This window comes from Grampus griseus (assembly GCF_964374135.1).
Source record: "Grampus griseus genome assembly, chromosome: 5".
NCBI classification, from domain to species: domain Eukaryota; kingdom Metazoa; phylum Chordata; class Mammalia; order Artiodactyla; family Delphinidae; genus Grampus; species Grampus griseus.
The window spans coordinates 87943025-88005638 of NC_138998.1; the positions used below are offsets into that span (position 1 = coordinate 87943025).

General features: G+C 39.1%; 1 protein-coding gene across 1 annotated transcript; it reads right to left on the reverse strand.

The window, feature by feature from the left end:
• Nucleotides 1-34105: 34105 nt before the first annotated feature.
• LOC309823011 (uncharacterized protein C3orf85) lies at nt 34106-50038 on the reverse strand (the record flags this gene model as incomplete). Its single annotated transcript, XM_082655124.1, has 3 exons — nt 34106-34195; nt 35732-35865; nt 49990-50038. The coding sequence occupies 3 exons, from the start codon at nt 50036-50038 to the stop codon at nt 34106-34108; spliced, it is 273 nt and encodes a 90-aa protein (XP_082511250.1).
• Nucleotides 50039-62614: the final 12576 nt, after the last annotated feature.

Genomic DNA, 62614 nt, shown 5'->3' on the forward strand with positions numbered 1-62614 from the left:
CTGCAGAATGTTCCATGAGCACTTTAGAAAAATGTGTATTCTGTTGTTTCTGGATGGAATGTTCTATAAATATCAATTAAGTCCATCTTGTTCAATGTATCATTTAAAGCTTGTGTTTCGTTATTTATTTTCATTTTGGATGATCTGTCTATTGGTGAAAGTGGGGTGTTAAAGTCCCCTACTATGAATGTGTTACTGTCGATTTCCCCTTTTATGGCTGTTAGTATTTGCCTTATGTATTGAGGTGCTCCTATGTTGGGTGCATAAATATTTACAATTGTTATATCTTCTTCTTGGATCGATCCCTTGATCATTATGTAGTGTCCTTCTTTTTCTCTTGTAATAGTCTTTATTTTAAAGTCTGTTTTTTCTGATATGAGAATTGCTACTCCAGCTTTCTTTTGATTTCCATTTGCATGGAATATCTTTTTCCATCCCCTCACTTTCAGTCTGTATGTGTCTCTAGGTCTGAAGTGGGTCTCTTGTAGACAGCATATATATGGGTCTTGTTTTTGTATCCATTCATCCAGTCTGTGTCTTTTGGTGGGAGCATTTAGTGCATTTACATTTAAGGTAATTATCCATATGTATGTTCCTATTCCCATTTTCTTAATTGTTTTGGGTTTGTTATTGTAGGTCTTTTCCTTCTCTTGTGTTTCTTGCCTAGAGAAGTTCCTGTAGCATTTGTTGTAAAGCTGGTTTGGTGGTGCTGAACTCTCTCAGCTTTTGCTTGTCTGTAAAAGTTTTAATTTCTCCATCAAATCTGAATGAGATCCTTGCTGGGTAGAGTAATCTTGGTTGCAGGTTTTTCTCTTTCATCACTTTAAATATGTCCTGCCATTCCCTTCTGGCTTGCAGAGTTTCTGCTGAAAGATGAGCTGTTAACCTTATGGGGATTCCCTTGTGTGTTATTTGTTGTTTTTCCCTTGCTGCTTTTAATATGTTTTCTTTATATTTAATTTTTGACAGTTTGATTAATATGTGTCTTGGCATATTTCTCCTTGGATTTATCCTGTATGGGACTCTTTGTGCTTCCTGGATTTGATTAACTATTTCCTTTCCCATATTAGGGAAGTTTTCAACTATAATCTCTTCAAATATTTTCTCAGTCCCTTTCTTTTTCTCTTCTTCTTCTGGGACCCCTATAATTTGAATGTTGGCACGTTTAATGTTGTCCCAGAGGTCTCTGAGACTATCCTCAGTTCTTATCATTCTTTTTTCTTTATTCTGCTCTGCAGTAGTTATTTCCACTATTTTATCTTCCAGGTCACTTATCCGTTCTTCTGCCTCAGTTATTCTGCTATTGATCCCATCTAGAGTATTTTTAATTTCATTTATTGTGTTGTTCATCATTGCTTGTTTCGTCTTTAGTTCTTCTACGTCCTTGTTAAATATTTCTTGCATTTTGTCTATTCTATTTCCAAGATTTTGAATCATCTTTACTATCATTATTCTGAATTCTTTTTCAGGTAGACTGCCTATTTCCTCTTCATTTGTTAGGTCTGGTGGGTTTTTATCTTGCTCCTTCATCTGCTATGTGTTTTTCTGTCTTCTCATTTTGCTTATCTTACTGTGTTTGGGGTCTCCTTTTTGCAGTCTGCAGGTTCGTAGTTCCCGTTGCTTTTGATGTCTGTCTCCAGTGGCTAAGTTTGGTTCAGTGGGTTGTGTAGGCTTCCTGGTGGAGGGGACTAGTACCTGTATTCTGGTGGATTAGGCTGGATCTTGTCTTTCTGGTGGGCACGTCCACATCTGGTGGTGTGTTTTGGAGTGTCTGTGGACGTATTATGATTTTAGGCAGCCTCTCTGCTAATGCGTGTGGTTGTGTTCCTGTCTTGCTAGTTGTTTGGCATAGGGTGTCTAGCACTGTAGCTTGCTGTTCATTGAGTGAAGCTGGCTGCTGGTTTTGAGATGGAGATCTCTGGGAGATTTTTGCCGTTTGATGTTATATGGAGCTGGGAGGTCTGTTGTGGACCACTGAAGTTGGCTCTCCCACCTCAGAGGCAGAGGACTGACTCCTTGCTGCAGCACCAGGAGCCTTTCATCCACACAGCTCAGAATAAAAGGGAAAAATAGTAGAAAGAAAGAAAGAAAGAAAGGAAGGAAGAAAGGAGGGAGGGAGGTGGGAGAGAAGGAAGGAAAGAAAGAAAGAAAGAAGATAAAATAAAATAATGTTAGAAAATAATAGAGTTATTAAAATAAAAAATATTTTTTAAGAAATAATTTTAAAAAAACGGACGGATAGAACTCTAGGACAAATGGTGGAAGCAAAGCTATACAGACAAGATCTCACACAGAAGCATACACATACACACTCACAAAAAGAAGAAAAGGGGGAAAAATCATAAATCTTGCTCTCAAAGTCCACCTCCACAATTTGGGATGATTCGTTGTCTATTCATGGATTCCACAGATGCAGGGTACATCAGGTTGATTGTGGAGCTTTAATCCGCTGCTTCTGAGGCTGCTGGGAGGGACTCCCTTTTCTCTTCTTTGTTCTCACAGCTCCCGGGGCTCAGCTTTGGATTTGACCCCGCCTCTGCGTGTAGGTTGCTGGAGGGCGTCTGTTCTTCCCTCAGACAGGATGGGGTTAAAGGAGCAGCTGCTTCGGGGACTCTGGCTCACTCAGGCCAGGGAGAGGGAGGGGCACGTAGTGCGGGACGAGCCTGCAGCGGCAGAGGCCGGTGTGACATTACACCAGCCTGAAGCACACTGTGCCTTCTTCCCGGGAAGTTGTCCTTGGGTCCCGGGACCCTGGCAGTGGCGGGCTGCACAGGCTCCCCGGAAGGAGGGTGTGGAGAGTGACCTGTGCTCACACACAGGCTTCTTGGTGGCGGCAGCAGCAGCCTTAGCGTCTCATGCCCGTCTCTGGGGTTCGCGCTGTTAGCCACAAAGAGGGAAGAAAAAGTCTCTTGCCTTTTTGGCAGGTCCAGACTTTTTCCCGGACTCCCTCCTGGCTAGCTGTGGTGCACTAACCCGTTCAGGCTGTGTTCACGCTGCCAACCCCAGTCCTGTCCCTGGGATCCGACCTCCGAAGCGGGAGCCTCAACTTCCAGCCCCTACCACCCTGGCCGGTGAGCAGACAAGCCTCTCGGGCTGGTGAGTGCCGGTCAGCACTGATCCTCTGTGCGGGAATCCCCCCGCTTTGCCCTCCGCACCCCTGTTGCTGTGCACTCTTCCGCGGCTCCGAAGCTTCCCGCCTCCACCACCCACAGTCTCCGCCTGCGAAGGGGCTTCCTAGTGTGTGGAAACCTTTCCTCCTTCACAGCTCCCTCCCACTGGTGCAGGTCCGGTCCCTATTCTTTTGTCTCTGTTTATTCTTTTTTCTTTTTCCCTACCCAGGTACGTGGGGAGTTTCTTGCCTTTTGGGAGGTCTGAGGTCTTCTGCCAGTGTTCAGTAGGTATTCTGTAGGAGTTGTTCCACGTGTAGATGTATTTATGTTTTAATTTTTATTAACTTTTTTTGACCATACCGCACGGCTTGCAGGATCTTAGTTCCCCAACCAGGGATTGAACCTGGGCCCTGAGCAATGAACGTACGGAGTCCTAACCACTTGACTGCCAGGGAATTTCCCTCCACACCAGTTGTTGAAGAGACTATCCTTTCTCCATTGTGTATTATTGGAAACCTTGTTGAAGATAAATTGACCATATATGCATGGGTTGATTTTGGGCTCTCTAGTCAATATGTCTTTCTTTACACCAGTACCATACTGTTTTAATTACTGCAACTTTGTAATATTTTTTTAAATTGGGAAGTATGATGTCTTTAGCTTTGTTCTTTCTCAAGATTGATTTCAGAAACAAGATAAGTTCCTAGAAACATACAACTTACTAAGACTGAATTACGGTGTAATAGCAAATCTGAACTGATCAATAATGAGTAAGGAGATTAAGTCAGTAATTGGAAATATCCCAACAAAGAAAGCCCAGGACCAGGTGGCTTTACTGGTGAATTCTGCCCAATATTTAAATAACAATTGGTGCCAAGCCTTCTCAAATTCTTCCAAAAAATTGAAGAAGAGAGAACAGTGAAACTCATTTTAGGAAGTCAGCATTACCTTGATACGAAAACCAGACAAATATACATGAGAACAGAAAACTACAGGCCAATATCCCTGATTAATATATAGATGAAAAATTCCTCAAGAAAATACTATCAAAACCATCCAATCCAACATCACACTGAAAAATTCCAGATCACATTAAAAGGATCATGCACCATGACCAACTGGGATTTACCCCTGGGATGCAAGGATGCTTCAACATATGCAAATCAATTAATGTAATACACCACATTAACAGAATAAAGGATGAAAATTACAAAGTTGTTTCAACAGATGAAGAAAAAGCATTTGACAAAATTCAACACCTTTTCATGATTAGAAAAATTGTCTATTTTTTTCTAAAATTTTAATTCGGAAAGATAGATGCACCCTAATGTACATAACAGCACTATTTACAATAGCAAAGACATGAAAGCAACCTAAGTGTCCATTGACAGAGGAATGGATAAAGAAGATGTGATATATGTATACGATGGAATATTACTCAGCCATAAAAAGAATGAAGTAATGTCGTTTGCAGCAACATGGATGGACCTAGAGATTCTCATACTAAGCAAAATAAGGCAAACAAAGAAACATATATATCATATGATATAACTTATATGTGGAATCTAAAAAATGATACAAATGAACTTATTTACAAGAAGACGTAGACTCACAGACATAGAAAACAAACTTATGGTTACCAAAGGGGAAAGTGGGGGGAGAGGGATAAATTAGGAGTTTGGGATTAACAGATATACACTACTACATATAAAATAAACAACAAGGACCTACTGTATAGCACAGGGAACTATATTCAATATCTTGTAATAACCTAAAATGGAAAAGAATCTGAAAAGGAATATATATATATATCTGAATCACTTTGCTGTCCACCTGAAACTAACACAGCATTACAACATTGTAAATCAAGTATACCTCAATTAAAAAATAATTCTCAACAAACTAGGAACAGAAGGAAAGTATAATAAAGGCCATTATGAACAGCCCAAAGCTAACATCGTATTCAACAGTGAAAAACTGAAAGCTTTTTCACTAAGATCTGGAATAAGGTAAGCATGCTCACTCTCACAACTTCTATTCAGCACAGTACTTGAATTCCTAGCCAGAAATTAGGCAAGACAAAGAAATAAAGGCATCTAAATTAGAAAGAAATAAGTAAAATTATCCCCGTTTACAGAAGCATGATCTTATATATAGAAAATCCTAAATACTCCACAAAAAACTGTTAGAAGTAATAAACAGATTCAGTAAAGTTAGAGTATACAAAATCAACATACAAAAATCAGCTGCTTCTATACACCAATAACAAACTATCTGAAAGAAAATTCAGAAAATAATCCCATTTATAATAGCACCAAATAGGATAAAATAGTTCTTAAGAATACAGTAAGAGGTAAAAGAGATATACACTGAAAACTACAAAACATTGATAAAAGAAATTAAAAAAGATACCAAAACCAGAAAGCTATCCTATATTCATGGTTAGGAAGATTTAATATGTTAAAATGACTTAGATTTTTAATAGGCTCCCTGTGGCTGCTTTGTTGAGAGGAGAACAAGGGTGAGAAGCAAGGAGCCCAGTAGGACACTATTTCTATAATATTCATGACATATCACAATTTTATAACAGTGTAAATGATGAGAAATGTTTAGATTCTGGATATATTTTGAGTGTAAAGTTAACCGAAATTGCTGATGATTGAATGTAGAGTGTGTAAAAAATTGGAGTCAAGAATGACTGAAACAGCAAACAAACAAACAAACAAAAAACTACTGAACTGTTTTCCAAAGTGACTATATAATTTTGCATGTGTGTCAGCAACGTATGAGTGATTCAGTTTCTGTGCATCCTTGCCAGTTTTGGGTGTTGTCACTATTTTTTATATTAGCCATTCTGTTAAGTGGGTAGTGGTAGATCACTGTGATTTTAATTTGCATTTCTCTAAAAATACCCTTACAACAACAAAAACAAAACAAAAAGAGAGTAATTGAAATGGAATTAGATAGTGATGATGGTTGCACAGCCTTGTGAATATACTAACAACCTTTGAATTGTATACTTTAAAAGAGTGAATTTTATGGTGGTGAATTATATCTCAATTAAAAACTAATGATTACTGAACTGTCTTTGTCTTGAGCAACAGGAAGAATGCATTGGCAATTACCAACATAGGAAGGATGGGGTCAAGGGAGTCAAGGGAGTCGTGGAGTGGAGGAAGAGAACAGAAGTTGTAGATAAGTTTGAGATGCCCTTTAGACAACAACATATAAATGTTTAGTATGTGGTTGGATATGTGAATCTGAAATTACAGGGAAAGTTTCAGTTTGGAGGTAGAAATTGGACATTGTCAGAATGTAGAAGGTATTTAAAGCCACAAGACAGGATGAAGTCCCCTAGAAAGAGAATGTAAATAGAAAAGGGAAAGACTTACGCAGGAGCACTCCAACATTTAGAGGTCAAAGAGGTGTGAAAAATCAGCCAAAGAGGCTGAAAAAGAGGAGTCGGTGAGGTAGTAGGGAGAGAATTAGATGTCCGAAAAAGTGAGTAAAGAACATGCCTTATGAAGCAGAAGTGATCAATTCAGTTAAATTCTGCTGATGGGTTCAGTAAAATAAGAATTGAGAATTGGCCATCAGACTTACAAATTGGTGATCATGACAAGAATTATTTTGACTGTCTTGGGGAGCAAAAACCCACATGGGGTTTTATGGGTGAGTGGGAGGAGAGGAATGGGGTTAATGGGAACATAAATGTGAGAGGGAGAGGAAGGAGAATATGGTCAAGAGAGGTTTTATCTTTTCTTTTAAAGTGGGAGAAATAATGCAGATATATAGGTTGATGGGAAGGAACTATGGAGAGAGTGAAAATTGATAATGCAGGGGAGAGGAAAGAGAATGGTTGTAATGATATCCTTGAATGCAGATGAAGAGAATGGACTTCAGTGACAAGTAGAGGATTGTCCTTATGTAGGAGTCCAGACAATTTATACCTTGTTTAACAGGAGGAGTGTGAATGTATAGGAGCACAGGTGCAAGTAGGCTGGTAGATGTGGTTGGGAGTGTGTAGTTTCCTTCTTACTGATTCTACTGTCTTAGAGTAATAGAAACCAAAGCCATCGACCTAGAGTTAGGATGAAGGAGGAGATACTTGAGCTTTGTAAAAGGGGAGAGTATTAAATACCTGTCTAGAAGATTGAGAGAAGGAAAGGATAAGGGAAGTATAGTTGACCTTCTAGGCAGTGCCAAAGGCCCATGTGAGAGATTACTGGTCATGAAATTTAAAGTGAGATATGTCAGCACAGTTGTGTGTGTTTTTTTTCCCACCAACAGCACAAGTATAGGTGTGGAGTAAGCAAAGTTGGATTAATCAGAATTGGAGATGTTTTTCAGAAGAATAGACTGGGAAAACATGTGAGGAGTTTTGGGTGTATACAAAAAAGTGTTGCAATAATGAGCCATGACCTTTAAGCCCAGTAAAGAAGGAAGGACCTGAGCAGAGGAAGGACAGTGAGTCATGGTGGGCATACCAACTCTGCTTCATCTCTAGACATCTAAATCCAGCAGCACAAATGGCCTAGTAAAAACTCAAGGCTCGGGCTTCCCTGGTGGCGCAGTGGTTAAGAATCTGCCTGCTAGTGCAGGGGAAACTGTTTCCAGCCCTGGTCCGGGAAGATCCCACATGTCACGAAGCAGCTAAGGCCTGCAAGCCACAACTACTGAGCCCTCTTGCCTCAACTGCTGAAGTTCATGAGCCTAGAGACCGTGCTCTGCAACAAGAGAAGCCACTGCAATGAGAAGCCTGTACACTGCAACAAAGAGTAGCCCCCGCTCGCTGCAACTAGAGAAAGCCTGTGCACAGCAACGAAGACCCAACACAGCCAAAAAAAAACCAACCACAGAACCTCAAGGCTCACTAAAATATTCTTCATGTGAATTCAAATGATGATATTCGAAGTTGTGAATAAAAATCCGTTTACACATTTTCTTCAAGGGAACAACAATTGACTGTGTGTTATCATTGCTCAGAGGCAAGAAAAGAGCAGTAGTCTGTTCATGACTGAATGTGTCAGTGTTTAAAAACACTCCAAGAGTCAGTATTTAATTAACAAATCGCCATTCTCATTTCACAGATGGCACGATATGAGAGTGTTAGCTATAGAATAAAGAATTAATGAATCCCTGTCAGGAAAACGTGGGAATTAAATCTATATGTATCTCACTGATCATTAAAACCGTGGACAGGGGAAATTAAAAAGATTGAAGAGCAGTCACTGGAAATGTCCTTGGGTCAGATTATCTAAAGAAAGCAGCTTATGTAGAATGCAGACTTTCCTTCTGTGGTCTAAATCTTGAGTACGATAAAATGGTTTATACACAGTAGGCATAAAACAAATATTTGTTCAATGAATTGTTTGAATAAATAAATGATGACAAGGAGTCATTTCTCCAACATGACATTTGTATGTAATAAAATCTGTCCCATTTTGCCCGCCCCATGTAGGTTCAGTTTCTGGTTGGTAATTGGTGATGGTAGAATGGCTGTTCAGACTGAAGAGGCTTCTGGTTGTTCATGCACCACCATTCCCACCCAGGTGATGCTTGCAGCTCATTAGACTGTTGATACCCTTTTACACCCCATGCCTTTGCAAATACGATTCTCTCACTGTGAAAACTGCTTGTTACCAATCCCCTTGACCCCCATGACCTCTCACTCACCTCTAGCTTGTCTACCAGGAAATTCCTTATTTCTTTCCAGGAGCAATTCAAGCGTCACCTACCTCCTCTGGGCAGCCTTTTCAACTCTGCCTTAGTCTGTTTTGGCCCCAAGTTTTGCACCTCTCCAGATTCACTGGGACTCACCTACTTTGCAGGCCTCGGTCACTCGCTTAGAGGAGAACCCTCCTCTACCATCACTACAACTCCTAACGTGCCGTCTTTCTCAGCCTTTCCCAGGTGAGGACTGGCTCTGGCATGGCTCCATCACACCCACTGTGATGGCACTGCAAAGACCCTGGTTCCAGAGCCTGACCCACTGCGCCCCCTGAGTTTCAGCTACCCCAACCACTTCAGAGTCAAATGAAGCACCTTGCAGTGGGGCCTGAGTACTGACGCTCCGGCCCTGGGGTGAGGTCATATAATCCAGAAATGCAAGGCAGGGGATTCCTTTTATAGTATGAACTTCAACCAGTGAGAGACAGGCTTATTCCTATCTCTTCCTCCCTGTGCCCTAAACCCATTCAGACTATTCTAAAGCATAGAAGTGTCCATACAGCTTTCTGGAGAAGTCTAGTGTGACCAAAATGTTAGCTGTGTTTCTTAAAACCTTTGTTTTCCCTTCTTCTCTCCTTCTTGCTCCTCAATAAAATGCTAACACAGGAGCTCTGGCCTAGGTTCTGATTTCTATGGAAGGTTCTGTCCTCTAACAACCAGGGTGGCAACGAGGGTGTACCTCTATCCTAACTTTTAATAACCTGTGTTGTAATTATTAGTTTACTTTAAAGAGATTCTTAAGGGAAAAGACTCTCTCTCAGTAGCCTCATTACTTAGCACCATGTTTGGAACATCATGGGTGATTTAATAAACAACTGTTAATTAATTAATGGCTTAATATTAAGCTATTACATAACACATTTAAAATGAGAAGATTCCTTAGACATTTTTGTCTTAGCCCCGTACTATATGGAGGAACAAGCCCAAGGCCAAGAGAAATAAAGGGACTTTTTCAAAGTTATGCAGCTATTGAGTAGCTTGAGTAGACCAGCACATTGGTTTCCTGATCTCACAACACTAGTCTCTTATTTGAAAAAGATTGCTTCCATTTCTGTGAGAGGAAACTACACCAGAACCAATCTGACAAACTTGTGTTTCTCCAGGCAATTAAAATATAAAATTGGCTAACACTAACAATAGGAAAGAGTGTTTCTTTGGCTCTGACCCCACCCTCCTGTAAAAGTTCCTGCTGCCTTTTTTTCTAGATGTCGCCAGGTGGGGTCTTACATGTGATTGCAAACAGAGTTCTGCTAGCTCCCACGTGACACCTGTCATTTCATTCCCTTTCTATTTTAATTTCTAGCATGAGATCCATAGCCAGGGCTTGCCAGGTGGATATCTGTATGCTTGGCACACCTGCAGAGCCTCAGGCATCTCCTCCTTTCTTCTGTAGGATTCTTGTATGCCAGTCAGCTCATTGTTAAGAGCCGCTGTGTGGGGTCCATATTTTCATATTTACCTGAAATGGGAGAATCCCCTGCACCTCGTCACCGTGTTCTGGACCTCGGAGGACAGGCATTTCTTCCTAAGTCTCCAGTAAAGCAGAATTCTCTCTTTATTTAGTCTCAATCACAACTCAATATCTCAGATATGATTCTCCAAGATTGGGGAAAGGCACCTGGACGACTTGACCAAGCAAGAGTCATAATTGTGGAAGAGGGAGGAGGTAAGGTAGAAAGGAGGCTCACCAAGCCCCAGACTATCACGATATGCTCCACAAGTGCCCAGTGTCCTAGTTCAAGGGTCAGCCCATGGCCTGATTTTGTTTGATCAGTAAGCTAAGAATGATTTTAATACTTTTAAAAGGTTTTAAGCTCAAAACACAAAGGAGAATCTGCTACACAGACCCATGTGACACAGAAAGCCTAAAATATTTGCTGCCTATCCCTTTATAGAGTTTGTGTACTCTTGTCCTAGAAGGAAAACAAAATGCGACAATTACAAATGGGAAATATAGCAATGCACAATATGAACTATGTAACTGTAAACTATAAATCAGTTCCATTTGTTCTGCAACCTTATTAAAATCTTGCATTTTTCATCATGATGGGAATCAAAAGCATAGAGAAATGAGTCTCATCTGGCGATGATTTGTCACTGCCACAGCAGACAATGGCTCTGCTTCCAGCCATCATGACCTTGGGCTGCCTCTGGTCATAGTGCCTGACTTGCCATTGGAGGAAGACGCCATCCTCTCACACCCTGTCCCATTATTCTTCAACCTAAAGGGAGCACTTTACATGGGTCTTCCCTTAGGACGAGGAACCCCTTCCTCCCAGAATAGAGGTCTTCAGGCTTGTCTGGATAGACTCTTGGGATTCTTGAACCACAGTCTTCAGTTCTGCCAAGAGGAATGAATCTGAAGAAAAACGCAGTTTAGATTCAAACTGAGGCTCCTGATACACATGAAAATAGGTTTGATTTCTATTTAATTTTATTTCAATTTGGTTTTGAATAGACCACAAGTATAAATATTTGCTTCCTCTTTGCTGCAAATTTCCTTTAAGACCTGACCTAAGTGTAAAATTTAATAAAAATTTCTTGGAAATGGTAGGATGATTATTTTTCATTTATATTTTCTTTGCCTTTGAAATTTAAATTCGTGTGCCCTTTCTGGGTGGTTGTTTGCTAGCTCATCATTGGTAGATAAAAGTTCCATATGACAAGAAATATCCTAGGGTGCTAAAACACAAGAAAACTTAAAACCTTGCCATGTGCCATGTGCTACTGCTTTATTTATTAATTTGTGCTTTATCACTCCATTTCTTTTTTTTTAACATCTTTATTGGAGTGTAGTTGCTTTACAATATTGTGTTAGTTACTGCTGTATAACAAAGTGAATCAGCTATATGTATTTCTGTTTTACAAGTGTTAATTAAAAACAGCAACAAAGTAATGCCTTCTTTAGGCTTAGGAGAAAAAGAGCCTTCAACATTAATTCAATAAACACTTCTTAGATTAGTCATGTTAGATTAAAACAATAAGGATTGTGACACCAGTGTCACACATGTGGTTAACTTTATCCATGTGTCTATTTTCCCTTTGCTTTTTTATTAGTGGAATGAGAAGAGGAGTTTCCATAAAAAGTGGCACCAGACTGTTGTCAGTCAACTCCTGTCACCTTTGTGGTGTGGTCTCTGAATAACCAATTTCTGTTCTGAGCCTCTGTTTCCTTTCTTGTAAAACAGAGCATCAATTTGTCATTGATCTATCCCTTGTGGAAGACATTTGAAGAGAGAATGAGATAATGTCCATAGAATGTTTTATGTTTCTTGGAAGAGAGGTCCTTTGTAACATTTTAAGGACAATTTTTCTAGAAGAACATGAGGATTCACCTGAGATGGTACTGGAACTGCCACTGAGAACACAGACTGGGAAAATGAATCTGCCTGGGTGGATGATGGTCAGAAACAACCCAAAGTCTTGTATTATTTGTTTTTCGGTTCAAACATCTCTTTAGTTGTTCTTCAACCATGATCCTATTTTACTTTATTTATTTATTTGTTTGTTTGTTATTTGTTTTTTTGGGCTGCATGTATGGCATGCAGGATCTTAGTTCCCCAACCAGGGATTGAACCTGTGCCCCCTGCAGTGGAAGTGTGCAGAATCTTAATCACTGGACCACCAGGGAAGTCCCCCATTATTCCATTTTAAATCCTATGTGAAAGAGGAGATTTGATTTGATAGAACTTTGATACCACATATTTGGAATAAATAATCTCACAACAGTACCTGTATCTTCCTTTCAGCTTTTAAGACATCTACCTTTAAGTCTTTTCCATTTTGTCCTGTTATGGAGCTACTCTTATTTAAGCACAATAGAACCCAAGTAAATTAGACAAAAAGGAATTGAATTGGGTGTTTTCAAAGACAAGCAAGCAAACAAAAACTATAGTAGACATTTTCTTAGAGGACTCTCTGTAAACTAATGCTTGTGTTCATAATTCATAGTCACTGTTCTCTACTATGCTGACATACATCTCCCTTGAGTTGAGTTGTACATTTATCAAGATCCTGTTGTGTTTACACTCAAACTGGATTAGACTAGTTGTGTTTGTTGTTGCAATGATCTAATTTGATCACATTTTGCCAATGCTTATTAAAATATGAATTTGAAAGAAAATTATTTTCTCAATAAGAACTAAGAATAGTCAGGAAAGGAATTTTAAAAAGAACCTCAAAAATAATTACCCTTGGATTAGATCTGAGTAGTTAGGAAAATCTGGGATAATTTTGCACTCGAATTGTTTGAAAAACATCTTCAGGTTCTTGCTCCATTAAGAAAACCCCTAAAACTGGAGATTGTAGAGTGAAATATAGGTATCTTTTAAGAAATAAAACTAATATGGAACTCTAATTGATAGAACCATGATTAAAGGAATTACCAAAAAAAGAAATAAGAAAACATACAAATCACTACATATAAACATGGTAATGTGGTTGGATCTTAAAAACATTATGCTGGAAAAAAGGCAAGAAATTGAATAAGAACTATAACACAATACCATATGTATAAGTTTAAATTCATATACATGAAACAAAAATACACATTTCTAAGAAGTCAAATAAAAACATATGCATTAAACCTACAAGGTATCACTGCCTTTGAAGAAAAAGATGGGAAAGAGATGGGAGTGGGAGAAGGATAGAAGAGAATAAATATACATATAAAAAATATACAAGAGAAGACCCTTGTCTTGGAAAACAATGTTGATGTGTCATGAACCGAGGAGTATGATTAACTCATCCCTCTTTAACAGATGGTCCTACCCCTCACTCTCTCAAATATCATGAACCTAGAAAAGAAGAGAGGTGATGACAGCATTCAAGAGAAGACAAGAGAATTTTACAACTGGGACAGTAATGGATCAGTGTAGTAGTTGTCTTAGCAGACATCAGTGTTTGCAGTGGGAGAAACTAAGAAGAAGCAAGCTGATTCTTGCTATAGAAGTTCAACAGACTCAGCAGGTATGTCTGGAGGCAAGAGCGCAAATACAGTTGGAAATGGGATTGACTGAAATTCTGCTCAAGGAACAGCTAATACCTTGGGTTCCTTCCTCCAGCCCAAGCAGTCAGGCAGCTTCCCCTCCCTCACTGTCAAGGAAGCTGAGAAGTTTACTTTCTAGAGTAGAGAATGATCACAGTTGGTTGCAGTAGGAGGAATCCCATCTGAAAACTGGTGAATAAAGAAAACTAGTCTATAATGAATGGTGCATCTCTTCAGCTCCTCTTTCCCTCTTGCATCCTAGAACCCCAGCAACTAAGTTTATACCTACACCTACCTCCCCAGTTAGGACATTGGGAAATCTGACACACCAAGAGAAAAGACCTCTGTATAGTGACAGCTGGGGATCTGTAAATGAAATGGCTCAAGATCCTTCCCTTCCACCTACAGTGAGCAAGCCAGCTTGATTCAGCAACACAGAGCTTTCAATCAACTTCTTGGCAACTCATTCTTTTGAGTGCATTGGCAGTCAAGGATAACCAGAAGCCAGAAATCAGTTTTGAATAGTAATTTTGCATTATAAAAATGGATTCTGGATTATTTGCTGTTTTAAATTATCCATGCCTTTGTCCTCTTTCCCTTGTTTAAGATTTTGCCTATGATCCTTAAATAAACAAACACCTATGTAAATCCTCACCACATTCCCTAACTTCCTATAACGATGTGAGGCTTCCAGTCACACTGAAAGGGGAGAAAATTGCTTGTGGTTCAGACATGTATTGACTGGGATCTAGGTCGAAGTATTCTGTCATCTGCTGTTTTGAGCGTGCATGCATGTGTGCATGTGTATGCACGTGTGTGCCTCTGTACTTACGCATGCACTCATACTCATGCTCCACTGCAAACCAGTGAGTGCTTGTCAAGCTTTTTGAGAGGAAATGGGCCAGACTGCTGCTGCACTTTGACTTTTCTTCCTGAGAAATCAGGAATTTGGCAAAGCAGTCAAAACCCTAGAAGAGATGCCCTATCTGCTAAACTCAGAGCCATCTATGTGACAGTCCAGCAGAAGTCTACCAGTTTTGTCATCAGTGAACATCTTGGTTGATGAATTAAAGCCTATATACAATCTCTAGAGAGCATCTCTAGCTTTACTATAGGAAGAGAGAGAGAAATGCATGGGGAAGGACTTTCTTATCAGTAGCTTTGGATTTCCCATTAATCTTCCTTTGTGCCCGTGATGCCCTTATGCACTGTTATCTTTAAGAGTGTAAGCTGGAGGTACTATTGCAGGATGATCAGATTGTTCAAATTTCCCTCTCTTAGCCTCCTATGGAAAGTACAAAGACAAATGTTCCTGTTGCAGACTAAGACAAAAACACTTCTGAGTTTCTTAGGAAATGTGTTAACCATGTGTTTTATTTTCTGTATTCTGATGCTTTGACATTTGGGGTCTTGCTGACCCTGGAGGGACCGTTCCTTTCAGGGCTAGTCAATTCCAAGACATAGTAAACAACTCGTCCATTAGGATACCTTTCAAATGTAAACCAATCAATCCAGAGCTCATATGCCTGAGCTCCTCCTTTAAAGTCACCTCCTTTATCAGGTCCTCACACCCTGGGCTACTATCCACCAGCCTAATCAGCCCAGGGACAGGTTTCCAGACAACTAGGGACAGCCCCTATGCCCCAGAACCCACTGAAATTATTTAACCTAGCCAGTCCTAAGCCTGCTTACTCTGTCTCTCTCATTTCTTCCCATGGAAACCTAATAAAAACTCTGGTCCATGTTTTCCCCTACTCCCTCTGTTTCCTAACTGACTCTGGTGCTTCTCCCTGTGGCCCTCCATGACGTGGTATGCCCCATCTTCATGGAACTATGAGTAACAAACTATCATTTCGGTGGCAATCATCTCCTGATTTGTTGGCCTTACCATACTTAACAATGATAAAAACAATTAAAACAGGGAAAGCGTGCTATACTGAGTAGCAAATCATAAGAGGCCATCCCTTGAGGTGTAATTCTTCCATGAGACTTTCCCTGACCTCATCAACTTACAATGAACTTATCCTCCTATGAACATCCAGCATTATTGCCTACGACTCTCATTTGACATTTAAATATGTTCCTTCCTGATACCATATGTCTGTTGTTTAAATTTCTTGTGTATATCTTGTTCTTCCAACTGAAATGTAAATTTCCTCAGGGTATAATTCTCAGCATCTTCAACAATAACTGATGAGTTAATGAATGAATGAACAGATGGAACCTATTAAATTTGATCCAAAACTCACAAAGATCTTACTTTTTTTTCCTTTCTGAACTTTCTCTTTGCAGATAACTTTGTATGACTGTGATGAGCCCCAAATTGCAAAACTGCTAAGCATTTTCTTCAGACAAGTAAATTTCTAAGCCTAATAAATACCTAATTATTTCCCTGAATTTATAATCAGATATAATTGTCTGGAGCATCTATAACTTGTTTGCTATCTGTAGGAAGAGGAAAGTGATATTGGGTGCTAGTTAAGAGCACTGTTTTGGATTCAGGCAGACCTAGTTTAAATACTAGCTATACTACTTATTAGTTGTGTCTTTGGGCAAGTTAACTGACCTTTTCAGTCCTCAGTTTCTTCACCTGTAAAATGGGGATAACAATACATACCTTAGAGGGATTTTATAAGGATTGCATGCGTAAAGTTGTTAGCATAGTACTGGCATATGGTAGAGGCCAAATAAATGGTGTGACTGTACATGTTACTTTGCCTGGGATACTCTGTTTACTCCTATTGTTCTAGCACAATTATGAACAGCACCCCCATTTTACCCAGAGTTTCAAGTTTGGACAATAAATTGGTCTATCAATGAATGTATTTTTAAACTTTTAATGCTGATTACTACTTAAATATATGTGAGATGAATATATATGTATGATTGAATATACATTACGTTGGGGCTGTGCAATAATCCTTTCCAATAAAGTCCACCCCATCCCTTTGTCTCCATTGCTGAGTAGCAGATTATGGTTTAGTGGCCAAGAGCACAGACCTAGGAGCCAAACAGTCTGGTCTTGAATCCCAGCCATGCATGTTCTAATGTGTAACTTTAGATAATCCTTTTACTTAGCATGTATCAGTTTTCTCATCAGTAATACGGGAACAATATAAGCAGTACTTTTATCATACGATGTCATGAAGCCAAAAGTCTATATAACTGTATATATGTAAAAATGCTTACAGCAGTGTCTAGCACATAGCAAACCCTCTGTGAGCAGGCATTATTGTTGCTGTCTCTATGTCAGTGGCAACTAAGCTGAAACCAGCTTGTTTCTGTTTCCTGCGAATTGCTGTTGGTGTAGAAAACAGCCCTGATACTGCCCTCAGTTCAGATAGCAAGTCTGCATGAATGTTTTAGATGATAAACTCCTTAGATGATAAAGATAGAGGAACTTTGTACAATATCATGTGTGATTCTTTAGGATACAAATGTGTTTTGATAATGTTATGGACTGAGTTATGCCCCCCACCCCCCGGCAAATTCATATGTTGAAGCTCTAACCCCTGTGACTATAGTAGGATATAGCGCCCTTAAGGAGGTAACTAAAGTGAATGAGGTCATAAAGGTGGGACCTAATTTGATAGAACTGGTGTCCTTTATAAGAAGAGGAAGAGACACCAGAGATCTCTCTCTCTCTCTGTGCATGCACAGAGAAGAGACCTGTGAGGACAAAATGAGAAGGTGACTGCCTATAAGCCAAGAAGAGAGGTCTCACCAGATACCAACCCTGACAGCACCTCAGTCTTGGACTTCTAGCTTCCAGAAATTTGAGAAAATAAATTTATGTTATTTAAGCTACCCAATCTGTGGTATTTTGTTATTGCAGCCTATGCAGACTAATACAGGTGAAAGAGTGTGGTCAAAAGATTAAATGTGGAAAGAAAAATTGTGTATAATTTGGGAATTGGGCTAAGAGCATTGGAGGAGCCCTCTATTTAGGTGAGAATTACTAAGTCAAAGGATGCTAAATGAAAAGCTGGTATTGTAAATGTATGAATCTGTTCAAGGATGATACAAAAAGTGAGGACTGTGGTCAAAGTAGACGGTGCATGTCCTGTTTAAAGGCACTGAAATTCTCATTTTCTAAAGCCCCCATACAGGATAAATGGAACACATCAATAAGGCACTGGTCCTTTGGCCCTGCTCCAGTGAATGTCTTTGGAAGTACAGATGAGTAGGATTTTCCTCTGGAGAGCACTGAGGTGGGGTTTCATGGGTGAGTAGAATCTACACAAGCAGAGCAATAGGGAAAGAGGGTTCCAGAGAGGAAGAATGATACAGAACAGGATACTTACAGAACTGACTGCTAGGGTTGTTATGTGACACAGGTACATCAGTTTTTTTAGGGTCCTTTTAAGGTAGTCAATTTTGTTAGAGTAGAGGCACCATATAAAGAAGACTGGAAAATAAGAATGGAAAAATTCATATTGTGTTTGGCTACAAATCCTGGAGTAATACATGTGGAATCAAGTGATTCATTTGAGCAACAGAAAGCTACCATTAAAATAATATTTCCAAATGAATCTCAAGTACTCGTTAGAATGCTTTGGAGGAAGAAGGAATTGGAATGAGTTCCTGTGACTGCACACACTCAAGTAGAGGCTGGTTTGCCACTTAATCAGAGGTGGTACATTGCAAGTAAGCAAATCACCTGGGGACCTTGTTAAGACAGAGTGATTCAGCAGGTCTGAGATGAGGTCTGAGGTTCTACATTTTGAACAAACTGATGCTGCTGATGCTGCTGGTTCCTAACTACACTGTAAGTTGCAAGGAAATAGATGACCTGTAAATTCACTTACAACCTGTAGATCCTTGATTTTACTACCTAGCATGCTGAGAAACAAGCTAAAAATTTGCATTCAATATTAGCTTGAGTCATTCTGCTTGTCTCTATGCATGAAATTATGCATTTCAGAATGCCAGGTCAAACCATGCAAAAAAAGGATTAAACACAGCTCCTTGCCTTGCAATTACCTCACCACACACTGTGAGTTAACAGGAGCAAGGAGAAAATAAGCACAAGATTCCAAAATGATTGGAACTAGACTTGAGTTTAGTGATGATGAAAGAAAGATATAAAAGAAAGAACTGTGGGACTTAATCATAGATTAGTTTTGTTTTATTTCAGAATATGGTTTGGCTATGTGGAATCTAAAACAAAAGTCAAACATAAAAACAGAGTAGAAAAGTGGTTGCCAGGGGTGGAGGGTGGGGGAAATAGGGAGAGGTTAGTAAACAGGTACAAACTTTTAGCTATAAGATGAATTAGTTCTGAGAATCTGATGTATAACATGATGACTATAGTTGATGATACTATGTTGCACAACTGAAATTTGCTAAGAGAGTAGAACTTAAAAGTTCACACCAAAAAAAAAAAAAAGATGAATATGTGAAGTGATGGATGTGTTTATTAACTAGATGGGGAGAATTTTTTCACAATGTATACCTATATCAAATCACCACATGGTACAATTTAATCTTACAATTTTGTATGTCAATTATACCTTAATAAAGTTGAAATAAAAAAACATATCATTTGGTCTTACCAATCAATATTATACTTAATCCTACCACATCATCATATAATTCCCATGAAACTGCATGTGAACAAAATACTTTCTCAAATCATTTTTTCCTAGTGGCTCCTTTTAGACCTTGAGGTCATATAGAAAATAATTCATCAGCAGCATGTTAAAAATATTTAAGAATCACAGATTTTCATTTTAAGGAGTTTCCTGCATGGGCACCTTTTTCCTTTTAGTTCTTTGACAAAATCATTTTTATAAAGTTAGTTAAACATTATTATTTTAAGATTCATTTTAATCACTCATCAAAAGCACTTACAGATTGTTTTATCTAAAGGAAAGGGGTGAGGATGACCTTACAGAGGAACTGAGATGAAAGCTTATGGTGAACAGAATTATTCTTAGCATGAAATATTAGGAATGGGTAATTATAAAATAGAACATGGTGTGTTCTTGGATTGGAAGAATCAATATTGTGAAAATGACTCTACTACCCAAAGCAATCTACAGATTCAATGCAATCCCTATCAAATTACCAATGGCATTTTTTACGGAACTAGAACAAAAAATCTTAAAATTTGTATGGAGACACAAAAGACCCCGAATAGCCAAAGCAGTCTTAAGGGAAAAAAACGGAGCCAGAGGAATCAGACTCCCTGACTTCTGACTATACTACAAAGCTACAGTAATCAAGACAATATGGTACTGGCACAAAAACAGAAACATAGATCAGTGGAACAGGATAGAAAGCCCAGAGATAAACCCATGCACCTATGGTCAACTAATCTATGACAAAGGAGGCAAGGATATACAATGGAGAAAAGACAGTCTCTTCAATAAGTGGTGCTGGGAAAACTGGACAGCTACATGTAAAAGAATGAAATGAGAACATTCCCTAACACCATACACAAAAATAAACTCAAAATGGATTAGAGACCTCAATGTAAGACTGAACACTATCAAACTCTTAGAGGAAAACATAGGAAGAACACTCTTTGACATAAATCACAGCAAGATCTTTTTTGATCCACCTCCTAGAGTAATGGAAATAAAAATAAACAAATGGGACCTAATGAAACTTAAAAGCTTTTGCACAGCAAAGGAAACCGTAAACAAGACAAAAAAGACAACCCTCAGAATGGGAGAAAATACTTGCAAATGAATCAATGGACAAAGGATTAATCTCCAAGATATATAAACAGCTCATGCAGCTCAATATTAAGAAAACAAACAACCCAATCCAAAAATGGGCAGAAGACCTAAATAGACATTTCTCCAAAGAAGACACACAGATGGCCAAGAAGCACCTGAAAAGCTGCTCAACATCACTAATTATTAGAGAAATGAAAATCAAAACTACAGTGAGGTATCACCTCACACCAGTTAGAATGGGATCATCAGAAAATATACAAACAACGAATGCTGGAGAGGGTGTGGAGAAAAGGGAACCCTCTTGCACTGTTGGTGGGAATGTAAATTGATACAGCCACTATGGAGAACAGTATAGATGTTCCTTAAAAAACTAAAAATAGAATTACCATATGGTCCAGCAATCCCACTACTGGGCATATACCCAGAGAAAACCATAATTCAAAAAGACACATGCACCCCACTGTTCACTGCAGCACTATTTACAATAGCCGGGTCATGGAAGCAACCTAAATGCCCATCAACAGATGAATGGATAAAGAAGGTGTGGTACATATATACAATGGAATATTACTCAGCCATAGAAAGGAATGAAATTGAGTCATTTGTAGACATGGATGGATCTAGAGACTGTCATACAGAGTGAAGTAAGTCAGAAAGAGAAAAACAAATATTGTATATTAACGCATATATGTGGAACCTAGAAAAATGGTACAGATGAACCAGTTTATAGGGCAGAAATTGAGACACAGATGTAGAGAACCAACATATGGACACCAAGGGGGGAAAGCGGTGGGGGGTGGGGTTGTTGATGTGATGAACTGGGCGATTGGGATTGACATGTATACACTGATGTGGATGAAACTGATGACTAATAAGAACCTGCTGTATAAAAAAAAATTAAATAAATTTTAAAAATTAAAAAAAATAGAACATGCTGAATTTACTTGTTTTAAAATCAAAAGGATATTGAACTTTAATGGGAGTAGGTCATAGGATTTTTGTTTATATAAAGTATGCTGACTATAGAATAGTGGAATTTAAGGAAAGAAAAGTGTTCTCTCTTTGAAAGAAATAAAGAATGGCTGATGTTCTTTCTTTGATTTCTTTGAAATCATGTATTCCATTGCCTTCATTTTACAAATGAGAAAATCGAGGCTCAGAGCATCTGAGTGATTTGCCAATGACCACTCAGTATATTAGCAGCGAGGGAGGAATGCAGTTCTCTCTAAGCAGTGCTGAGCTGTTTCCACAACACCATATAGATATATTTTGGATAACCAATAATCTCACCATTATTCAGATTAGATATTATCCTTTAATATGTCCCATCATTTCAGAGGAAAGACGTTAGTGATACTTTTATGTGATCAGAGAAGATTTTACTGAGGAAGAAGGCCTTTAGTTTGTCAATAAAAAATTGCATAGCAAGTGAATAAGCAGAAGGATGAAGAAGGGATTTTAGAACCCAGAGGTGATAGTTTGGCAAAGTGAAAAGCAGAAGTAGCAGGAGATAATCCTGGGACCTGAGGATACTGACTAGTTGGAGGCATTGGGGCAGCAAAATTGGGTGAGAGGTTGGGACCAATGATCAAAGCTCTAGGAAAGCCAGGCAAGTAGTTGAACTTAGTGCCAGAACTTAATTGAACTTAATGTCAGAGTGCAGGGCCAGCACCAGTGATATGCTGGGGACCAGCTCAAACCAACTATGAGCTGATTATATGTTTTTCCTCCCAACTTGGAGGTTAGTAACATCATAGAAGCAGCTTGAAACCGGTCATGGTGGGAGTATTTACACCGTGGAAATCAGCAAACACTACCCAGAAATGTTTTTCTTCCTGGAGAGCCAGTGTAGTGGCATATCTAGGCAAAATGTAAGTCTGTGTTCTAGTAGCTGGACTAGACAATGCAGAAGGAAGGAGAATTGAGAGGAGGATTGCGGGCATGGAAACCTCCATCACCCTGTCTGTTGAGAAGCTTTAGAGGCATGTTCTCCCTCTAGTTTTCACAGTAAATATTAAGTACATGTCCATGACTCCTTAATTTGTGGAACACAGAGATCCTGATTCATATCATTCAATCTGGTGCCATACCTAGGATTCTGAATTTGGCTCAATTCCAAAGTGCTTCTGGTAGGATGAGAATGAGCAACCCCATTAGGAAAAGAATAAGCTAAGAAAAAGAGAGTCTAAACACTGAAAATAATTCTGTGTTACATTAAACTCTAACATCTGCCATGCCTAAGGCAAGATAAGATTTCTATTAAAAATTACTGTTGTATTTACTCCAGTCATACAGAAGGCTCCCAGCAAACTTCACATCATGATTTTCATCACCACCATCAGCACATCAGCAGCAGCAGCAGCAGCAGCAGCAGCAGTGGAACGCTCATTTATTGAGCACTTACCCTAAGCCAAGCCCTATTCTAGCAATCCAATCATTATTTTGTTAAGTGGTTACCATGTGCCAGGCTTGTGCTAAATTAGTGGTTCTTGGTTTTCTTGGTCTCAGGACCCCTTTACACTCTTAGAAATTGTTTAAGGCCTCAAAGAAACTTTGATTATGTGAGCTATAGCCATTGATATTTACTGTATTAAAAAGTACATTAAAATGTGTATTTATTAATTCTCTTAACAGTAATAATATAAATCCATTACATGTTAACATAAAACATTTTAATGTGAAAAACTATTTTTTCCAAAGCAAAATGAAGTTAGTGAGAAGAGAGTCATTGTTTTATAATCTTGCAAATCTCTTTAATAGAAGGCAGCTGGATTTTCTCATGTCTGCTTCCTCATTCTATCTACTGCAATATCTCTCACCATCTAGTTTCTGGAAAATTCCATTCTGCACTCATGTAAGAATGAGATAAAAAAGGCAAATAGTGTCCTAGTATTTTTACTAAAATAGTTTTGACCTCATGACCCCACCCTGCCAGAGTCTTGGGGATCCCTTAGGAGTCCCCAGACCATGCTTTAAAAACTTCTGTACTGAACTGGATATGTAAGAGTGGAGTCAAATTTCTCTCACCCTCACAGAACTTACATTGCAAGTCTCATTCTCTTATATGCCTTATTTAAGCTCACAACAACCCTATGAAATGGTTGCTTTATTGCTTCCATGTCCCACATGAGGAAACTGAGGACCAGAGAAAATATAATATTGAGGTACTATTGGCAGAATTCAAAATGGCAGAGCTGGTACTCGATCCAGAGATGATGCTCGTATCTACTACATATCCTGCTTCCTAAAGCACGACACAAAGAATGAATTTCTTACCCACTTTTGAAAGGTTCCACCTAGGTAAGAAAGTGTAATCATCTTTTGAAGAGATCCTTTACAAGACAACTCCCAATCCAGGGTATTCTGTCACAACTGAAAGTATTATCCCAAGGCAGGCCTTTCTTTTTTGGAATGATAGCAAGCGGTTGGGATGGCTGATGTACTCTCAGAATTTGGAAGTGGAGGATAAGAATGTGTATGGGAGACCTGGCTGGGAAACTGCAGTCTTCGAACCGAGCCCAGCTGTAGTGAGAGTTAAAAAATGAAAAGGTTGTTTATTGTTTCCAGTCAGCCAGAACAGTGAGCTGCCATGGCCCACAGGACTCTCTACTTCCCCAAAGATTCATTCCTGGCTGCAGAGATATGGTGACACAGGTTAATAGCTTTTCTCTGCTGAGATCAGACAATAGATCTGAGTGCTACCTATCACCGTACTTACGGGGAGTAATGAATTATAGACATCATTATTGTCAGATGACCCAGTGATGAAACAGAAAATAACTGTGACATCATCGTAATTTATTGAAAAATTCTCAGGAGTTTTATAAATAAAACTCTCTTTACATATAATTTCTACTACCTCAGTACCATGCAATGAGCTTCTTAGGTATAACTACCATAGAATTCTTTCAAGAATTACAAGGTCTGTGAGACTTCCTTGGTGGTGCAGTGATCCTGCCAATGCAGGGGACTCTTGTTCAATCCCTGGTCCAGGAAGATCCCACATGCCGCAGAGCAACTAAGCCCATGTGCCACAACTACTGAGCCTGCATGCCACAACTACTGAAGCCCGCGCACCTAGAGCCCATGCTCTGCAACAGGAGAAGCCACCGCAATGAGAAGCCCATGCACTGCAGTGAAGAGTAGCCCCGCTCATTGCAATCAGAGAAAGCCCACGCGCAGCAACAAAGACCCAATGCAGCCAAAATAAAGAAAATTAATTAATTCAAAAAAACCTAAACCTTCAATGGCTCTCTTTACATGCAACATGAAGTCTGAAAAGTCTTTGGTGATTTGCCTCTGACTCATTTTTTCCAGCCTCTCTCATCCTTGGCCACTCCTCCAAGAGCGCTGTTGTCATTCTACAGTGATGTTGCTTTCTCTTGCACAGGCTGGAAGGTCCAATCCCTAATTTTCACCCCATAATCTCCTTACCTATCTTCAAGACTTAATTTAGGGAGCACATTTTCTCTAAAGCTTACATCAGTTACCAAAGCTGAGTTTATTTATTCATTTAACAGGGAATTCATTGAGTGCCTATGTTATGCCAGAAACTGCTCTAGGGGTTGGGGGTGCTGCTGTCATCAAGGTAGAGACCAAATTCTTATTCTCAATATTACAGAATAGTGTTGGGGAAATGGGTAGATGAAGGGACTTTCATATAATAAAGGAATGTGTACTAATAAGTAAATTATAAGTAAATAAATAAACAAGAGCAAAAAAAATAAATAAGAGGATTTCATATGATGCTACAAAAAATAATAAGAAATAAAAAGGCAATATAACAGAGACTAGGGGAGAGTTAAGTGTGGCAGTGTGTTAGACAGAACTATGAGACCCCAAAGATGTCCACACTGTAACCCTGGGAATCTGTGATCATGTTATTTTACATGGCAAAAGGGATGTTACAGATGTGATTAAGATTAAGAACGTTGATATGGGGAGATTATGCTGGATTATTCAGGTGCATCCAGTCTAATCACAAGTCCTTAAAAAAGGAGAACATTTCCCAGCTCTGGTCAAAGTGTGAGGGGAGAAGAGAAAGAGAGAGAGAGAATGATGATTAATAAAGGCGGAAAGGATGCAACATTGTTGGCTTTTGGGGTTTTTTAAAAAATAATTTATTTATTTATTTTTGGCTGTTGGGTCTTCGTTTCTGTGCGAGGGCTTTCTCCAGTTGCGGCGAGCGGGGGCCACTCTTCATCACGGTGCGCAGGCCTCTCACTGTCGTGGCCTCTCCCATTGCGGATCACAGGCTCCGGACGCGCAGGCTCAGCGGCCATGGCTCATGGGCCCAGCCACTCCGCGGCATGTGGGATCTTCCCGGACCGGGGCACGAACCCATGTCCCCTGCATTGGCAGGCGGATTCTTAACCACTGTGCCACCAGGGAAGACCCAACACTGCTGGTTTTGAGCATGGAAGAAAGGGACCATGAGCCAAGGATTTCCTAGAATCTGGGAAAGACAAGGAAACAGATTCTCACCAAGGTTGTTCCGAAAGAAACACAGCCCTGCTGATATTTGACACCTGTGAGATGGGTGTTGGACTTCTGACCTACTGAACTGTAAGATTATAAATTCATATTGTTGGAATATTACCCAGCCATAAAAAGAAAGAAACTGAGTTATCACTTTATTATTTGTAGTGAGGTGGATGGACCTAGAGTCTGTCATACAGAGTGAAGTCAGTCAGAAAGAGAAGACAATACCGTATGCTCACACATATATATGGAGTCTAAAAAAAAAAAATGGTTCTGAAGAACCTAAGGGCAGGACAGGAATAAAGACGCAGATGTAGAGAATGGACTTGAGGACATGGGGAGGGGGGAGGGTAAGCTGAGATGAAGTGAGAGAGTAACATGGACATATATGCACTACCAAATGTAAAATAGATAGCTAGTGGGAAGCAGCTGCATAGCACAGGGAGATCAGCTCGGTGCTTTGTGACCACCTAGAGGAGTGGGATAGGTAGGGTGGGAGGGAGACGCAAGAAGGAGGAGATATGGGAATATATGTATGTGTATAGCTGATTCACTTTGTTATACAGCAGAAACTAACACACCATTGTAAAGCAATTATACTGCAATAAAGATGTTAAAAAATAAATTCATATTGCTGAAGCCACTACGTCTGTAAACTGATGCAGTTAGCTACTTAAGACCAGTTGGTCAGGGCTGCTTTCACTGAGGAGGAACACTTGACCTGAGATCTAAATGATAAGAAGAAGCCAACGTTGTGAACCTCATGGGAAAAAGAATCCAGGCAGAGGGAAGTGTAAGTCTCTGAGGTTGGAGCAGACTTGGCATGATTTACAATAATGGTGAAGGCCAGTGTGACTGGAACATGTCATGAGTGGGAGCCCAGGATGAGATCAGAGGTACAGGCAGACACCAGGCCATTGAGAGCCTTTTGCTGCTATAACTACCACTGTGGCACTTTCATCACCCCAGCTTACACATAAGGAGACCCCTCATTACACTTGAGTCCCTTGAGATTCTTAACAGCAGGGGCTGCTCCCATTCATCTTTGACACTCAACACAAAGTAGTTATAGTGGTTCAAACATAGCAAGTCACACATGTATAGCTGTGGGGTCACTGTTTGAGATTCTTTAGAAAAACAGAACAATAGTAAGATTAATCTCTGTTGTTTTGGAAATACCCACACTTGGGAGCTCCCTGAGTTTTAATTTCTTCCTGCTTGTCATCATTTGGGTAACCATTTTATGGTACATTAAGGGAAAATGATCTATGTTGGTCTGTGAACTAAAAAGCAGAAATTCAGGTGATAAAATTGTTGACTGGGGTCCTTAGCGGAAATGTTTTCAACACTGTTATCATAATCAGGTATATTTATAGCTTAAAAAAGAAAGTATCCCTTGTGTGTTTATGAGATGCAGAATTTTCCTAATAGTTAAATCTGTTTTGGAAAACAAAGTGGAGATAACGTGCATTCCATTACTGCAAGCATGAATTTGTAGAAAGCCTGTTTTGTGCCAGAAACACATCTCGTGCAAGCCCTGCTCCACCCCACTGAGATCGGTGCGCTTATCATTCCTGTTTCACAGATGGCAAACTCAGCCACAGCAGGGATAAGTGACATGACCAAGGGGACAATGCTAGCCAAGGAACCATGACCCCAGGCCTCTGGCTCCAGAGATTACATTCTTAAATACCAGACTACATCCTTCCCATCCCTCAAGGAAGAGGCAGAATTAGGAGTTAAACTTTAAGCCTCTCAGGAAAAATGTCAGAGAGCTGTGTATGGTAAATTTAAAGGTTTCTAAAATTTCAACTATACTACAAGTCATTGTTTTCCTCTCTGTAGTTACTGCCTGGATTAAAGATCATCAAAGAACCCCTTTTAAAATATACTTTTGATGGAGCAAAAGAGGGTAGGCCTAAGAAGGCATACCTTTCCTGAAACTGTCTGCTAAAAAATAATTAGCTTGTTTTCTAACATTATGATCATAAGGAGAAAATGCAGCTGCTTTTGTCACTGTGATGGATGACAAAATATTTTGACTTTAGATAATTTATTTTATTTTTACATTTGAACTGCCATCCAGGACAGTTCCAATTTGTGATGTAATCTCCAAAGATTTGTTTTTTGTCTCTAATTTGAAGGAGTCTGGCAATATCTCTGCTTCAGATGGGTAGTTTATATATTTAACCAGTCAATGCTAAATTACTTTCAATAAAATTAGTTCAGGCTGCCACTATCATTGAAGATTATATATATATATATATATATATATATATATATATATATATATATATATATTCTCTGCTGGTTCAGTTGCCTAAGATGTCCTAGATCAGTTTGAAGAAAATAAATAGAATAAGTAAAATCAACACATGAAAATAAATAACTTCATTTTTAATTTGTTCTATATGTACAGTACTCCCATTCATTAGTTATTCTATTTAAATTATAATGAATTGCCACAGGAGGATGGATGTCTTTTGAGATTGGTTCTGCTCTGTGGATGAAATTAAAGGCTAGAAATGAAAATAAAATGTTATTGAGTTCTCTTATTGATTCACTGGATAAATTATATTGCATCTTATTTGTTTGTCTGGCCACTGATACAAGAAGGTGTCTTAGTTCGTTTGTGCTGCTATAACAGAACACCATAAACAACGGAAATTTATTTCCCATAGTTCTGGAGCCTGGGAAGTTTAAAATCAAGGTGGCCGTAGATTTGGTGTCTGGTGAGAGCCTGCTTCTTGGATCCTAGATGGCCATCTTGCTGTGTCCTCACATAGCAGAAAGGGAAAGGGAGATCTCTGGGGTCTTTTTCATAAGGGCACTAATCCCATTCATGAAAGTTCCACTCTCTGACCTAATCACCTCAAAGTTCCCACCTCCAAACCCATTACATTGGGGATTAGAATACAACATATGAATTTTGGGGGAGTCACAAATGTTCAGTCTATAGCAAAAGGTAACAGGAAATTCTTGTGAATACTACTTACCTCCCTGATAGTCATCCTTCTTAACAGTACCAATTGATTCATCAAATTCTCACTGCATACCAGGCACTGTCCTGGATATTGGTGGAGTTGCAAATACAAATCTCATGTAAATCTTGATCTTAAAACACTTATACTACAATAGTGTAATAGTATAAATTTATACTATAATAATATTAGTTTAAATATATACTATAAGTATTAAATATAGTATCATAGAAAAGCTGTCATTATAGTGATGGCATATACATGTTATTCTTTTTTTTTTTTTTTTTCAGTACGTGGGCCTCTCACTGTTGTGACCTCTCCCATTGCGGAGCACAGGCTCCGGACGCGCAGGCTCAGTGGCCATGGCTCACGGGCCCAGCCGCTACGCGGCATGTGGGATCTTCCCAGACCAGGGCACGAACCCGTGTCTCCTGCATCGGCAGGCGGACTCTCAACCACTGCGCCACCAGGGAAGCCCTACATGTTATTCTTACGTGTCCTTTGAAACCTAAATCTAAAGCTATCTCCTCAGTGAAGCTTTCCCTGATGCCCCCAGGCTGAGTAAGCTCTCTATCCTCTGTGCACACATGATTTGTAAATTGAGTTTCTGTAATTCATCTGTATTAATACAGTGGATACTTATATCTCTTCCTGAATTTAAAGCTCTGTGGAGAAGGGAGTGTGTCTCAGTCCTCTTTGTACCTCTACCTTGACTAGGCCAAAGAAAGATGGCCATGGTGTTCGTTAAATAAGTAAATAAATGAATCAATAAAGGATGCAACATAGCAAGAGTATTTGAGGAGAGTAGAAGAAATAATAGGAGAGGGGCGAGATCATGGGGAGCTTTGAGTTCTGGGCAACAGAATTCAGGAGCAAAATTGTGATACAGTGAAAAGGGCATGAACTGTCATGAAACATTCGGCAAGGTAAGAATAATAGCTAACTTTTTTTTTTTAGAATAGCTGACTTTTATTGAGTGTTTATTTACATGCCAGGCAGTGTTCTAAGTGCTTTATGTATATCATTTTAAGTATTCCTCACATTAAGTAAGTCCAATTATTCCCATATTACAGAAGAGGAAACTGAGGCCCAGAGGGGTAATTAATTCCACAAGATGGCATAGCTAGCAATGGTGAAGCCAGTATTTAAATGTAGACATTCTAATTACTATTTTAGAACTACCTCTAGTTAGCTCTATCTGGGGAATATATCTAAGTATATAAACTGTCTAGTATAGTACACAGCAAAGTCTATGTCAATAAAAAACATGTTATTTCCTCCCCTCTTCATCAGTCAAAAGTTTTAAAACAACAGGTTTTTGAGCAGGATATATAACAATATTAGAACCATGCTTCTCATGAATTGCATTGAGGAAGGCTTGGAATTATTTCCTTGGACCAGTTTAGCATTGGAACATCCACTGGGAAACTATGAAACAGAATTACAGGAATACTAGAGGGTAGAGTGTCCAAGAGACCATTAAAAGGGTCAGTCTGATCTTTGGCATGTTTGTTAACTGGTTCTATAAAAATACAGGAAAACTTAACAGATACTGTTTATGCAATAAGGGTGAAGTTGGTGAGCCTCAAATTTGCACTGAAGTCTCAGGGGAGTCTGAATTTAGTGGGAATATCATTATCAGTCACTTCCACTTAAATACTGTGCCTATTTAATCAATCAGACAAAGAGGGCAAATCAACATGGTTCCCTTTAGACCTTAAAATGAAAACCTTCTACTTAGAAGAATTCAGAGTCACCACAGCAGTTATGTTCTTAATGCTGCAGTACAACATGTAAACACCCAACCATGGAGATCATGTAGAGGCTCAGGAAGTAAGTGAGGAAAAGTGTCATCTCTGATCCTCTCTAGTTTTCCTAATATTGTCCAGATTGCTTTAGTTTGTTCTGGTCTCTTAAAAATGTTGAAAGAGGGCTTCCCTGGTGGCGCAGTGGTTGAGAGTCCGCCTGCTGATGCAGGGGACATGGGTTCGTGCCCCGGTCCGGGAAGATCCCACATGCTCATGGGCTTGGGCCCATGAGCCATGGCCGCTGAGCCTGCGCGTCCGGAACCTGCGCTCCGCAACAGGAGAGGCCACGACAGTGAGCGGCCCGCGTCTCGGAAAAAAAAAAAAAAAAATATTGAAAGAATCTTCAGTCTTTAAAAAGGCAGATTTTACATACAATTTATAAATTAGATACAGACATAAAGGACTCCCCCACCCCTACCAAAAAAAAATCACTATGTCAATTCACATACCACTGGGAAAATAATCAGTTAGAGTGAGTCAGCCAGATAATTGGTACCTCAATATGATCAATATCTTTAAGCCCTGAATTCAGAGTTCTTGTAGTCTAAGGCAATTTTGTATGCAGATGCTAAATATATATTACCTGGGTTTTCTTAAATCCTATCTGTACAACTGAGTAGTCACCTCTTCCTGCTCAGCTATGTGGAAGTTAACTACTAGATTTCTACATAAATTATTTTAGGTGGACCTAGGTTGTCTCTGTTTTGTTTGTTCATTTTCTGACATCCTGTTAATTTCTAATAATTTCTTAAAATTGTTTAGACAAGAAACCGCCTTTCCATGCTTGTTTGATCAGATAACAACCTAATTGCAGAATCGCTTCTTAGTGTTATCTAAATCAAAATCAACTTGGCAGGTAACTTATAATTTCCCATTATTAGTGCCCCACAAGCCACCAAGCTTCTTTCTTGTGGTATACTGAATAAAATGAATGGATGAAAGTCTTTTTCTTTTTTTTTCCACCATATGTTGCTCCAATCACAGCTTGGTGAGTGTGTGTGTGAGTGTGTGTGTGTGAATATGTGTCGACAATCTAAATAACTTAAACTATGTTGTAGTAGTTAACTTTATGTGTCAACTCAGCTGGGCCACTCTGCCCAGATATGTGGTTAAACATAATTCTGGGTGTTTCAGCAAGGGTGTTTTTGGATGAGATTAACCCTTAAATTGGTGGACTTTGAGTAAAGCAGATTGCCCTCCATAATGTGGGTAGGCCTCATCCAATCAGTTGAAGGCCTGAATAGAACAACAGGCCGACCTCTACTGAGCAAGAGGGAATTCTACCAGCACGTGGCCTGAGGACTTAGACTGCAAGATTGGCTCTTCCGTGATTTTCTAGCCCAATGGCCTTTAGACCTGAATTGCAACGTTGGTTCTTCTCTGGTCTCCAGTCTGCTAACCTACCCTGTAGTTTTGGACTTGCCAGCATCTGTAAACATGAGTCAATTCTTTAAAATAATTCTCTTTTTATTTATGTACACATTCTATTGATTCCACCTCTCTGGGAAACCCTGACCAGTACATAGGCATTCTCTAATTTTTTATTAAACAATCAAAGAGTAGAACTTTGTGGTAGCAAAATGTATATTACTGTTGTCAAGTTTGTTTCTTAGTGCAAAACCAAATGATTCGTTTTCTTTCTCTTGTCTATTCAGTTGTGTTTTGATTTAAAAATCTACGTTTATATGTATTAGAGATGAATAACAGTTAACACAATAAATTACGTATTAGCCTCAAATTTCTCACTGAGAATACCTCTAAGGGATGGGATAAGAAATGCGGAATATTGAGCAGCTGCTGGTGCCCTTTTGGAGAAGAAAGTGCTGGGCGAACGTCTTTACAGTGCAGCTTCTTGGCATCTGATTTTTGTTGCTGAAAAAGTGCTTAAGACTGTTTTAAGACCACATAAGACCAACTATGGTCTTGTGGGGGATGTTTCTATTTACCAGAAGAAATCCCTGAAGAGACCAGTTGACCTAGGTATACAGAGAAATAGACTTCTGAAGGCAAAAAGTCCACTTATCTGTGATTATGGGGGGCAGTCTTGGTGATTGGGTATATCATCTCTCAGTACTTCTCAAGCTAGAGTACTGAAGTATTCCATGGATATATGGGAAACTATAGGATAAATGTAGTCCAGTTTTCCATAGAGTCAATTTTTCAGCTTTATTGGAAAGATTAATAAAAGCACATGGCCAGTAAGTTTAAAATGTTATTTCTATCAGTTTTTTATAACTACAGAAAGTTTATTAGTGGTTACTAGGGGCTGGGGCATGGGGGGGTTGGGGAGTGACTGATAACGGGTGTGAGATTTCTTTAAAATTATTTCATAGTGAAGCAAACATAAATATATTACAGACCAGAATGCAAAACTTGCACAAATTTTACAAAATTGCTAAGGAAGACTTTACATATACGTGGCTTCCAGTGGATTTCTAATCATCATGTTTACCAGTATGAGTTAAGATTTGATTCTCTATTGCCCACAGCAATACAGCTTTTTTTTTTTTTTTTTACTTATTTACTTTTGGCTGCATTGGGTCTTCATTGCTGCATGTGGGCTTTCTCTAGTTGTGGCGAGAGGGGGCTACTCTTGGTTGTGGTGTACGGGCTTCTCGTTGCAGTGGCTTCTTTTGTTGTGGAGCACGGGATCTAGGCGCGCGGGTTTCAGTAGTTGTGGCGCACCGGCTTAGTTGCTCTGCAGCACGTGGGATCTTCCTGGACCAGGGCTCGAACCCGTGTCTCCTGCATTGGCAGGTGGATTCTTAACAACTGTGCCACCAGGGAAGTCTAGCAGTACAGCGTTGATTAAAAACAGTTTCAAAAATATGGTCTTGGAATAGACTGGCTTTAGGAAATGACAAGTATTGAAGAAAAGAGGAGAGGATGAGCTCCATTTGAGAGATCCCATTTCCTTCCTTGGATTAAAAGTGAACTAACTCTCCTAAAGAAGAGGTAATAGAAAGCCGGAGCTACGAACAGAGAGGTTTTTTTTCTTTTTGGACAGACAGTTTTAATGACACAACTGTTTTGTTTTATAGTTCCTTTTCCCATGAAAGCCCCTTTTTGGTAAATGTTATTACTACAGTCTCTATTTTAGTTCTCATTTTAAGAGCTACCATTTATTGAGAACTTCTAATTCTAGGTCTATATGTGGGTTTTCGTATTTACTCCTTTCAACAGCTCCATGAGGCAGACATAATAAATAACCTAGTAGACGGTATGGATTTGCCCTCAGGTCTCCAAAGCTGGTTGTTTGGGTACATCGCCACTTTTTGTCTCCCTCTATTCTTGCTATCCTGGTTTAACCAGCAAAGCACATTTACTGGGCAGTAGACATGTCAAGGGTGAAAGTATTCACATTCAGATAATACTGTGCTGTTGTTTTCAAAGCAGTCCATGTTTCATGAGCCTGCAACAAAAGGAAACTCAAGTCACGATCTCTGAGTATTTAGAACACATGTTGCATCAAGTATTCTGATTATCATGCAGGTATTCTCAAAAGACTGACAGAAATACAGTCGAAGAATAATACTGAGTAAGGTTTGGTTTTCACACTTTTAGTGACCTGTTTACTTCGGTGCTCAAATGTTTTGCAGTATGTGAGGGGCCACAGTATGAACAAATGTAGTAGGGTCTTGTTACATTATGGTATCTGTCAGTTGATTACAGCAATGGTCTACAATTATAGGCAGGAGTGTGCTTGAAAATTTCAATATTCCATAAAGAAGACACAGTCTACCAGCTTATGTAATTATTTAATTTGCTGAATAAACAAATGTCTTGTTTTAATACTTCTACATGATGCCTGTTGGAGAAAAACAGATATAAAACTAAATGCATTATTCAAGCTGGTGGTTTTCATCAACAAATGCTAAGCAGAAACTGATCCTAGTGGATGAGCTAAAACCCAGCCAAGCAGAATAAGGATAGGACCCAGGCCCCAGAAGAACAAAGACTTCAGTTTCTTTATGACATGATACAACCCTCATGCCTGATGATAGTGAGAGCCTGATACATGTGAAAAGAAAGAAAAATAAGTGAAGGAATTAATTAAATTATTAATTGTACATTTTTGTTTTCTAAGTTGCTAAATTGTAGAGGGAAATCATGAATAATTGAAATTCTCAGATAATTCAGCAGCTTCATTTGACCCGGAGTTTCAATGTCATCTTCCATCAAAAAGGTAAGCATGAAATAAAACTGGCTAATGAAAGTTTCTTCTTTGTTTCTCTTGGGGTGAGAATATAAGTAAGTAGGAAAATGTACAAGAAGCAAGCAAATGAAGGAATGACATTAAAGGCTTAGATAATTATCATGGAGGAAAATTAGTTACTGAACAGCTAAGGGGGAACTGAAATGTGATAATGGTCCATCCATCTACCTACCCAAACATGTAATAATTAGTTCACTGAAACTTGAGAATAATGACCTTGATGGATAAGACAAGCACCTTACCTTTGTAGTCTAGCTAGGGAGATTGGGTACATACGACAAATAATTCCAGGGTGACATTTGAGAGCTATTCACATGTGAACAGCCTGCAAAGGGGAGAGAAAAAGGAAGGACAAATGCCTTCCTGGGAAGAAGGAAAAAGCTTCAGAAAGGAGGGACATTTGATCTTAGTCTTGAAAGAGGAGGTGGAATTTACCAGATGAAAGCCACTCCATGGGGAGGGAAAAGCAGGTATAGCTCAGGGCAGCTAGAGAGAAAAACTAGGAATTGGGCTGGTGGTATGTTAATGCCAGCTGAAACCATGCCTATTTAAAAAGAGAGATGGCGTGTATGTATAACTGAATCACTCTGTTGTACACCTGAAACTAACACAACATTGTTAATCAACTGTACTCCAATATAAAATAAAAAGTTTAAAAAATAAAAAAATTAAATTAAAAAAATAAAATAAAAAGAGAGATGGTGAAAGGCCATTTGTTTCTAATGCAAATACCTGATCAGTCAGTGTGTTTCCCCATGTATTCGGACTGTGATCTGGGTTCCAGTAATCCTGAAAATATATGTGTCTTTTCAGATGTAGGAACTGGTTTGATGGGTCCTCCAATAAAAATGGTGCTCCCAACGCTCCTGTAATTGAGTCCAAAAGCACAGCATCTCTTAAGGCAATGTTTTACATTTCAGTGTTTCCTCTTAAAGAAACTGTGTCCTTTTAAAGCAGCTGTGGTCTTTGGGAGGATGGACAACTGAGAAGGAAACTCTGGAAAAGCTATGCCCTGGGGGAGAAGGCTGCTCCTCACTCCTGTGGCATCATTGTACTGTCACAACCCTATGTGACCTGCATATCGTACAGCATGAAAACCAGTGCTGTGTGGTGGTGGAGAAGATTTTCAGAGTTTCTGTTCATGCATGGGAGCCTGCAGACTTAAATTCAAATTTCAGCTCTGTCACTTTTTTAGGCAAGTTGCTTAGTTTCTCTGAGCTCTAGATTTCTTGTCTGTAAAGGGTACAATAATAACACAGTAAGACAATAACAGCCTTACTATAAGGATTGGATACATTAATACATATAAACAACTTGGTTCAAACCTGGAAGTCTATAATCTTATTCTTGCTTTCCTAGCCTTCCAAAATAGAACATATCTTTCATTTTGAAGTAGACTGACCCAAATCTGACACTGTAGTTAAAATTGTTAACATTGATAGAGCCTTCTTTAAATCAAACAGGCCTGCATTTTCTATCTTCTTCCCACTCTAGAATTAAGAAAAAAAAATAATTTTTAAAACCCATACTTCTTTAGGATCTTGAAATTTTAACAGTCTATATTGTGCTTTCATTCTTTAAAAAACTGCAATCATGTTCAGAGTTGTAACTTGAATCAATATAAAGCAAGAACATATTCTTGACTTATTCATGATAACAATATAATCTGTTCATTTCTTGTGATAAAGAAGCATTTATTAAGAATCTAATTGTAAGTAATGTTACATTAGACACTCTACATCTTCATCATTAACAAGCCTTCATTGACCAATAATCTATAGATCAGGGTTACAGTGAGTTTTCTATACGATATGAAACCTCTCTTCTATAGGAGAGGGGATGAAGGGTCTAAGATACAAAATAAAACAAGGCAACACAGGATTTGATTGTGCTAAGGGAACTTAGGAGAAGGTGTTGATATGAAGCATTGGAGCACTGGAGCACAAGCAGACATTTTCATGGTCAGGGAAATTGCTTAGCCTATTCCTTGAAGAAAAGAATATATTTAGCATAATGGGAGAAGGGGCAAGTCTTTTAATTTGAAGCTGAAAGAATGATGTGAACAAAGGTATGACATTAGGAATCTAAAGACCAATGTCTGAAAACAATGGTTAGAGGTGGCTGGATTAGAGTTTTAAATAAATAAAGAAATAAGTTAACACTTATTGAGCATTATGCTGAATGTTCTACCTGAATTACCTTATTTAATACTCACAACAAACCTAAGAAGTGGTACTGTCTACTTTATTATGTAGACAAGGAAACTAAGGCACAGAAAAGTTACATAATATGTTCAAGGCTACAGAGCTAGTGGGAAGGGGAGATGGAATTCTCTCTTCAGAGCCACTGCACTATATTATTACTAAGAGAGAGGAATGCTTGGGACCAGATAACAGTAACAATAATTCTAAAAATGTCTTGTATTTACAGAAAAAAGGAAATAATCATTCTTTACACATTCCTTATGATCTCATGCTTTTCCAAGCTTGGCCTTGAGCTCTAAGCAGCATTCTCGTTATCAGCTCTAGTATTTCTACTTTAATTTGTCAATCTAGTCAGCTCTAGTTCTAAACAGATATTGAAAATGACAGCCTCTCTGGATATTATACATCAATCAAGCTGCCTCTGAGTGCAAAACACTGTACTACTAATGGAGGATTGAAAAATGAGTCAGGGGACTTCCCTCGTGGTGCAGTGGTTAAGAATCCGCCTGCCAATGCAGGGGACACGGGTTCAAGCCGTGGTTCGGGAAGATCCCACATGCTGCGGAGCAGCTAAGCCTGTGCACCACAACTACTGGGCCTGCGTGCCACAACTACTGAAGCCCGCGGACCTAGAGTCCATGTTCTGCAACAAGAGAAGCCACTGTAATGAGAAGCCCGTGCGCCACAATGAAGAGTAGCCCCCATTCGCCGCAACTAGAGAAAGCCTAAATGCAGCAACAAAGACCCAATGCAGCCAAAAATAAATAAGGAAATAAATAAATTTTTTTAAAAAAGAACAAAGGAGAATGACTCAGATGTATTGTCCATTTATAAAATGTTAGCAATTTTATTTATTCAATGATTTAAAAATAAAAAGCCAATGTCAGCTTCAGAAGATAATAGTAACAGATGCCAGAAGTAATACTGACCCGCTGTTAGGTAATCTAATCAATATAATCAAACTAGCATGTCTGTGGAAGCTATCCTCTAAGATGACCCCCAAAGATCACTGCCTCCTAGTATTCCTATCCTGGGTTGTCCCCTCTTTCACTTAGTAGGGTTGACATGTATAACCACAGGATAGTGAGGCAATGACAGTGTGTGATTTCTGTGGCTAAGACATAAAAGACATTACAGCTCCTGCCGTGCCCCGCTCTTGGATCACTTGCTCTAAAGGCAGTCAGCTGCCATGTGTGAGGGCACTCAAGCAGCCCTGAGGGAGAGACCCCCATGTCAAAGAACTGAAGTGTCCCACCAACAGTCATGTAAGTGAACCACCTGGGAATCTGATGCTTTTGCTCCAGTCAAACCTAAAGAAGACTACAGCCCCCATTAATGTCTTTACTGCAACCTCATGAGAGACCCTAAGTCAGAACCTAAGACACTTCCAAATTGCTGACCCTTAGAGACTGTGAAATAGTAAGTGTTTATTGTTTTAAGCTGCTAAGGTATGGGGAAATTAGTTATGCTGTAGCAGATAACTAATACAATGAATTATAAGCACTAACAAATGTCAAGGTAAATTGTTAATCACCAGAGTTGAGACTAGGATGAAGTGAGGTCAGTACGGCATAAAATATAAGAAGGAATTAACTCACATAGAAAATGAACTTATGGTAACCAAAGGGGATAGCAGGGGAGATGGAGGGACAGAGAGATAAAACAACAAGGACCTACTGTTTAGCACAGGAAACTCTACTCAGTAGCTTGTAATAACCTATAATGGAAAAGAATCTGAAAAAGAACATATATATGTATAACTGAATCACTTTGCTGTACACTTGAAACTAATGCAACATTGTAAATGTACCTCAATTAAAAAAATACAAAAAAAGAAGGAATTAACTCTTAAGGTTATACAAATTTTGTGCCATAAGACCTCCACTTGCCTCACCCTACTTCCTACTCTGAAAATCATCATTGCATGGAAAGACAAACAATAAATAATCCTTGCCACTAAGGAACTCACATTATATTCAGAGTTTTAAAATAATTATAAAAAGATATATTGTGACTAGGTATCTGAAGGGGGAGTGATTAATTCCAATATTGGCAGGAAGACCTCACAGAGAAGTTGGTTCTGAGTTAACCTTCAAAGGATGTAAAGTTTCCACAGCCAGGAGGAAGGGAGTGGAAGCAAAAAGCATACATGTCAGGCTGAAGAAGCTTGGAGAGCCGAGGAACAGAGGATCAGAGTAAGGCACATGTTCAATGACCCTCGCTTTGCCAATGTGATTGAAAGGTAGGGTTGTTTGTGGTGTAGATGTGTCAGAGATAATGTTGGAAAGATAAGCTGGAGCTCCATTTGGAAGGATTATTGCCATCATACCAAGGAGTTTGGACTTTATAAATAATTATCATTTCTGAACAAGAAAAATGATAGGATAGATATACTTTCAAAATTGTTTTATTGTGATAAAATATACATAACATAAAACTTACCATTTGAACCATTTTTCTGGGGTTTTATCTTGTTCCTTCATCTGGTACATAGCCCTCTGCCTTTTCATCTTGTCTATCTTTCTATGAATGTGGTTTTTGTTCCACAGGCTGCAGGACTGTAGTTCTTCTTGCTTCTCTGAACCATTTTTTTTTTTTTTTTTTTTTGCGGTACGCGGGCCTCTCACTGTCGTGGCCTCTCCCGTTGCGGAGCACAGGCTCCGGACGCGCAGGCTCAGTGGCCATGGCTCACGGGCCCAGCCGCTCTGCGGCATGTGGGATCTTCCCAGACCGGGGCACAAACCTGTGTCCCCTGCATCGGCAGGCGGACTCTCAACCACTGCGCCACCAGGAAAGCCCTGAACCATTTTTTATTGTACAATTCAATGGCATCAAATGTATTCACAGTGCTATGCAACCATCACCACTACCTCCAGACTTCATCATCCCCAGTAGAAACTCTGTACCCTTTAAACAATAACTCCCGTTACCCTCTCCCCCAGGCCCTTGTAACCACCATTTACTTTCTGTCTCTATGAATTTGCTTATTCTAGGTACCACAAGTAAGAGGAGCCATGCAACCTTTATCCTTTTGTGTCTGACTTACTTCACTTAGCATAACATCTTCAAGGTTTACCCATGTTGTAGCATAGGCCAGCGTTTCATTCCTTTCTAAGGCTGAATAATATTGTGTATGTATATGCCAACATTTTGTTTATCTATTCACAGGTTAACCTTTGCAAAGTCCTTTGTCAGTGTTGTGGAGGACAGGTGGTAAAAGGAAGAGAGCAGAGTGAGAGATACAAAGTCGGATGCTCTTCGAATAGTCCAGATGAGAGATTAGTAGGACCAGAATCAGGTAAGTGACAGCAGGAATGGGAAGACAGGATTGATTTGGAGAGAACAGGAAACTCTCATTCATTTGGGCTGATTTCTGTGGATGAACCAGCATCAAAACTTTGGTTTTACCTGGGATGTGTTAATAGGCGACTTTTCAAATTTCTCTTCATTCTTTTTGAAGAAAATGTGTCAGTTACAGTGTTACATGTTTAATGTAGATTTGTTCTGTTAAAAAAAGGGAAACAAAGGTAGTGGCTAGGGAAGTAGACCCAATACCATCAATATCTAATAAATATTTCTAAAAAAACTATGTTTAGAATATAATTTACAGCCACATAAGAAATTACAGTAATTGCTTAAAATAGTGTTACTTGGAATCATCCAAAAGTAAAACCAATATTCTGTACCATAATTATCCTGGTGCATTGTACAATAACTAAGAAAAAAATGCTATTCATAAATCTTAGCAGAGAGGCATGCTTTAAAATATAAGCCATAGGGGCTTCCCTGGTGGTGCAGTGGTTGGGAGTCCGCCTGCCGATGCAGGGGACACGGGTTCGTGCCCCGGTCCAGGAGGATCCCACATGCCGCGGAGCGGCTAGGCCTGTGAGCCATGGCCGCTGAGCCTGCGCGTCCGGAGCCTGTGCTCTGCAACGGGAGAGGCCACAGCAGTGAGAGGCCCGTGTACCGCAAAAAAAAAAAAAAAAAAGCCATAGCTATTTTAAGCTCTAATAATTCTGTCTTTTGTAAATCTTCCGTCTCTTTGCTCATGGAAAATGTTCCATCTCTTCTTCCCCCCACCTCCCAGAACAAATTTTCTACCTCAGCATTATGCACCCAACAGGCACCCAATAAATATTAATTGGTGGTGATAACATCACCCATGAGAGAGACAGAAAGCAGTATTTATTATCTTACTTCACAAATGAGAAAATTGATACACGGAGTTGAAATGACTCACTCGAGGTCACATAGTAAGTCAGTGGCAGGGCTGGAAATAAAATGGAAGTAATATAGAAGGGCATGCTATTATCCTCTCTGCTTGAGAAATTTCCCCTCCCTTTTTCATTCTGCCTTTTCAACCTTGAAAGTTAGTGAGAGCAAGATGAGAGTTTTGTGTTTGTAAGCCTAGATAATACTGCTGGGGATTGAAACTGAACCCTGAGTTTTATTATTCTTTCGGTTTTTAAATATGTGTATGTGTGTGTGTGTGTGTGTGTGTGTGTGTGTGTGTGTTTTAATGTAGGCAGTATCAGCCAGGTTAGTTTTAAACTTTATAATCATAAGCTGTAAAAATAATCTTCCTCTCTTCCTTTCCAACTCCCTATATACCCTCCTTGCTTTCATGCTGTATCACAGTCAGTTGTAATAGGACCTGTCAAGCTTCGTCCTATTATCTAAACATTTCTGGAATATCCTCTGCAGAAAAGTCTGTATGGCAGAAATAAGGCAGACACTTAAGAGTGTGGAGAGATTTGAGATCACAGCTCTCCCCATGCAAGCCCAGAAGGATCAGAGATCCAGAGTCACTTGTTACTCCTGCATCTCCATTTTATGCTCTGCAAAACAAGGCTGGATCATATGATCTCTTTCAGCTCTAATATTTTGAACTGGAATATATTCATAACAAATAGGTCCTTAACTGAAAATTTCTTTCACTTTATGGTATTATATCATTGGAAGCATACAGAATATGCTAAGTGGGCACAGCCCCTACTACTGTCAAGGAATTTACATGCTGAGACTTATTTCTGTCTGAACTGAGACAGAAATAAGTGAAAGGGAAGTCAAAATAGACCTGGCCAATAATTAAAGCAAAACAAATAAAAATGTATTCTCATTAGGCACAAAGAGATGAGTGCCCATCACGGGCTGATAGGCAATGTGGAAGTAAGGGAAGCTATATAATTAGAAGTGGAAAGACTTCCTATGTTGCCATTGCCCAGGGGAGGTTGAAAAAGAGTCTTTAAATTTGATAATGGGGAAATGACTGAATAGTCTATATACTATGCTCATGACCATGAAATGATCTATATATTATACTCATAACTGTTCCTACTTATGGTAAGAACCTACACACTGAAAAGATCAGAAAGCCTGATGTGCAACTTAAGACGCAGAATGAAAGGGCAGAGTCTGATGGCAGATTCCTTTTTCTCCCATGCAGAGGGGTCTCATTTAGAGCTCCCTCTTGGTAAATCCAAGAGACATAACTTGGCATGTCCAGCTCATTCTTCCTTTTTCTTCTTGAGAGTGAGCTGCCCTTTCTCAGAACTTGCTGTTCTGGTTCTGCAACCTGAAATCGTATATAAAATTCGCCCAATTCTGGGGTCCCGTCACCTGGCCCTGTACGTACTTGTACTATGCTACATTTTCCTAGTTAGCCTCTCAGTGATAAAGGAAATGGGTTGCTTTACATAATCAACTCTGGTTTATTTCTCAACTTGACTCAGGACTCAGAAGGGGAGTGTTGTGTGTCAGAAGGTGTCAGAGAATCCAACAGGTGTGTTGTCACAGAGCCTCACTAAGAAACAGGGAAAAAAAAAAATTAAAAAAAGAGCATAGACCAGGGCACTCAACTAGCAGGAGCTTGTCATCCCTGGATGGCTGCAGCTGTAAACTCCTTCCCTCATGTAACCTTCAATGTCTATGAAGGATTCGATGGGGACAAAAGACACTAGAAGTCTGGTAGATTCACAGGATAGGCTGTCATCTAGCTATTTCCCTTAGATGCTGGGTGATATTGAAGTTTGTAGTGGAGCTGGAGATTAGCAGTACAGTCCTGCCACAAGCTCAAAAATACTTAGGAATGGGATTCTGCAAGTAAAGCACTTAGCACTCAGTATAAGCAAGTAAAGAATAATACTTTTTTATTTACTATTTTGTTGGACTGAGTCTCCGTACCTGTCCTTAACATGTTTATGTCTTTAAAAAAAGATGAAATAAGTGCCCAGGCAATTATGTGTGCTTATAAATTAAGTACTAAAATAAAGTATAAATGGTCACTAGTAATTAAGTACAAAAAAAGGATGGGGAGTAAAGGATATACAGATGTCTTGGAAATATGATAAAATTTTCAAAGATCTCTCTAATTGTAGGAGAAATTTTATAATTTTGTGAGAGATTAAAATACGCATGTTTAGGTTCATATTTTTTGGACTTGAATATTCTCTGTGTTGTAAAGAATTTTCTTTACAAATAACGAAATTGTTATTTTTTTCCTTCCCACTCTAAACTTTAGTCACTGACACAAAACTTTGTGGCAGAAGATTGAAGAGTTGTATTTTAGTATAATAGATTCTCTCACTTGGCTGAAATTCACATAAGGTTGAGAGAGAGAGAGGAGAAATTTGGATTGTGAGAGAAAAACTGTGAAGAAGAAAAAAAAGGATGAAGGAGAATAGAGAAATCAAGAAAAGAAATCAAAGGAAGGAGAGACGGAAGAAGGGAGGTTACAAAGGTTACAAACGGTGAAAAGCCATGGGGAAAGGGGCAGGGCAAATAGGGGAAGTACAGGCAGAAAACAATGAGGGTTGATGGAAGCAAACTGGAAAAAAAGAGGTGCTGAACTACAAGACCAGCTTACAAATCCCCATGGTTTTATTAAACTGTCTGTTAAAACACTTCGAAACTGAACTTTTAACTCAGGAACTTTGGCTTTATTGACGTTACCATTGGCTTTGGCTTTATTGACGTTACCATTGCCACTGTGTCGAGTACTTTGAAAAGCAAACAGAAACTGGTATTACCTGAGTTTAACTTCAATCTGTTTTAACCCGCTCTCAGTGCACTAACATACACCCACATACGTGCTCACACACATGGCACTGGCACGTCTTTTATTTGTTCTGAATATTATTTGACCCTGGCACGTCTTTTATTAGTTCTGAATTTTGTGGACAGAGACATCTGTGACTCACAAAAGGCAGCATTTTATATGATTCAATCAGTGGTGACCCCTTCTGTGTCACTGCCTATGTGTGTGTGGATGGGATTCCCAACTCTAGAGCCATGACCAATGGTGGCACGTGGGTAGGAAAACAGTTTTTCTACAACATCAAGAGTGCTCAATGAACCTAGTCACGGGCAGTGGCATTTTTTCTCCCACCAGGTTATTTTCCAGTTTACTCTCACTACCCACCTCTTTGACAGCATCAGTCAATCTTAAGCCAAAGTGAGTAGGTAAAATTAAGAACAAAATCTTTTTTTTATATATATAGTTCCCATCTGGTTAGGTAATACCTTTCAAAATTGAGTTCTTTTTTTTTTTTTATTTGGTTGCGTCAGGTCTTAGTTGTGGTGGCAGGCTCCTTAGCTGTGGCATGCAAACTCTTAGTCGCGGCATGCATGTGGCATCGTTTCCCGATCAGGGATCGAACCTGGCTCCCCTGCCTTGGGAGCACAGAGTCCTATCCACTGCTCCACCAGGGAAGTCCCAAGAACAAAATCTTATATAATAAACTAAAACTATATCAGGGACTACAGGCTCTCCGAGGAAGTGGAGGGCTGCAGTGATGACTGAGAAGGTCCATTCCTTCTATGCAGAGAGGAAGGCAAAGGGAAGGATCAGAGGTGCTGACAGTGTTGTGGGGAAGAAAATGTGAGCTTAAAAGCTCTTGTCAAAAACAAACAAACAAACAAAAACAAACAAAATAACCTTTCAAGACAAAGAGGACTTGGTTACTAACTCTGGTTTGAAAAACAAGAGCTGGAACTATGCTAGAGAAACAGGCCAAAGGCAGTTTATTTCTTCCACTGTCTAAAACCAGAAGGCATACTTGTACTTTATGGACAGATCTGACCATAAGCCAACAATATGGGCGTGAACTCTCAAATTGTTTCATGGATGGGTCAATCCCAAGGACTGCTTTACTTACTCAGTGAAGCACTTTCCAAATATGTGCATTGTCCATATTTCCTCTTTATGAGAAATAAGGCTGTTTCATTTTTAAAAGTGCCCTGTTACAATACTACAAAACTATGGTAATCAAAACAGTATGGTATTGGCATAAAAACAGACATATGAGAATAGAGAGCCCAGAAATAAACCCACACACCTTCAATCAATTAATCTTTGACAAAGGAGGCAGGAATATACAGCAGAAAAAAGACAGTTTCTTCAGCAAGGGGTGTTGGGAAAGCTGGATAGCCACATGTAAATCAACGAAGTTAGTACATTCCCTCATACCATATACAAAAAATAATCTCAAAATGGTTTAAATACTTAAATATAAGACATGACACCATAAAACTCCTAGAAGAGAACATAGGCAAGACATTCTCTGACATAAATTGTAGCAGTGTTTTCTTGGTCAGTCTCCCAAGGCAAAAGATATAAAAGCAAAAATAAACAAATGAGGCCTAATTAAACTTAAAAGCTTTTGCATAGCAAAGGAAACCATAAACAAAATGAAAAGTCAACCTACAGATTGGGAGAAAATATTTGCAAACAATGCAACCAACAAGGGCTTAATTTCCAAAATATACAAACAACTCATACAACTCAATATCAACCAAACAAACAACCACATCAAAAAATGGACAGAAGACCTAAATAGATATTTCTCCAAAGAAGACATAGAGATGGCTGACAGGCACGTGAAAAGATGCTCAACATTGCTAATTATTACAGAAATGCACATCAAAGCTACAATGAGGTATCACCTCACACCAAGTTAGAATAGCCATCATCAAAATGTCTACAAATAACAAATGCTGCAGAGAGTGTGGAGAAAAGGGAACCCTCCTACACTGTTGGTGGGAATGTAAATTGGTGCAGCCACTATGGAGAACAGTATGGAGGTTCCTTAAAAAACTAAAAATAGAATTACTATATGATCCAGCAATCCCACTCCTGGGCATATATCCAGAAAAGATGAAAACTGTAATTTGAAATGATACATGCACCCCAATGTTCATACAATAGCCAAGACATGGAAGAAACCTAAGTTTCCATCAATGAATGAATAAAGAAGATGTGGTACATACATACAATGGAATATTACTTAGCCATAAAAAAGAATGAAATGTCATCTGCAGCAGCATGGATGGACCTAGAGATTATCATACGAAGTGAAGTAAGTCAGACAATGACAAATATCATATGATATCATTTATTTGTGGAATCTAAAAAATGATACATGTGAACTTATTTACAAAACAGAAATAGATTCACAGACATATAAAACAATCTTATGGTTACCAAAGGGGGAAAGGGAGAGAGAGAAATTAAGAGTTTTGGAGTAACAGATACACAGTATTGCATATAATGTAGATAACCAACAAGGACTTACTATATAACACAGGGAACTATATTCAATATCTTGTAATAAACTATAATGGAAAAAAACCTGAATTTGAATCACTTTACTATACACCTGAAACTAACACAACATTGTAAATCAACTATACTTCAAAAAAATTAAAAATTAAAATAAAAGTGCCCTGCTGAGGTGAAACAAGTTGAGTTTGGGGCTTTTCTTTAAATCAGTACAACTAGGAACTGTTCTTGATTATGTCCTGGTTTGGCTCTATTTTCTCAGATAAAATCACCCAGCTCCCTAACTTCTGACCTTTTCTTGTGGAACCAATGGCTACCATATTGGCTATATTACGTTTTTGGGAGGAGATCTTGTGTGCTCTGCTGCCTATCTGATGCCTGCATATCCCATATCTGGTACTGCAGTGACAGAGGGGACAGTTTGTGTGGCAGAAAGAAGAGTTTTGTTCACAGAAGACCTGGATGTAGAATTTAGATGTAAATCTGGCATTGATCATTTTTGTAAAAAAATTTTATTTATTTATTTTTGGCTGCATTGGGTCTTCATTGCTGCACGCAGGCTTTCTCTAGTTGCAGCGAGCCAGGATGCTCTTCATTGTGGTGCACAGGCTTCTCATTGTGGTGGCTTCTCTTGTTGTGGAGCACAGGCTCTAGGCTCAGGAGCTTCAGTAGTTGTGGCATGCGGGCTCAGTCGTTGTGGCTCCCGGGCTCTAGAGCACAGGCTCAGTAGTTGTGGCGCTCAGGCTTAGTTGCTCTGTGGCATGTGGCATCTTCCTGGACCAGGGCTCGAACCTGTGTCCCCTGCATTGGCAGGCGGATTCTTAACCACTGCACCACCAGGGAAGCCCCTGGCATCGACCATTGACCGACTGTGTAGCTTGGTCATTTAACTTCTCTAAGCCTCAGTTTCCTCTTTGTATGAGACTCATAACACCTATTTTCAGAGTGATTATGAGAGTTGAAGTAACATATGGAAAGGCCCTGACACATAATAAAGATTTAAAATAGTAATATTACTATTTGATGTCTTATTATAGGAGAAGGCAATTCTGGACCTAAATACTAAAGAGAGGATTTTTGTTTTGTTTTGTTTTTTAATCAAATCATGACACTTAGACTTCTAATTGTCTGACCAGGGAATCAGCCCCAATGTGTATAAGTTACTATTTTGAGAAAATCAGTAAAATAATATGGGGAATCTGCTCATAAATTTAATTACTTGAGTAGGCTCTTCATCATTTTGGGCTTCAGCATTACCACTAGGGAAATGGATAATGAGATCTTTTCCCTATTTACTTCGAATTAAGTTCTAGACAAAAATAATTTATTAGACAACTAATCTTTAACAGAGAAAAATTTTTTAAATAATAAAAATGAACTTTTAAAAATTGTTGTTTTGTTATGACAAGCAGAAGGGCTCCAGGGAAGTGCAGATGAATAGGCTACATTCTTAAATGAAAAAGGAGGGGGGGAGTGGGTGGGGAAAGAAAAAAGTTGGTTCAAGCTATTATTTCCTACTTTAGAGCTATGTGATTTAGAAAATGTCAGTTAAACTAGTTTTTAGTGTAGCAAATGAATCTGGTTCTAAAGACTGCAGTCCCCTCCTCTTGTAAGCAGTAAAGGATTCTTTCCTGAGATCTGAAGGGTTAATCCAGCAGTGTAAACATCCCTCTATCCTTGGATTCTGATCCTCAACTTGTTCTTTCATGAATTTCAACTACCTAATTTTACTTATTTATTTATCAATCAAGTAAAGTTAATCAAACCAGTCATCTTTATAGGTAGACATATTTTCATCTCATCTGGAGTCAAAGTTAATTCCAACTTGTTTTTAAAGAAAGTCAATGAAAGTCTGTTTACAGAACCATTTTCCTTTTGGCCGGTATTTTTTTTTTTTTTTTTTTTGCAGTACGTGGGCCTCTCACTGTTGTGGCCTGTCCCATTGCGGAGCACAGGCTCCGGACGCACAGGCTCAGCGGCCATGGCTTACGGGCTTAGCCGCTCCGCAGCATGTGGGATCTTCCCGGACCGGGACACGAACCCATGTCCCCTGTGTCGGCAGGCGGACTCTCAACCACTGCGCCACCAGGGAAGCCCCAGGCCGGTATTTTTGACTCTGCAGTGTTCACAGGTGAATGTGGACCAACTATAGTGCTTTTACCCTTGCGATCATCCACTATCACCCACTCTAAAGTCAGCTGCATGGACGAGTAGTTAAGGCAAAGCATTGTACTGATGGATTATAACCAGCCCCTGACTTCAGTTTCCAGTTACTCCTGAGACACGCTCTTAAACTGAGCCAGACTCACTTACGTCAGCTGGATGTGTGGGCTGTAACTGGGTGTGACTGTATTTGCCTTGATGATAACTGCTTAATAATAACTTGGCTAAAATTTGCTAAATCATTTGTTTAAACAGGTCCTAAATGCAAAGTGCAATACAGATGATTAAAGCTCTTTGTTAAAATTATTCATATGCTTAGGAATACAGGGCTAATCATATACACACATATAGATGTGTACACACATTTCTAGATTCATACTCTAAATATATATCTATATCTATCTGTGTGTGTATCTCAAGCGAAATACATATTTCTTTTGCTTGGGTCTCAAGCTTATCATAAAATTAGAAATTTATTATGATTTAAGCACCTTTATCAGAAGTATTTATAAATTATAAAGATTTAAGCATGAAAATAATTTACATCTTTATAAGTATTTGCAGTTTTGGATACAAAGTGACCTCTCAGTTCAATTCAGATATAAGCCACTGAGTTACTGGGTCACTTTGGCAGCAAATCATCTGGCCTTTGGTGCCTTCAGCACTTCTCTGAGCTACAGCTTGCCTAAAAGGTTAATGAATTCACACTCTCAAAGTCCCTTGAGGTTTCCACATAATTGTATCATGTAAGTATTACAGTTTATAAAAGACATTGAAAATTTTTCTTTGTTCAAAGAGCACTTCTTTGGAGGTAGCAGTTAAATAGACTTCTTAGCAACAATAGCGTGTTAATACATAATTAGGAATAGAATGATTGCGCATACAGTTAACACTAACATGTCCAAATCCACAGCATGACATAGTAGTTTGGTTTCCCCAACGCTTTAGAATCGGTCTATGAACAAAACATGTTTGTTCATTTCTTTAAAAAGTCAAAAGGGGTTATCAATCAACCTAACAGTTGTAAAAGATATGGTAAAAAAGAAAAAGAAATAGGCTCTTACCTATAAGCAGTGTTGAACACAGGGCCACTTGAAGCATTTTATAGGCCATGATCCTGTTTTGGAAAGAAAAGATTTATTTATTTTAATTTAGACTGAGCAAAGCTTTAGGGCATATGGGGTACTTTCCAGGAATATGAAGCATTTGCTGCATACCTGGAGGCCCTATGAGCTGAGACAATTCAGAGAGGCTGCTGCATGCATGAGATGGCCTTTTTATATAACTCCTACCTTTTTACCCTTTGGACTTTTTGAACTGACTTTTTACAGGCTGTTCTTATATGGGCTGTGTGTTTATTCACTAATTTTACCAGACTAATGTAATGTTAAAAAACATACCACAACAAAACAAAAAAGGTGAAAAAACTGGATCACTTACACATCGCTGTGGGGATAGAAAATGGTACAGTCACTTTGGAAAACAGTTTGGCAGTTTCTTACAAATCTGAGCATACAACTAACCATACAACCCAGCAACTGCACCACTAGGGATTTATCTCAGTGAAATAAAAACTTGTGGGGCTTCCCTGGTGGCGCAGTGGTTGGGAGCCCGCCTGCCGTTGCAGGGGACACGGGTTCGTGCCCCGGTCCGGGAAAATCCCACATGCCGCGGAGCGGCTAGGCCCGTGAGCCATGGCCGCTGAGCCCGCGCTTCCGGAGCCTGTGCTCTGCAACGGGAGAGGCCACAACAGTGAGAGGCCTGCGTACCGCAAAAAAAAAAAAAAAAAAAAAATTGTGTTCTTACGGAAACCTGTATAAGAACGTTCACAGCAGCTTTATTAGTAATAGGCAAAAACTGGAAACAACCCAGATGTCCTTAACAGATCTACACCATGGATTACTACTCAGCAATAATAATATAATAAAAACTATCGATAGACACAAGAACTTGGATAAATCTCTAGGGAATTATGATGAGTAAAAATAGCCAATCTCAACTGGTTACTTCCTGTATGATTCCATTTATATAACCTTCTTGACATGACAAAATTATAGATGAAGAACGTTTTAGTATTTATTAGGGATTAGGGATGGAGGCAGTTGGGTGTGGTTATAAAAGGGCAATACAAGGGACTCTTGTGGTGGTGGAACTATTCTGTATCTTGACTGGTGGTGGATTTGTGAACATAAACATGATGCAATTGTATCATCTTCTTAGATTCCACATGTAAGTGATACAAATTAACTGATTTACAAAACAGAAACAGACTCACAGACTTCGAAAACAAATTTTTTTAAAGATTTTTTTTTTGATGTGGACCATTTTTAAAGTCTTTATTGAATTTGTTACAATATTGCTTCTGTTTTATGTTTTGGCATGTGGGATCTTAGCTCCCTGACCAGGGATCAAACCTGTACCCCCTGCATTGGAAGGTGAAGTCTTAACCACTGGACCGCCAGGGAAGTCCCCCAAAACAAATTTATGGTTACCAAAGGGAAAGGTGGGGAGGAGGGATAAATTAGGAGTTTGGGATTAACATATACCCACCACTATATATAAAATAGATAATCAACAAGGACCTACTGTATAGCACAGGGAACTATACTCAATATTCTGTAATAACCTATATGGGAAAAGAATTTGAAAAAGAATGGATATATGTATATGTATAACTGAATCACTTTGCCCTACACTTGAAACTAACACACACACACACAAAACATGATAAAATTGCATAGAACTAAATACACCTCTCTCCATCTCTCTTACATACACACACACACGCACACACACACACACACACAAATGACTACATATAAGACTGAGGAAATCTGAATAGGATTAGTAGATATATCAATGTCAACATCCTGGTTGTGATACTGCACTGCATTATCGTTTTGTAAAACATTACCACTGGGGGAAGCTCAGTGAAGGTCACATGGGATTTCTCTGTATTATTTCTTACAAGTGCAAATGCTTCTATAGATCTAAAAATAAAAAGTTTAATTAAAAACAAAGGAATGTTTAACTGAGTGGTAAAATTTGCTTGTTTCCAACAAAAGTGTATAATGAATACAATCAGAACACTTTTTTTATTTTGATTTTTCAAAGAATTCCCTTTTTCAGTGGCATGATTAACAGTTAAATGAATAATTTCATCATCATACAGTTTATTTGTAACAGAAACTATGCATCTTTTAGCCAGTCTCATCAAGTTTATGCAATATGTAACAAGTAAGGTGTAGGGATAGAAAAGTGGTAGGAGATGACTTTCTGGATGTTTACCTTTGAATCATAGAGTGTTTAGAAACCTGGATCTACCTAGCTGGGAGCTGTGCTTCCAATTACTGATGGAGGGCTTGGGAAGACAGGTATCTGGAAATAAGCACAGAAGAGTCTTGGCAGCCTATCCCATGTGTCCATCTAGAAAAGATTTTGTTGGTGCAACAGCTACTGCCACATTTCTGTAAGCCTCCTTGTTTATTACTTGATGGAGTGGTATAAATAGGCACCTGTGTGATAGACTAGAAGAACCTCAAGAAAACCAAAGGGAAAGTACTTTCTTGTTATTTAAAGTTTATAGAACCAAAGGAGAAATTCATCTTTCCCTCTTCTTCTCTTCTTTCCATCATTCTTCAACTTTTGACACCTAAAATGAGCCTTGTCTGGAGGAGGGATGGGAGCAGGGCTGCATCCTATCTCTTTTACTTCTTTCACAAAATGGGTCATTAGTTATTTTGGCTGAAGTGTATAATGCAAGTGTAAAGTAATAATAATTCTTCCATAAATTATATATACAGTCTCATTGAATCCTAGTGACAATTTTATGGTGAAGGTATCATCATTTTACAGATGGGTAAACTGAGGCTCAGAGAGATTTAATAACTTGTTGAAGGAGTGTCCAGAAATTACAGGGTGAAACTTTGAAGCAGAAGTAGAGCGCTGCTTGTGCTTAGAGGCAAAAGCCAGTGAAAGGAAACAAATTAAGGTGAATGTGACCCCAATTTGGCCCACAGGTGAAGGTGGCCTCAGCAACTCAGGTTCGCAAGGGAAGTAAAGGTATTTGATCCTTCATGGGCCAGAAAATCTTGTCCTTCCTGGTGAATGAAGCCATCTCTGATCCCCCCAAATCAGATTTGGCTGCTCTTTCTTACATTTGCGTATCCTTAGTACATAGGCCATCACTCCCTGTATTATGGTTATGTATGTACATTTCAATGTTCCTGAGTAGATTACACGCTTCTTGAAGGCTGGTGCTGCATCTTACTCCTATTTGTATGCCTTCAGCACCTAGCACAGGACCTTTCATACAATAGCTTCATATAATAGACCTCAATAAACATGATTGAACTTTGAACTTAATTGAATCAACTGATTCAAATTAAATTGAACTGCGTTAAACTGAGTCAGCATTTTCCTGCACTAGTCTATCAATATACAGCCTTATCCTACTGGCAGCAAAACAAAACAAAACAAAAAACAGAACTAAAATGTAGCTGTTTTGTTTTTATGTTAAGCTTTGGTTTTTGAAGTGTTCCCTATAACTTGTCTCTTCTTATGATCTATGAAAGAAAAAAGCTAGATCCATAAAAATTGGTAATCTTAATTATAAAGACATAGAAATGCTCTTGGAAATGAAACTGGAATATCTATATTTGAAAAACAGAAATATCAAGTGGCATGAATTAATGAAACTCACCAATGGAGTCTGTTTACAACTTTGATGCTTTATATTTAGAAATTATTACTCTAATATGGTCTGATAGACCTTGGTAATATCCCATGGCCTCTTCCATATCAGTGAAATATAAATGTTAGAAGAAAAATGTGTGAAATCAGATCTAATACTATAAAAAAAATTTTTTTAACAAGAAAATAAAGAAAATTTTATTCTACCAAGGAGCAAACTCAATTTAGTTTCTGCTCTGAGTCATGCTACAAATGCAATCAGACCCAACAAATTGCAAAGCTTTGTAGAATGCAATGCTCATGTATAAAATTCTGATAAGAAGTGATGGGGAGCATGGTACAGCCTAGCATGATTCAATGACATCATCAGCATCATGAAAAGGTGGAAGGTTAGTCAACGTGTTGAAGGAGAGGGTACTATCCTTTATAAACATTGTACTGAGCTTTCAGCAGCATTCAACCTATTGAAAATAAGCTGGTGATAGCACTCAGTTTTGTGAAGTTATTTGAGATTCTCAAAGAGTTACTACCTGAGAACAAAATTTTACCATAGCACCTGGTAAAGGGGTCAGTTTTAAACTGATTTGACTGCAAATGGGTTTGATATAGTTTGTATTCTAAGATAGAGTATTAACATGTCATTATTATCATGTCATGTCATTATTATCAGGTCAAACCTCTTAGAGGTACCATTTCCCTCCTAGGACTGAGGGAATAGCCCATTACACTCATGGTTTTGTTTTACATTTAGGCAGAGAATGACACAGCAACTATATCCCAAGATTGAATGAGAGTTTCTGTAGTTTGTCCTACGGGCAGAAAGTAGCTGTTGAGTGAGGCACAAGATGTCAGATTCAGGCTCAGTTGGTAGAACGCAGAAACTATTTTTGAATTACTATGTAGAATATTGTTTTGCCTTGGAAGCTGGAGCTTTTGTTTTTGTTTTTTTCCTCCATTTGTGAGGAAAACAAAGCCCTGTTGTAGGCAAATAGAAGGTATAGTCTTTCTTTAACCTTTTCCCTCCACTTAAGTACACTATATTCCCTCTTGCCATCATAACTATTGACTTTTCAATGCTGTTGTCAGCACATGGGGGCAGGTACCCCCTCCCTTCATATATTAATAGCAAGAGCTGTATTCATTTGGTGATATTAGCTAAAATGTTGGAGAAAAGTATTCTGCTTTTGTATTCATTTTCAGTGTGACTTCTACAGATTTTAAAACTTGCTACAGCTTAAGATGCATTCGGTTTAATGTGGTTTGGTGAAGTTTAAGGACTTGCCTAATAGACTTCTCTTTTACTAGATGTAGGTGGTTCAGGGTCTTTGAAAGATTGGGCTGATCCTTCCTGGTTTGAGGAGGAGGGGAGAGCTCCCCACTGTCCAGGCTCATTGTCATCTTGAGATCTAGGCTACCCCTATTGTGCGGGGTTCCTCCGCCTCCCTCTTTCCCATTTATTTGTTAATCTGGACACCCACTATAGAGCAGTATGAAGACAGACAATGGGGAATTTACAGATTTATCCTTCAGGTGTTCCTTCACTCACCTATTTACCGGGCACTTCCTATGATCTAGGCACTTTTCAGAATCCATCTATTTTGAACACATTCCATATACATTGTTCCAAGTACTAGAGTTATAAAGATATGTCAAACATTATTTCTTGTGTGGGAGATCATTTCAGGGAAAGTCTCCCAGTGAGGCCAACTGGATTTTTTCGTGAGGACAAATACAGTTGAGGGAGGAAGAAAACTCCAGGAAAGGAAAGAGGATGGGTATAGATCAAGGTGCTCAAATGGACACAATACATTAGTCAGCTGTCATTTGAGGCTATCACAATAACATCTGGGAATATTGTACCTAAGCAATCCTCTATGTTATTGATGTTCAATAATTTCAGTGATTTCTACTGGTTGTCACCATAAACAAATTGGAGTAATTTAAAGACGTGTCATCAATACAAATGTATACAGTCTAGCAGTTTAAGTAAAAATACCAATCTGTTTTATGATATGGTGTCAGAATCACACAACTTCTTGATTAAGCTTTGAGATAATGCATGCCAAGGCATTTTCCTCATTATACACTGAATAATTGATAGTTGATGATATGTGACATTTATTGAGCGTCAGCAATGTGCTAGCTAGTTTACGGAGCACAGAACTATCAAGGGACCTTGCCCAATTGGCTCACTATCAAAACACAGTCTGTCATTTGCTATGTCTTCCATGCTCCACTAAACTAAAAGCAAAGAAAGCATTTCTTGAGAATCACTGTAGTAGTGAATGGGGCTAGGTTTTTCTCTGCAGGTGGCTCTGTGAGCATTAGTATTAGTTTCATAGGGAAGCAATCTGTTCCCATGGTTCTGGTAATCTCAGAAGATAAACTTGATAATCTAGTGTAGATCTGAAGTAAAGGCTGTTCTATCATTTTATGATGCTTTTTTTTCTCTGCTGCAACCTGTAATTGAGCCCTTACCAGTGTGACTTACTCAGGATCAAAATGTAAGGGCATGTGTTTCGGTCTAGTGTATTGAAACAGCAGCTGGATTTTCCAGGGAAAGGAATAGCTTTAAAGGATTTAAAGTATTGCTTGAAATGCCTTGTTCCTTGAGGAAAAGATGGGGGAGTTAAGATATAGGAGGTTATGGATGAGGGCATTTGAAAATGAAACGCCATGGGTGGGGAGGCAGATTGGGGAGCATAAACAGAAAATCTTGAGTCCTGGGTTGGAAGGGGCAAGAGGTTAAAAGGAGAACATTTGTTGGCACAGTGGCTGCATAAGAATGGTAGAAATTGCTTCCCATTAATTGTTGGGTGGCGGGTATTAGTTTGTAATATGCTAGAGCATATTACAGCTAGGGCATGTAATATGGCAGCTAGAGCTGCCATAGCAAATACCACAGAATGGGTGGCATAAGCAAAGGAAATTTATTTCTCACTGTTCTGGAGGCTGTAAATCCAAGATCAAGGTGTCGACAGACTTGCTTTCCTCTGAGACCCTTCGTTTCAGCTTTTCTTTAGCCTCCCTCTTGCTGCCTCTTCACATGGCTTTCCCTCTGTGCACGCACACATCCCTGGTGTCCTTGTCCTAGTCTCCTCTTCTTACAAGGACAGCAATCAGACTGAATTAGAGCACATCCTAACATTCTCACTTTAACTTAATTACCTCTTCAAAGGCCCTATCTCCAAATACAGTCACATTCTTAGATACTGGGGGCTAGGTATTCAACATATGAATACATAAAGTTTGGGGGGGATATAGTTCACTCCATAACAAGTTAGCAAAGAGAAAAACCTTCAAACTTGGGTAGTTTTGCTTTTCCCAACTCTTGTTTGTCCATAAGGAATAAGAGTATTTGGAAAGTTAACCAAAAATAGTGGATGGAGGAAGAGTCCCCCTGAGACTCTGTCAGCTGATGATGTTTTCCATGGTGAAATTGTTTTTCTCTCTTCAGTAAAAGAGAGGTTTGAGAAAGAGAAGAAATGCTCTCTCACAAGCCTCTCTTTCTGTCTTTGCTGATTCAGATTCCATCCTAGGAATTTAAAAATTGTTGAATTATTTATATCTCTGGGTCAACATGTTGAGGCTAATGTAAAATTTTAGTTCCTGTTCCCATGGAGGTTGACCACCAGGTTGATGGATACATTTCTTTTCCATGGAAGCAAACTGTATTGGGACAGGTATAAATGGGCAAGAGTGAATTAGGGAGCTTGGAAAGAGGCCTTTGTACCATGGCAGCACTGGTTTCATTTTTAACAGGCTATTCAGATAGAATTCATAAATTTCTCATGAGCCCTAAAACCAGATTATATGGTTTATTCCTGGTCATATAATAGGCATTAAATGCATTATTATAGTCATTTTTTGTTATCCACTGTAATATAGTTCTCAAGCAATCCTGAGAATATTATCCTTTGGAACTAGAAAATCAAATTTAGTGCAGGTTCCAAGGCTCCTGGAATTGTGATTATCCCCATACAGAGGGTTACTATAAGGAATAGAGATTTAACTTTTAATAGAGGTATAATGGCTTTCAATGTCCCAGTCCCCTTTAGGTCAGAGAGATGTCATATTCTCTACTGTCACCATCAGACTTTCTGCTCAGGATTAATCCTTTAGTTCCTCTAGATGAGAATTATGATGCCACAAAGAAGAGAACTTTAGGTGGGGATAAGAATGGAGGGGTAATCCTGAAAAGGAGGATGAGAAAAAGGAAGAGACTACAAACACAGAAAGAATAAGCATTAGGACTCAGTCTAAGATAATTAAACAAAGGTATTTTATGGTCTGATTGAGATACGGTTATAAAGACAAGACCATGACAGAGTTTGGGGTATGTTTGTGCTCTAGGGGAAAGTGAAAGACAGAAGAGGGGGTGGGTAAATGATCAACTATACACTATTTTATCATGCACATAGCTGCCTTGAAGAAACTTTTGAATACCTAAGTTATAAAATAATGTGAGGCAATATTTAATAAATCCAGCCAAGTCTAATGAGCCCAGTCCCTCAAACTCCTCAGCCTATGATGGCAAGCTTCTTTGTGGGGGAAGATCCTGCCAGTGGAAAGTTGATAATAATAATTACTTATCACCTCAGGTATTATGGGGATTTTTATCTATAAGAGTTAGGTACAAGAAAAAAGGAAATACCACTTTTGGAGTGGTGATATCCACTGCAAATATGACTTTTCAGTGGTGAGAGACTACCTAGGGATGGGGGCCCCTTAAATTATAGGGTGATTAGCTTTGGCAGGAAGTGATGTTCTGAATAGAGACAACAACCCAATTGACCAATTCGGTGGTTAGTGATCAGAGGGTAGAGAGTGCTTTTCCTAGGAATGGGGAGGAACAAGTGAGAAAGTTAAAGAGAAAGAAATAGCGCCCCCAAAGAAAGAGTGGTGGAGAGAAGCATGTTACAGAAACTGATACAAAGTCAGGAAGCCACTGTGAAAAGGATTCAGGCTCTAAACCAATGACTCACTTCCCACCCCCAACCTCCCTGTGCCACACTCAAACTGAATGATTTGGGGTGAAAAGGTGTGGAATTTGGAAACTCGAGAGATGTTATGAACTCTCAATCCCCACGTGCATACTTCATATCAAAGTCTGTTGGCATTTTTTGTTGATTAGATGTTTTCCAATAGCATTATGTGTTATCAGTCACCAAACCCAGGAAGACGCTCCATCATTAACCATATCACTGGGATAAGGTGTAAGAGCAAGTTGCCTCTTCCGGACGGCGCTCCAGTCCCCATCCAAGGTAGGGATATCGAGAAAATACCTCTGAGCCAGAAGAGCAGGATGGCATCAGTGTTTGAACTGGGAACCTTGAAACTAGTTACTTCCACATTCAGCCCACATTCAGTAATTCCTCTCTGCCACACCATATGATTTCCCCCAGCAGTATCTGTGAAATGAAAGGCTTCACACCTTGTTGAGGAAATATCAGGCTACAAATAACAAGATGGTAGAGTGTTAGGCTGATGATAGATGAGCCCTTATATCACATCACAGGCTCATTTCTTCATTTACATGTTGGATTTTTTGCATTACTTTTTTGTTCTATTTATGGTAGAACAAAGATAATTGAAGTTCAACAGTAAAATAAAACCAAAAACTATTCTAAAACGGCAGTGCAGTTTTGATTGTAGACAAAATTTGTCCCTGCTCTAAAAACTTGTTTTTCATTACAACATTCTTTGAGCATACCTCAAATAACAGAAGTCTGGTGATTTGATATGGGAGGGATATGATAATAGTAAAAATAGTCAGCAAATTTTATATTAAAAACAAAAGTTTATTTAAGTTTCTGAAATATACGAGGCATTTCCTGGATGTTATTGTGGTATGTTCTTGGGTGGGGGGGGGAGACAATACAATTATGGGTAAGAAAGGTCCCCAGACTGAAAATTGTCCATTGGAGAACATACAGGACAATTTGTTTCATTTCAAAGGTCTGCAATTTGAGTTAGATAAGAAATTTTAAGAGGTGGTTCTTTTTGCCACAGCAGGAAAAATGTGGTTACCTCTCCCTTTGAATTGTCAGTGATTCATTACACGTCTGTAACTGCTGTTCTCAAAGGTCAGGGTACGAGTCTTACTTACATGTGTGAGGTTTTTTCCACCTTTGAACTTTAAAAAAGACTCATTACAGAGTGCCCCAAAGATCAATGTGTGTTGTTTTATCACTTTGCATTCTAATAATGCACTAAGTTTGGCTATTTGCAATGATTTTTTTCTTTCTTTTTAATTTTTATTGGTGCATAGTTGATTTACAATGTTGTGTTTCAGGTGTACAGCAAAGTGAATCAGTTATACATATACATATATCCACTCTTTTTTAGATTCTTTTTCCATATAGGCCATTACAGAGTATTGAGTAGAGTTCCCTGTGCTATACAGTAGGTCCTTATTAGTTATCTATTTCATATACAGTAGTGTGCATATATTAATCTCAATCTCTCATTTATCCCTCCCCTCTCCCTTACCCCCTGGTAACCATAAGTTTTTTTTCTATATCTGTAACTCTATTTCTGTTTTATAGATAAAAGGGTTTTGTTGAAAGAAGATGGAACAAGTTTGAGAGGGATCTGGACACATTATTTCCCCTTCATTTTTAAATGGACAAATCCCAGGAAATACAATTATAAAAAACACTGTCTTGACTTCTCAGGGTGAGGCTATTGTATAATTCTAGGCAGCCTATTGAGTTGATATACAGCCTCAATTCACAAATTAGACATCCGTATGTAAACGGGGGTTCAGGAGGGAAAATTTATTTGCAGATTTTTTTTGATCACTCTTGACAAATATTAACTCATAGCCACAAAATTCGCATTTCCCCATACATTCACCTGAGTGTGTCTCTTTTCTTCCTGATATCTTTAACCAGCTTCTCCCATTCCCACGAACTTCTCAGCCTCTGACTTCAGAGGCACACAAGGCTCAATAACTTCACTAATATTTTCCATAACACAAAATTACATTTTGTTGAAAAATGACAACCTGTTGTTAGCTAACTCCATTGAAGACAGGAAAACCACATATTTATTTAAAGTGTAAGACAATACTCTACTTGGATGTGCTGTTTGTTTCATGCGAAATCCTAACGTGACAAAAATGAACTCATTCTCTTCTATCTTTCAAACTGGTAATTTGGGGTGCCTTACCCAATACTGTCAAAGGCAAGACCATCTCCCCAGGACTTCAAGCTTAAAACCATGGAGTAACTTTTGCCCTTTCTTTCTTTCCTGCTTCCCTCAGACCCCTGAAGGACTAAGTTAAGCCAACCAAACTTGTATTTTCTCCTTGCGTTTACTAGTATCTTGTGGTCCCATTGAGGAATGCCCACTCCCAGGTTTTCCTAATATCGACCTTTCTTATTCATCTCTTTCTCTCCATGGGCACCGCTCCAGTCCTCATTTCTGCGATTTCTTCTCCACTTTATTGCAAGTCTTCCAGAGATGACCTTTATGGCTACCTAAACTATCAGGGCATCCAGTTCATCTCTTTCCCACATAGTATCAAATTCTCCCCAGCTCAGGAGGCTGTTTCTCACTTTCTACTACAACACTCTGCTAACTAGCCTTCCTGCTTCCGGGCTTGAACTCCTCCAACCTAGTACTCACATGCATCCAGAGCAATCCTTACAAAGCCCAAATTCATTCATAGCCCTCCATTGCTGGAGGCCTGACTCTGGTTTCCAGCCCCCGCAAGATCCACTCCAAATTCTTGAGTACAGCATTCAGGGTCCACCATGACCTGACTCCCACTTCCTTCCCAGTCCTCTTGAAGCTTGCACCCCCCTCCTCTCCTGCCCCACTTTGTGCCCCTCACTCCAGACACAGTGAGCTGCCCATTGAATGTCTGTGTAGCTTCACATTTTTCCTTTTTTCAACTGAGCACTCTACCGAAAATGCCAATCCTGATTCTGTTCACCCAACAAGTATAAGATCATCTTTCAAGGCACTGGTCAAGTGCCATCACTTCTTTGAAATCTCTCCTAACCCACCTCCCTCCTTGGAACCCAAACTTCTCTCACAGGACCTGTAACACCTTCATGCACGAATGGAGGCTTTAAAAGTCCATCAGTGTGGTGGAAACTGTGCATCATTTCCCTTAGTCTCCAAGCACCTTCTCTCTAATCCCTCCAGTTAGAGAGACTGAAACACTAGAAACTATACTTAGATTTTGTTTTGTTTTGCTGCTACTAGGCAGGATATGGGATGTGATTGCGCAGAGGCGATGGCCAGCCTCAGCATTCCTGTACGTGGAAACCGCCCTCACGTGTAGCTGGAGGCAGTTGCGACAGTGGCATCAGGAGACTGCTGCCCTCTGTTCTGAAGCTTCATGGTGTGAGGCTGAATTCAGCTGTCCTGTGGTGGGCCCCTGACTCGAGCCCTACTATCTCTTCCATGGATTTTGTCAATATCCATTTCCCTGCATCATATTACTTGGTGTCTGACGTATGCAGAATGGTTTCTGTTTCCTACATTGAAACCAGATACACTCTGCCTCTATTAAACTGTAACCAGAAACGTGATATTTGTATTTTTATATTCTTGGAACCTACCATGGAGCTGGCTCTCACCAAATGAATGACTGATTCACTGCATGAGCCAATAATGGCTCAAAATTATACATCACTCTAAACATAAATTTCACCCCGACACTCCAACTTCTCTTTAATGCTCTCCTCCCTTATCTGACCAACACTGTCTCTTCCTGCGCTTTAGTCTAACAACTCTAGTTATGATATTTTGTATACACACACATGTCTTGCCTCTTCCTCTCTCTCTTTGTTCTAATGGCTCCTGCAAGTGTCTTCCTCTCTACTGACATTTACCACTTCTGTCAAGAAAAGACTTATAAATCACAGTTCATAACAAATAATCTTCTGGCATTATGCTTTATCTTTATTTCTATTGGTTAAGAACAGTTTTGGCTACAACTAAAAGAAAATCCAATTATAATTACTTAAACCAATAAAGTTT